Here is a 71,130-nt window from a genome sequence, read left to right on the forward strand (position 1 = left end):
TCTCATGGGACAAGAAAGCCACTTCCTGTCCAGCCCTACTTACACATTGCTCTTGCAATAGGGCACACGCTGAAGTGCAAGGCACAAGTTTAAAACGTAAAAGAATCCAAATGACAAAGTAACATTGACTCTTTTGAGCAAAGTGAAGAGACTCATTTTAGGTGCTTTACAAATTTCAAGGAGAGGATGTTTCCCTCTAGGAGGGATATGAAATACATACATTAAAGCACAGTGATTAATGCCCCAAAGTTGTAGCCTCAGTTACACTGCAATACATACATTTCAAATGCAAGCATTTTACAAAAATGTGTTCCTACTATGATGTTATTTTCCTACCTGTAGCAAATTAATACGTAATCTGGATCTTGATATTTCTGGCAGCTTTATTACAGCAATTGTTAATAATCACTCAGAATACAAAGTTTTCTTTCCAGCGTATCCTCCTAGTTTCTTTCCAGTTGCTATGAGATCCCCAAGTAACTGCCATATGACTCCTTACTTCCACCATGGCTAATCATTACTGCACAGACAAGGCTAGGTTTGTTTGCTAAGCCAGCTTATTTCATTTGACCTAACCAATGCCAAGCTAAACACCATTTTTACTCACACAAAGTTAAACTAGTGGCACCAATGTAAGAAGAAGAAAAATAGTTTCACTCACTTGGTTTTGCATTTTACATGACATTTATATTTTCACAGAGTTTTTATATTTTGTAGTGATTTTACTTTAAAAAACGGTTTCAAAAATGAAATTCATCCAACTCAGCACAAAGTGAAATCATCGAGCCATTGAAGCAAAATTTGTACCTAGGTTTGGGGAAGGGGAATTTTTTTTTTTTTTTTTTAAATCATACTGTTACTGAGAAATGGGCTGGGGAAGCTGGATTCCATGGGCGTTCCTCTCAATTCAGAGGGGTTTTGGGGGCCTACTGGTGGAATTTATTTCACTTTCCTGACTGATTTCTAAACCAGTAAGTGACCAGCTACTTTATCTGTTATTCAGCACTGATAGTGCCACCCCAAAAAAAACTCATCCACCAAGATGACTGCACCAGACCACACCAATTACTTAGCAAGAGGATAAAGTACAAATCATACTGGGACTCATGTGTGCCCTTAATTGCTCCAGACATGAGAGCAGTGTCCAAAAGTACCGTACATATTTCTTTCAATAAATCGATCTAAAAAATTTCTCCTTTCAAAATTCCTTTGAAATAGAACATAAAAATCTACAAACATTATCTTTTAATACGGATACATTTGATACTTTAAAATGGTTTAAGTAAAAATACTGCAAACAATATGTAAAGCATGAGTGAAATAAATTCCACTTCCAGTTAAAAGCAAGCACTTACTTGGCAATGATTGTCATATTTACAAACACTGAAGTACAGCAAAATAGATTTCCCTTTGTACTGCTTCAGATAGAATGCAATCCATTTCATCTGACATTCAGAGATTCATGGTGCCATTGAACCATTTCTGAAGCTGAAGAGATATTTACTGAGTATAAACCTTACAAATCTTTTCTTTAAATATTATCTAACATTTATATAAAAATTGTTGAGTTTGACCATGTAATAACTACACAATCTTCAAAAGTTGAAGTATATTAAAAATAGCAATGGGGAAATGAAAATGGGAAAGGAGGATTATTTTTAGAACATTAGAAATCTTTGGCAAACAGCATTTGTAGGTACCCAGCCCATATGAAAATCCAGACACTGATAGAAGTAGGGTTTTGTAAGTGAATGAGATGGTCTAGGATATAGAATGGAACACTATTATGGCCCCGAGTCAGCAAAGCACTTAAGCAAGTGCTTATACACTTCTCTGAATCAGAACCTTAGATAAGAACAACTCCTGTCCCATTGGACTGGCATGCAAGGCCTAAACACATTGCTTCTGCTGCACAAGGGGGCAAGGCAATCTCCACACCCCTGTGCATACTGTAGACACAGGCCTCTTTAGATGCTCTGAGAGCTCCCTATGGAGGATGAAATATGGACAGGCCAGGGTGGGACCAGGCATGGTATAGTGCTGATCCACAAGCCTGAATCCCATATGAGGGAGAGAAATGGCATATTACTTCTCCTCCACACAGCCAGCAGTAGCAGCCATTACCTCTTTATACAGGCTCCCTGGCCCCAACATACAGCATGGTGGGAGAGGGGAGCCCACTTCCCTTGGGCAAAGCCAGAGTACTAGGTTTGGTTTGTGAGACTGAGATTTGACCCTCTTTTATACTAATCTCCGTCTTGCTCCTGCGTCTGACTGTTCACTTCTCACAATCCCAGGGACAGGCAGACAATCCTAGAACTGTAAATCCAACTATGTGGGACAAACCTGGGGCTCAACAATCTTATGCTGCTCTCTGGGTGCAAAGCTATCCTAAAGCCAGTTTCAGGGTCTCAGGGGGACTCCCTCCTAACACAGGGGGGATAATAAAATGTCCAAGAACCACAGTGGTGACTCCTGTAACCATCTTGTTTGCCACCAGCTCAAGGGGTATGACCTAATACCATGGAAATGGAGAAAGCCTGGACCTCAATCCTGCATTGCTATATAACCCCTTCTTATCTCCTGAAGAACAGGGGTCCAATTTTCAAGAGCATTGGGCACTCACATCTCTAGCTGAAGTCAGTGGTACTCAGCATTCAGAAACAAAAAAATCAGGCCCCTTTATTTATAAAGTTTTATTGGCCAAATATTAAGCACCTATTTCCTAGTCATATTCTGCTCTCAAAAGTCAATTTGAATAGCATTTTAATCACCTATTAATCTTTAACCCCAAGCAGTTTGCAATATTTTTCTCCATGATGATCATAAAGATTTTATGTTGAAAGATAAATGAATATGGCACATTTCTCCACTGCACCCTTGCCTCCATGTTAAAATCCTTGTCCTTTTAATATAGTCAGAGAGGGGGCAGTCTCAGTCATCTTATGAAGCAGCAAGTTTAAATATTAGATAACCTTTTGAGCAGAAACACACAAGAAGCCAAGGACTGCAGCCTAGAGAAGCCAGTCCAAACTCCCTCTTGCACTTCTGCCAAGTGAAAAGGTTAAATTCATGGCCACTTGGCTGTCATACAAATAACTGTTTTAATACAGCAGCTGAAGTAAATAAACAATTATTTGTGGGGAACATAGTGTGATACTAATTATTAATTGACAAATCTGCAATAATACAATTAAGATATTCAGAGACCTTTTTAAAAGCCATTGAGGCTGAAATGAGTCAAATCTGTGGCTTGGCCTCTCACTCCTCGGCATACAATAAAATGGATGACAACAGACTAGCGAGAGTAGTCTTGTTTTGTATTTTGAATAAAAGGGTTGCTAAATACAACATTTAAAGTGTAAGGTTCGAAAGACTTTAACCAGAAAATGCTGTGTGTTAAGTAGCCAGTCAGACATACAAGGCCCTTTAAGCAAAACCTCATATAAACCTTGCACTGAAATATTAGCATTATGATTTCCACGCCCCCCCACAAGAGAGACTCATAACCTGACTCATTCCTACTCCATTGCTATTTTAGGAGCCAGGACGCACGCGCAGGAATATTTTGTTTGGGTGCAGAGTAAAACAGCATTTGTGCAGTCAAAATGCCACGTGCCAAGTTCCACCCTGTGCTATATCAGAGCTTCTCGCCCTACAACCCCCACGCAGCAGCAAAACAGGACTCCAACCTAGTAGCATGCTATGTAATAATTTATGGGTCAAACTTTCCAAAGCACTCAACATTGGCATAACTCTGCTCCCACTGAAGTCAATGGGACCTTTAACTTTGATATCAGCCAGAGAAGAGTTAGGCCAATGCTAAGGGCTTTTGAAAACCTGAGCCTACACTTCTGAAATACTTCGATCTGAGGATCTCAAAGAGCTTCCGTATTAATGGAACGAGCCTCAACACTCCTGTAAGTAAGGTGTTCTTAACCCAGTTAATACAGATAGGACAAAATGAGGAGTCTTGGGCACTTAACTACAGAATTCTTCTGTATTTCTCTTTCAAGGCACTTTGCAATATTTCTTCAAACTTCACTTTCAGCTAGAACTGCCTCTCTCTGGAGGCAGCAGCAGATTGGGAGTCGACAGATAAAGAAGCCCTGGAGTAGCAGTGGGCATACTTTAAGAGCAAACTGCAGTGATTATTTTCCTACTGCCTTAGATTACTATGGAAAGTATTGGATATTTTGATTAAATAATTTTTCGTTGTGATTTCCTTCAATACTAGAAAGTGTTTTAAAACCTCTACTGATAGAAGCTGGTAACTGAAAAATCCCTGACGGCTGCCACCTACTGTACTGTTATTGCAAGCATCATGGTATTTGCTGTTTTTCTTAAAGCCCCAGCTCCTGGAGTCCTGAGAGTCTATTAAATAAATATTTTTTGGAAAGTAAGTTTCTAGCATAATTTTTGCAGAGGAAAGTGTGACAATATGACCCTGTCACACTCACCATCCTGGAGTGCCTCCCCATGGCAAGACCCAGCATTGCAGCCCTGTGCCTCAGCCTCCTTTGCACTGCAGTGGTCTGTGCAGTGACTTGGCCACAATCAGAGCTCCACCCCTTCCAAGGGTAAACCGTGTTCAACCTCACAACTCAAAAGGAACCAAAACTCCTCCAGTCTTCCTGGGCTCAGTTCTCTGCTGACTCTTCACCCCTCTCAGGCTCTGCAGAGTTCTTCTACACCCTATTACACACTGCTGCCTCCCAAGGCTCTCCTCCTAGGGGCGTAGTGCCTTCCAAGCCACTGACTCTCAGGGCTTCTGAGGCCTACTTTAGGGGTCTCCCCTCTCCCCAGCTGACTTCTCCCTTCAGGGACAGCTTCATGGACAAGCTCCTTCCTTTAGGCCCCTCTGTAAGTTCCTTTCCCTAAAAAGAGGAAACTCCCAGCTACGTCTCTCCGAGATCTCTTCTCCCTATTGCCCTGCAGTCCGTCCTTTACCAGAACTACCCAGTCTGGTTCTAATCCTTAGTTGCCTCTCTCCTCTCCACATGTCACAGAACATACATATTGGGCTATTGCCACATATCACAGAGCAGGCTTATTGTCAGGCTCCACTTAGCCCTTTCTATACCAGTACGGGGTATACACCCCGCCAGACTCCTCTTGGCTCAAAAAGCCAAAGAACCCCCCTTTTTTAAAATAAATAAATAAAATAAAGGGGTGTGATTTGTAAGCAATCTCATGATTATTGGGTATCTGACTCAATTTTTCAACCCTTGATATCAGAATGGCAATTCTGCATTCAAGGGGAAACACAACTTGGTATTGTATCAGAACATGAAGATCAGAGCATCAGCCAGAGACAGACATTTCTGATTAGCGTGGGGGCTCTGTAGTGGACAAGAAGTGTAAGCATTACATGGAAATATTTTGGGGTGGAGAAATAAAGAGAGAAATAGAACACCCCTCCCTTATCCCATCCTCCACTCCTCCCCGCCCCCCCCCCAAATAAATGTATTTGGAAACCTCTAAAATTCATCAGTGGATATCTCCTGCTATTCCATCTATAACTGCAGATCTCATCATCCTAGCGTGATACACATCAGCCATGCAACATGACTACTTGGGTGAGGGAAGTTATACCTGTTAATACCATATATAACATATCACTATATATTTATGAGTTAGGTCCCAATCCTGCAGTCGGTTGTACATGGGTGTACTCTACATGTAAATGGAACTTCTGCATGTGCATAGCAATCTGCTGACAATTGCAGGATCAGGGCCTTAATCATAATTTGCATTAAGTGATTAGAATTTTCCTTTACAGTACAGTCATATGGGCCATATTCTGTTTCTCAGATGTGCACGCCTCTTTCATTGACTTCAGTGGGCACCGGATGCATAACGTACAGCAGAGTTTGGGCCATAATGATGCAGTAAAACAAGCCAAAGTTAAAACAGAATAGACTACAGTGGTCTGTACTTTCATGCCAGCATACAAGGCCTTGGCTTGGTGCAGGTCTCAGCAACACATCTCCTCTCCCCACAGGAGTAAATACTACTATGAAACACCAACATCCCATATTTCTCTTCAGATGCCTTAAAGTTCTACATTTAGAGCAAATGCTGAATGAACTTTCAATAGACAGAGAATTTCACTGAAAGAGACAACCACTCCCCATGTTTGTACTCTGCATAAATAAGGGAGTCCACTTGCAACACAGGCTGCCTGCAGTCCAAATACTGTGTGTTGTTTTCCCCAGCTACCAATACCCCCAGAGATCCATGTTGTAACCAGGACCCAGATACAGTTGTACATGATGTGCAGATGGGTCCTCACGGATTCATCTTACCAAGCTTTTTAGGAGCAACTTCTTTATTTCCAAGTCTCAAATGCAGACTTCCAGTCCCACAAGAACTAGAAAAGTCATTACAAGTATGTCCGGATTTGGGTTTTAGGTTCCAAGTTTAACATGCAGGATGCAGAGTTGACTGTTACAGAAGTAAAAGCCATTCCTCATGTCCTTGACATGATTTGCATGTGAATTGGGCAGGCTGGATAATGTAGGACCAAAGTGAGCTTTATCTTTCTTTTGGGGGGGAGGGAGATGGGGAGGAATTAGCTAATGCTGTAGGTGAACTTCAGAAATTTGACCACACTTAATCGCAAGCCTACTGTGAAACCAGAAAGGACAGATAAGGGAGCTAGAGTTGGCTCTTACCCTTCTCATCTCAGGGCTGATTAGATGAAAGCAGTCTATGTACTTCTGCAAGCATTTTTTCATTCTGTCAGTCTTAAGTAATAGCTACTGCAGATAAGGCAATACACCAAGCAGTAAATACATTAATCCCTCTCTCCTTCAATTACCACTAGAAATTAATGGAGGAAAATTTAGAGCCCTGCAAATGTCACTTTATTTTGTATAATGGAAGAACCATCCATCCCCTATTTTTGATCTATTGTCTCCTTGTAAATAATTGCAGTTCTGTAAGGGCACATCAGCTGTGTTCAGGTGTTAAATTAGTCATAGAAAAGCAAATTTGATAAATCAGTTACAGACTACGTATAATTTTCCAAAGCCTCTAATTGATTTAGGAGATTAAGTCCTATTTTCAAAAGTGAGTTAGGCTTCTAAGTCCCTAACTCTCATTGAAACTTAACCAAGACACTGAGGCACGTTTGAAGATTTTATCCTAAACCCTGATCCTACCAGGATTTATATCTGTGTGCTTTACTTTAAGCATGTGAGTGAAGTCAGTAGACTATTTCCGCACTTAAAGATAAGCACATAAGCCTTTGATAGATCAGCACCTAGGCCCTGATCCTGAAACTGTTCCATGCCGAGACCCTCTTATGATCACAAGAGTTCCAGCTGAATCAGTGGATCTCAGCATGACCACAGGGGTCTGCTCATGCAGGTCTGATTGCAGGACCAGGAACTAAAACTACCTTGCTTCCTGCCGAAAAAGTATATAGAACCTGCTAGACCAACAAAAAGTACCACCTACAGTACACATGCCAAGCACATGAAGTTCTACATGTGTTATTACTGCTACTGTGGGTCAATTTAAAATAGCTTGACATGTGTTTAAACACAATGAATTAGTGTACGAGTCTCGGTCTGTGACTTGGGGGCCAAGGTGCTACAATACTACAAATAAATTCACAATACAGTGTACGAATCAGACCAAGTAAAATGACTTTTTTTTAAAAAAAGAGAAAAGCTGCTGTACCCTACTTACAATAATCGCTCTTTAAAAAGCCCAGAACTTACAACTTTGAAGGTCCCTGATTTCTCATGCTGTTAAACAGGAACAGCATTCCCAGAGCCTCGTTCTGCTATCAAGAGAGACTACATTGAACTATCAAGATAGAGAGTTCCTAAACTGAATGTTAGGGGATTTTCTTGTATTAAATTTGCTTAATGAAATTTCTGTTACAACATGCCAAGTAGAACCTTTGATAAATATACAACCATAAAGCTGGAGGCTTCAGTATAGAGCACTACTGAGTAACGTGTTAAATGTTCAACGGTTTCCCATTATGGCGACAACTCTTTAGTACCACACACGAGGAGGCGAGTGTCCTAAGAAAAGGAAACTTCAAAAGCTAGATGCAATAGTAAAGTGTTCCTTAATTGAGGTGTAGAGATAATAGGAACCAAGGCTATACAAAGACTGGGATTAATTGCACTTGTGTAAACAAACTCAGTGGCAGAACCGGCCACATAAACACCAAGGCCCCACTGACAGTGTGCAGGCAGACTTCTACACCTGGGGAGAGGCCCACTGAAGTTAATAGGGCTCCACCCACAGTCCCTCCTTTGCTGTGATGCCTCCAAACAAAAACAAAAACAAAACAAAAAAAACCAAAAAACCACTTGACAGTCAGGCTGCTTGTGTGCCAAGACCAGCGGCATTAAAAAGAAGTGGGTAAACGCCCTCTCTTGGGGAATAGAGGTAGGTAAACTCAGTTTACCCACGTTTACCCTCGACGACCCTACTGGCCAAGACCACGGCCTGTAATGCCGAGCAATACAGTCTCAATTGTTTTCTTGAACTACCCCCGTCTCCATCCATCTCTTGTCTTTTACGTAGATTGTAAGTTTTTGGGGGTAAGGACCATCTTTTTGCTCTGTTTGTACAGCACCCAGAACAATGGGGTCATGCCGTAAAACTAGGGCTTCTTGCCACTACTGTAATACAAATAACTATCAGTCACAGGATTGGGGCCAAAGGAGGACATTCAGCTCAGTGCTAGCAGAAGTCTTATGTACCATTTAAGCCCCATACAAATGGAGGGTTTAAATGGAATTTGGGTAATGCATAGGCCTACTGATGACCCTCTGCATAGGGTGACTGTAACGGGGTCCACTCACTGCTAAGGTACCTCTTCCTTGCTGCTCTGGGGATTAGCTCCTTCCAGGTCTTATGCCCACTTCTGCTTGTTCACCCACCCATCTCTCTCTGCACCACTTCGGGTGCTCCCACTTCATGACTTGGCCCACTGCCCAGATCCGTATAGTCCTTCCCTTCCAGTATATCAAAGTCCTGTTGGAGGATTGTCCCAGGCAGCCTTCTTCTCCCCTGCCTAGTCTGTGCTATTTCTCCAGTGGCTGGTAGGGGAACCTGGAGCTGCGGTCTACTCCAGGTTCCAGTCCAAGGACTCTGTGCCTAGCAACTGTGGTCTGCTTGCTTCCAGATGCTTTTGCTCTTTCCCTGGACTTGTTCCTACATCTTCTGGCTCCCACCTCTGGGTTTACAAGCCTAAACTACTTCCTCCCAGGGAGGTAACCACAGACGACTTAACTCCCGATCCCTAAAAAATACCTCCCTTCCCCCAGGGAGTGACTCAGGCTATTTCCCTTGCAGCCCCTTTCTGCTGCTGAATTCCTGGCTTTGTACTAGCTCTCCCTGTTCCTTCCTAGTGGGGCTCCTGCATCAATCATGCTTTCCATCCCTGGCTCTCCCTCAATTGCAGCCTATCAGGTAGGTTAGCCTAATTTAACAGGTTCTTCCTTGTGTGGCATGAACACCCCTGCCAGTGAGTTTTTCCCTTAACAGAATAAAATTGTCCAGAAAGTATCTAGTGTGTAATTAATATTCATATCATTAACACAAAAAGGCTCGGGGTATATTGGTGATTCAAATATTTGGCAAATGATGTGAGAAAATTCAACTTAATAAAATGATTTGACATTTTTCTTTAAGTAGTTTGTAGGTGTCTGTCTGTGATTCTGAGAAGACGTTTGGGTTTCCAGTGGACAGTAATGCATCAGAGCTGCGTGTATAAATCTCATTCTGAATGTGGTAGTAGGTTTTTAACTTCATTTAACAAGCGTAGCCTAAAACAAAAGAAGTTGGAAGGAACCACTGTTCTCTTAATTCTAGATTAGTACTAATTTTTCCACAAAATAAAAAATTTAACCTTCCTTTGACTTAAAAGGCATGTGATTAATTTTTAAGAATATATTTAAAATGTATAGCTGTGTGAACCACAAAAAAATTGCTTAATTAGATCCAAGACATTCTAACCATTATATTGTTTCCATACTGTCCTACCATTCTTTATACTTTTTACATTCTTTTTTACAGAAAAAGCTAGAGTTGACCCAATCCTCAAGTCCTACTCAGGCCAAACTGCCATTGACCTATTATGACCACCAAAGGCTCTGCAACTGCAAAGCATTTAAACATATACTTAACCCTATCCCTGTTCAGCAAAGCCCTTAAGCACATGGTAAGACCATGCTGAAGTCCTGGGACTTCAGCACATGCCCACATTCTTGGCTGAATAGGGGCTGAAGCTGGAGTTTTGGCAAAGTAAAGGCTGAGATTTAACATGGACAAATAGCCTAAAATTCAGGTTAATGCCTAAAAATAGTTACCTCTTTTTTGAAGAATCTCACCATTGGCTTCTTCCTGGCTGTTCAGTTAAGCAAAAGTCCTTTAAAAGGAGGAATTAAATTCTAGTTATTACCAACAACCCCTAGTAACATGAGTTATTTCAATGGATTTTTGGACTGAGTCAACTTTTGCCTCTGTCAGTTTTGTCTACACAATTATGAACACAATATATTCCCCAGTCACATCTGTGAAAGATACATTCTAAATGAAATGTATGTTCGTCTTCCCCTGTACAATACAGCATTCTTCTGATGTTTTTAATCATGCTTCAAACACTGAGGGAAACTGCTCACACCATGAAATAAGTGGTCCTGCTAAAGTGGAAGGATTTTTTCCTCCCTTTAAGTACATTTAACCAAAAAAAGAAATCAAATCACAAGAGTCTGTGGTACACATTAAATGCCTCATGTATTAGATTGAGTTATATCCCACATGAGGAAAAATTACCCAGCTTGCTCATAGCTCTCGAAATTGCAAGTCTTTCCTCAGATGGTAGACAAATGTGTTATCCATTATTACATACAGTATGTTGCCATAGCATCCAGCTAACCACGGGCCCTCATTCCTATTGCACTGAACACTTAAAATGTCACATGGATGACTTCTTCATGGCAATCACATTCAGTCTTTAGTACAGTCACTAGTATGTATCCCCTGATCAAATACTGCCAACTTGTTTTCTCTGGTGCTCCAACTATGTTTATTCATTAATAATGGGGAAGGTGAAGCTTTATGTGTAGAGGGAACTGAGTGACCATAGTTAGGTCACATATTGTTTCTTTAGGATGAGGAGATCAGATAAGCAAGAGCCAAGATAAAAATATTTAAACCATCTCCTGGGCATTAACTCATTTTAGAAGATTTCCCACTCCCCAACTCAAGTAAAGCAATTAACAAGTGGGTTGCCACTAGATCACCAATGGCACGCATGTAGCTAGATATACATTTCTTCCACACAGGTGTTTCATTTTACATTGTCAGCTAGCCAGCATAAAATCCTATTCTTTTAGTGAGGATCCCATTTCCCAATTGTTGGAGTGACAGGACTTTCATAAGTCCCTTCACTTCCTCCCTGTTCAACCTCATTTCCTCCCTCCTCACTAGGAAAGGCAAGATTAACAGTAAACTCTGAAATGTAAGAGCGTGATCAAATGGATAATCTAGGAAATTCAGTATCCTTTGGAAGAAGGTATAATCCTTACACCAAATACAACTCACCAGTCTGCAGAGCACAGCTGAGAATAGTGAAGATGTGCTCCAAGTACAAGTTATAGTATAGGTCATCTTGGAGGGAAGCAAGGTAGGCCAGCCAAGAGAGTTCCCGATACATGGAAATAGCTTCCCTAACACCTCTAATCCTGGGAAAGTCTTACACTAGCACAGATGCAGATTTAGTTGAGGTTTCTTCAGTTAGATTCCCTTTAGATTGGTCCCCATGATGGTCAGTGTGTCAAAGTCCTCTATTTCATCACTGAACAGGGATAGCACGTGCAACGGCAGTTCAAGCCTCCCCCTGCTGCCCCACCAGCGTGCTTTAAAGAGGTCCTGGACCATGGCTTGTTCTCCAGGAGGCGATATTTCAGTCTGCATCCTCATTCAGTCTTCTCACCGATGAGACTGCCAACACATTCTCCAGCTAGGGCCCATAGCATTGGTGATAGTTTTGTAATTTGGACACTTGTCCACTGGGAACTCATTGGGACCAAAACTCATTTCACATCTGTCACTCACCAGCCACCAGATGGCAACAATTTTCAGTCTTTATTAATCTGGGACGGATCTGACAATCTGGAAGTGTGAAATCTCTTTCACCCATTACCAAATTCCTAAACCATCTACTCCCCTGATCCTGTAGCGATATATTTTACATACACAGTTATCTAGATAATGCTGTCTTTTTGCAGGTTTAATGACAAAATCCAAGCTACCTTTTGAGGTGATTAAATTGTCCTGGATAATTATGTGTTGCTTTTTATAGATTTATCCCAGCTTCAAGACAAGAATATTCCCCTGCCCCCATTTTTACCCCTTGCAAAGATGCCAACATTAGTATAAATAAGGGAACAGTATTGGACTTGGCATCTTTGCACATTCCAATAAGGACATGAAAAATCCATTTAAATAGTACGTTAAACCGTGTTCTGTTTTGCTGTGTGATCTGATTCACTGACAAAGTAGACTGTTATGAAAATGAAAACCTCCCAAAGAGAGAGAGAGAGAGAGAGAGAGAGAGAGAGAGAGAGAGAGAGAGAGAGAGCAAGAGCGCGCGCATTTCAGAGGTAGTAATCATAACTTTATGGGACACTTTATAAAAAATTCCTGTTAATGTAAATGAGAGTTATAGCGGTGATAAGAAGGTGTAGGGGGAAGAGTTACTTGCACTGAGCAAATACTGTTTTTCTATAGCCTCCAAGTTTGCTTTTCATTAAATGAAGCTTTTCATACTGAAACATGCAAAATTATGTTTTAATGTAAAAAAAAAACTTATCTTTCCCAGAATAAAATTTCTCTTTACAAAACAAAGTTTGAACATTTCTAATTTTTCCATTCAAAAACAGAGCAAGTTCTAGGTTCAGTAAGCCTATTTTCAAAAAGATAAACCTTAAAAAAAATTTCAAATGGAAACATAATAGCCTCCTATTTCAAAGTTCCCTCATTTGGCTGCTGCTATTTTTCACACCCTTTGTACTTACATAGTTGCAGTATGCTGTAGGAACACTAGTGGGCCAGTCTTTAAAGGGGCTTCACTTGTAAATTAAAAACATGAATTAGCAAGACCCGTAAATATACATAGTGATTTTTCTGCTGTAAGCCTTTTCCTCCACACCCATTTTATTGTCACCCCTTGCTGTGCTGTGGCTGAACAGATTATTCAGACCTGGGGGAGAGGCTGGTTTTATTTGCTCTAGAGAGTACCGTGTGATGATGGGTCCCACAGGAAACTCCAAAACAGAAAAAACTCAAGGTGCTGAATAAAAATATCAAATCAGAACAATAAACTGGGTGTGTCTGGAATGGTTTGACGACAACTCTGCTATCATTTTAACATGGTTTTCTAAAAGACTTTTAAAACATCACAAGTAGGTTTTGTTTTTAACCCTTTGTGGGGAGGGGGAAGGAGAAAAGGAGTGGCCAGGGAAAAGGAAGAGCATTCCTTTGTAAACACACACCACAAATCCACGGAGTGAGGTGGGTAAGGGTAGGAATATCAGCAACAACAAAAAACACACACACACAAAAAAAAACCCCTTCTGAGCCCTCAGAACGGGCACCCAGCTATTCCCAAATACAAGACTGATAGCAAGTGAAGCAATCAGCAGTGAAGATTAGAAATGGAAAATTCATAGCGACTGACAAAAGATACTCCTTCAAACATATTTACAACACGGCATGCCTATAAATAGGCATGTCCATGAGTAAAATCCTTGGAACAACATTTGGAACATTTTAAATAGGAATCTTTACTAATGGCAATGTGTGGTCATTTAGCCGACATGGGTTGACTATGTTAAAATGTATTGTACATGTATTAGTCAAATATAAAGTGCATGTCTAAACGCACAGATACTGACAAACGTGTGGTGTAAAAATAACATGCCTATTACCAGCTATTTAACAGGAGGGAACTGCAGAATATCAACTGGTGCTGTGAAGATCGAAAGTGTTAGGCAGCGGTAATAATAATTACAATGCAAGCAGAATAATCTGAGTTTTTAAACAAGCAGTGAGTGTGACTGGAGAGCTCAGGAATTGGAAATGAGATACAGAACCTTTTAGCATTAGGTCACAGATTCAAACCCAGACCAGATATTGGTAGCCAGCAAGAGTTTTTACCCTCTGACAGCCGTTCAATGGCTTCTGCTAAACCAATCTCATTTTATTTCTAATGGACAGATGCCCACATTCTAAAACTCACTACAACCAGCATCTTCAATGGCAGCCTCGGCAAAGACACTAAGGAGAAATGGACATTGGGAGCGACGTACAGGTCAGAGCTGAAGTACATTGGCAGGAGAGTATGGAGAAAGCTTGCGCTACCCACTGCTCATGATGTTTTTGTTGTGCAGCCAGGCAGACAACCCCTGTCCCTCTCCAGGTCTGTGAATTCAGCTCCATTCATAAGCACTGAATTCAATTTTAAACCATTAAATTACAAGAACGGGGTTCAGCCCAGTGCTGACCAGCTGTATCACAAGGCCTGCAAGCTTAATGAGCTTTTCATTGCCAGAATTTACGACTAAACCGAGTAAGCTTGCTTATAATACCAGGAAGAAATCAGATTTTCCAAATGCTTATACTGTGTTGCCATGAACTAGCCAGCACTCATTTGAACTGAGATTGGAACTGGTTTCCACATTGCTGTGTTTATATTGACTGCATTTATGATGCCTCAGAAGTTGCCAATAAAGTATTTATTTAGCAGTTAAAACGTTCTGCAAATGATTTTGCTGTCCCAAAAGATAAATATTTCTCAGCATACTGACATGATATATTGCTGTTTTTGTTAAGGCAATTGCATGTTGATAAAAATCATGAAATTAATGTTGCCACTTCAAATACAAAGGAACAGCAAACTGTAATTTGAGAGAATTTTATTACAATTGTAAATTGCAATGAGATTAGAGACATTAAATTTAGCACTGAACATACTACCCTAAAATGAGACATTTTAAGGGTTCCCAAGTCAATTTAAGAGCCTAAATGACAAACTTTGATCCTTTAGGTGGCTCTTTGCAATGCAAGCAGATTAACAAGGATTAACACAAATTGGAACTCAGCTGATTTTTAAGCTACCTGGGATAGGTTTTTATTTTTTTTAAAATGCTGGTATGTGCCAAAAGATTTACACACTGATTAGTTACTCTGGAGGTGCCGAAGCTGCAAAATTTGGATCTAAATTTGACATTGAGGGTATTCAGGTTGGAAATTCAATTTGTCCCATTGTAGAAACAGTGGCAGATCAGAATTGTAATCCCCAACCCTGCCTTCTTTCCACCTTCCCCACCCCAAAAAACAAACGGTAGACTTCAAGTCCAGAGGTTGGTTTGAGCCCCTCTGCATTAGGGATTATCTTTCCAGTTGAGACAAAACCAAAGTTCAGTGCACTTGTGGTTGCTTCCATAGCACTTATTGTGGGCCAAATTCTGATCTCTGGGCACAACCAGTGCTGTGTGCAAGGCAATACAGGGTGTTATTTTGGGTGTGGGAGAAGGGCAGACAGAATATGTTTTACACACATACATCCCAATCAGGGAGCAGAGCTCTTCCACAGCCATCATTGCAACCTTAGGTGGCTTCAGGGCTGAAGCCGAGTCTATGGGGCACAGGATGGCCACAGTACAGCTTTTTCCTCAGTGATTCAATGCAGCTGAAGTCCCTCATGTCCTGACCCCCAGGTCTCCTTCCGTGGGCCAGCTGCAGAGACTGATGCCTTGCTGAGCTCCATGAAATGTGGGTGTATAAAGTCTCCCTGCATAGGGTCTCCACACCCAGCCTCACCACATACAGCAGAACCATCCTGATCTTCTATAGCTTTTCCATGTAGAGCATCTGATCCCGTCAGAGGAGTCTCTGCCAAGCCAAGTGTCCTGGCCAAATTCCAGCTTGGGTAGATGCAGTCTGCCTGCCTAAAATTCCCCCTGCAGTCTTCACTGACTATATCAAACTCTTCACATCCTGCCATAAACGATTGTGTAGGTTTGCTGTGTGTAATTAAAAGGCTGCTGCATTCATCCCCAGAGGTAGTCACATTGCCAGAGTGAGTGAAATAGCTTTAGATGCAATACAGGAAATATTTTAGCTTTCAGCACCTATGTGAATCTCTGGTAAACTTCTGTTACTGCTTTTCAGTTTTCTGCCACTTACTTATACTTTAGGCATTAAAAACAAACAACCAGATAGAGTAGCAGCATACCGGATGCCTTGCCTCTCATTCATTTGAGGGAAGCTAACTCTGACTTTTCCAAATAGCTTTTGTGGTAGTGTGGTTTAACAACTATAGGAAACGTGCGTGAGGGAATTCTCTGTAACTTGAAGTCTGTAAATCATTATTTGAGAACTTCAGTAACTCATCCAGAGGTTAGGGCTCTATTACAGGAGTGGATGAGTGAGGCTCTGTGGTCTGCAATGTGCAGGAGGTCAGACTAGATGATCACGATGGTCCCTGCTGGCCTTAAAATTTGAGGCTCGTTGCCTCAGTGGTTCCGGAGCTGCAGTCCAAAGAAATTTTTGTATCTGGGAAATGAAGTTTGACTGATAGAATTACATCTATCGTTCTTTAAGTGCTCGTGCAATGTTGTACACTGAGTAAATCCTGCATGGCACACGCAATATTCATGAACACATTTTTGTATGCATTAAGAATGCATATTTTCATCACAACAACTTTTACTCTAACCTACCAGATTGCTGGGAGAGTACATAGTACACTACTTGTATCCTGATTTCGGTGTTTAAATATTTTCTTAAGGAGTAGTGTTATCTCCCCTTTAAATTAAGATATTTATCAATACACCCGATTTTGTTGGGATAGTTCTTATACTTGGTGTCTCTTGTGATTAGTGTTGTATGTGTACTTTTTTTAAAAAGAGGATGAGTGTGTAACATCAAGAAATAGTAAAAGCATGTGTGTATTCACGCACACACTGTCTTGCATGATCAATGAGTGCCATTAAGCTGCATATTACTATTTTTATATTTCTTTTTCAGAAGGTCACTGTGCTTATGCTTTGTGATTACTGATGAACGAATAGTATTTCTTTTGGGTCAGAGTTAAGATTGTTGTGATGTGTTGAAATATGCATGGCTGGGCAGCTTACATACCAAGTCTCTGTGCGTGCAGCTCAGTGTTGCCATGAGAATCCTAACTGGAACATCAAAATCAACACCTGTTCAATAGCTGCTAACTCTAGCACATATATCCACACCCAAAATCTAGATGTGCACACATACACCTTGTGAGTACAACTGAGCCACAACCGACTGGAACTTACCAATTCATGAGGCACCCCAGAACCTTCCCAAATTTCACAAGCCTTTTGGGGATCAGTCTAAAGCTCTTAGAGCATCCTCATCCAATCCTGAGGCACATTAGGAAGAATACTTGGGATAATGCTAATGTCCCAAACACACACCTGATTACCCATCCCACAAAAGAAATTTCAGGCTTCGAACTACCCCAGAAAGAATGGTCCACATAAAACCATTTCAGAACACTGCATGGCAGATGCAGTCATCTTTTACACCTCTGGAAGATGAGAAAACACACAATGAGACTGTGGAGACCAGTTGCAAACTATGGACCACACACTAAGTCAGTGCTCACTTTGTCAACTTGGAGCGTGAACCTGTCCTTTCTCAGCAGTGCTTCTCTGCTTCCTTCAGAAGCGAGGAACTCTGAGGCCTCCCCAGGGAATTTCCAGCAACTTCTTTATTCATCTGGGGAAGCTGGCAGCCCCCCCCCCCCCCCATTCCTGCCTAAGAATCTCTGGTCCAGACAGCTCCCCTATGCTAACTGGAGAAGGCCTGCAGAGACCATCCCTTCTCTCCCTACAGCTTCCTTCCACTAGTATGAGCTCCTTTCTTTGTGAGAAGCTGCTAGTCCCTCACCAGCTGGGACTGATAACTAATTGAGTTGGCCCCAGGTAAGCTAAACAGTCCCTACCAGGAGGCAGCTAATTAGTCTGAGCAATGAGGGCCTGTTCCCTCCCAGCTGCCTGTGACAGTCCACCAGAGAGGACAAAAAGGAAGACAGATGAACAGTCAAACATGCTGCAGGCTCCTCTTCTTTCTAGGAGTCTTTAGCAAGCTGCAGTCCAGCTTTATGCCATTGCGCAAATCACTGGAAAGAGTCCAAGCTAGTCATTCAGGGCCCTGCCCACCTTCCCTTCAGGGGATTCAGATTAGCTGTGGTCATGTGTCCCTGTTCTCAGCCACACTCCTCCATTGGAGCAGAGGCTTGGAGAGCTGTTCTCCTCCCATAGTTGCAACTAAGGGAGCTGGGCCCCCCTTTTTTAAAGCCTTCCTCCTGGTCTGACAGGTGTGGCAGCCCTGCCCAGGACTGCTTGAGCCAACAGCCGCTCCTTAACTTTTTTCTGCCTGGTAAGGCGTGTACGCCCCCCTTCCAGTAACTGTATACATAAATGAGTCCAACAGAAATGTACGCACCGCAATAAGCGATGCTGTGTTCTCAGAAAACATAGCTCTTCCCAGCATGTGGTAGCTCCCACGCTGTAGATCTGTATTTCACCCTTAGTCAAAGAAAAAAAAAAAATCTGACCCTGCCCCACATTTATATGGATAGCTGTCCATGAAGGGTGTAAAAGTGAGTGGGGAGTATGGGAACAAAATTTTCTTTGCTTTAGAGTGCCATAACATTTTCAACATCTCACAATCCCTCTAGCTGCCTTTCGCAACTCCCCACTTGGTGTCACAACCCACCAGTTGAGAAACGCGACTTAACAGAGCTGTAACAGGGCCGGCCAGGATGAGTGGGACAGCCACCCAGGATGCAAAGTCACAGGGGTGGAAAAATGGGGCCAGAGGCACTGCGTGGGGGGGCACATGGGATCACATTTCCACCCCAGATTTTTTGGTTGCACCCCGCTGCCCCAAACCAGACAGCTGGGCGGCCTGCTGAGGTGAGTTAGGAGGTGGAGGTGGCGCTCCTTTGCCGAGCTGCCCTGCATCACTGACCCGAGCTGCCCGAACATTCCTCTGCATCCCCCCTAAGGAGGCACGCTCCACCATTTGAAAACCTCTGTGGGGCAGTCACGTGCCCCCCAGAACCTTTAAATTGTGTCTCTGCCTCCCCCTCCCCCCATCAGCTTCCTCCTTCCTTCCCCAGGGCAGGGAGCAGCCTGGAGAGCACAGGAAGAGGTACCATGCAGCCCCACAGTGTTATCACCAGGAGCGGATAAGCCCCAGCACCGGGTGGCAGCCCCCCTCCCGACTGCTGCCCTGCCCACAGCCTCCCCTCCCAGCTGGCAGCTCTGGGTCTCTGGCAGGGGCTCTTCTGTTGCGTGGGGATATGGGTGCCCCAGCTGATTACCTTCTATGCAGGCAGTGGGTCCCCAAGGACAGGCAGCCAGGGCAGGAAGCGCTGGGACATGCTAAACACTAGCCACGGGCGGATTCGCAGTGCTGAAGGTGACCAGGACCTTTCTCCCAAAAGTTCTCAATGAGCATCATGCTGTTGCTGATATCTGAATCCTGTTAACATTAAAGTCAACATGGTGGGATTGGCTCCTGGCAAAGTGTTGCTATCATCCAGAGATTGTTAATATCAGGATTGCTATTCAGTACAATCTACTGTATGGTGAACACCATCACTGACCCCCTATTTGCTGTGATTTCCAAACTATTATTACGTCTGATCCTGCACTCGCTGCCCACGCATAGCTTCCCAATGACATCAATGGAAGCCTGACCTGAGTCAGGAGTGCAGGATTAGACCCAGAGCTCTTTAGCAGGCAATGAAGTCCTGCCTCAAACACATTCCTCAGGAACAGTAGTTCCATTTTAAAAACACTGACACCTGGAATTTATGCTCTTTAGGTTTAGCTTTCATCTGAATTGAACATAATACGACCAAATGTATATTGGAGAGAGATTGTAGGACAGTCAAGGGCACATTTACTGTAAATACACTAATAAAAATATCATGAGGGAAAGCACACCTGGAAAATGTGAGATATGTAAACAAAAGGTCAAAGAAGAGAACTCTTGTGGAATTCATATGTCTGAGCCCAGGAAAAACAGGTTTTTTTTTTCCATTTTCAAAGGGCAGAAAACACATATGTGCCAATGTGTTTGGCCCAATTTTGGGCATCTCCAATCATGGGCTCTTTGGTAATAAAGGTGGTATTTTCTTATCCAACCCACACATACCTAATAAAAATTCAGATAGGGATAAATACTCTACTAGTCTCTTTCTCACCAAATATGGGACTTTTTAGGGAGGAACAGAAAGCTTTTACAAAAATTGCATTGATTTACGCAATTTTTAGAAGTCTGTATTTTGCTTCCAAGAGGCTTTAAAGATCCACACACAAAAGTAAATCTTGCTACAAAAAAAAAAAAAAAAAAAAAAAACAGGATTAAAGTAAGCGTCTGATATATTGTATGATCTCTTCAGTAAGGAGCAGTCAGATACAATTATTATGCCTACAGAAGCAGATATTTTACCACTTTCTGCAAGTATAATCAGATAGTGAGCATAACTGATGTTTCGAAGCAGCATTTCCATGTGTGGTATTTTGTCTGCTTCCACATTAAACAATAATAAGTTAAGTGATTGGAGACATGAGAGTCTCATACCACACCAACACACACCAAACAAAAATCTCTTCCTAACCTCACTGACAACTCCCCTTTCATCCTTAGAAATAAAAATTTCTTCTGAAATAAGTGGATTTAGTTTCAGAAAAACAAAATGAAAACTCTGTTTTACAAGCACATTAGTGAACAGACGCATCGTACAACGTAATGCAGTTGTCTCTACTAAAATAATAGGGTTCAATGGGTATACGGAAAAGAGTGGCAATTTAAAGACATGGGGCAAATAATCCCCTGCTATGCAAAATTATTCCCACACAGGGAAACAAACAAACCTTTTCTGAGACTTTGGTGATACAGATACATCATCCCCTCTGGGGAGGAGGACTTGTGAGTCTGTGGCAGAGAATATAAGAATGGCCATACTGGGTCAGACTATCTAGCCCAGTATCCTGTCTTCCGACAGCAGTCAATGCCAGATGCTTCAGAGGGAATGAACAGAACAGGGCAATTATCAAGTGATCCATCCCGTTTTCTAATCCCAGCATCTGGCAGTCAGAGGGTTAGGGATACCCAAAGCACAGGATTGCATCCCTGACTATCTTGGCTAATAGCCATTGATGGACCTATCCATGAATTTATCAAATTCTTTTTTTAGTCCAGTTATAGCTTTCACAACATCCCTCGGCAATGAGTTCCATAGTGTGACTGCGTGTTCTGTGAAGTACTTCCTTTTGTTTGTTTTAAGCCTGCTGCCTATTAATTTAATTGGGTGACCCCCTGGTTCTTGTGTTATGTGAAGGGGTAACTAGCACTTCCTTATTCACTTTCTCCACAAAATTATGTAAGCGGGGGAATAGTCCCGCTATTGTGGGGAACTTTCCTGGCTTCTGCACTACCCTGGTGAAGTGGGCTAGCGAAAGGATCTGAGTCCTCATTGCCACTTCCTTTACCCAGTGGCCTCCCTGCCCTCGAGGACTCCCCTTCCACTCTCCTGTCCAGCAGAGTCCTCGTAACCCCAACAAGGCTGGGCCCAGGATTCCTGGGGGGCTCAACCCCCAACCCTGCTGTGGTCACCTAGGACAGGGGCTAGGGTGTCCCCACTCCGGGGTACTCTCTCTGCACTGGGCACTTCTCTGACCCACTGACCATTACATACAAGTTAAAGCAAATGCAAGTTATTTAATCAACAATTAATTTTAAAAAGAATAAGGGAAAATGAGAAAAATTAAAGGAAACACATCAACCCGCTCTGTGGCAGGGAACATCACAAACAGTGTCTCTGGAACGTCAGGGCAGTTCACAGTCTGTTCCTTGTAAGTCCCAGGCCTTCTTCTCAGGCCCCGGCTATGCTGCAGGGATGCTGCGGGTTGGACACTTGCTCTGGTGGTGGCCACATGCTCTCAAGCTCTAAGTGGTAGGACCCTTCTTCCCAGTGTTGCCCCCACCCTGTCGGGGTTACGATCCAAGCCTGGCCTGCAGAGCCCCTTGGCTGAGGCGTCTCCCTGTGCTGGGCCCGCTGCCCAGGGTCCCCCTCGGTCTCCCCAGCTGCTCACGACACCCAGCTCCAGACTGCTCCAGCCCCAGCTGCACCACTCTGTCTCTGCACTGCTGCTGCTTCTCTGCCTCCAGCTCCCTGGGCTGCTTCTCTGGCCCCTCTGGCTCTGGTTGCTGTAGCTCTGCTCCCAGGACAGGTCTGCTCTGCAGGCTGCTTCTGTGACTCTGCTCCCAGCACTGACCTGCTTCCTGGGCTGTTTTTCTGGCCCCTCTGGCTCTAGTTGCTGCAGCTCTCCTCCCAGGGCAAGTCTGCTCTCTCTGGGCTGTGCCTCTGGCTTTGGGGCTGCAGCTCTGCTCCCAGGACAGGGTCTGCTCTCTCTGGGCTGCTTTTCTGGTCCCTCTGGATCTGGCACAGCTCTGGACCCCAGCTTAGCTTGGGCCCCACTCTGTCTGACCCAGGCAATTCCAGCTCACACGGAGTACGGGACCTCCCTGGCCTCCTAACTCCCTGATTAGCCTGCTCGCCCTGTCATTCAGGCTGACCTGTAGTATTGGCCTCTCCTCATTGTTCCTGGGGGCTGTCAGTCTCAGGGTCCTGATTCCCCATCAACCCTTCCCCCCTTTTTAGTACTGGGAGCTAGAAAACCAAAACACCCCCACTGAATGTTAGTAAGGGGGCAACAGTCCCTTTACACATTCATGATTGTATAGACTTCTGTCATATACCCACCCTCCCCGCTCATCTCTTTTCAAACTAAATAGGCCCAGTCTTTTTAAACTCTTTCGTATGGAAGCTGTTCCATACCCTTAATCATTTTTGTTGCCCTTCGCTGTACCTTTTCCATTTCTAATATATCTCTTTTGAGATGGGGTGACAAGAACTACATGCAGTATTCAAGGTGTGGCACCCACCTTGTAGTAGCTCTATCTAGTTTGTATTTCTCTAGTTTGTTTATGAGAAGGTCATGCGAGACAGTATCAAAAGCCTTACTAAAGTCAATATATACCACACCTACCACTTCCCCCCTATCCACAAGGCTTGTTACCCTGTCAAAGAAAGCTATCAGGTTGATTTGACATGATTTGTTCTTGACAAATCCATGCTGACTGTTATTTATCACTTTATTATCTTCTAAGTGTTTGCAAATTGATTGCTTAATTATTTGCTCCATTATCTTTCCGGGTACAGAAGCTAAGCTGACTGGTCTGTAATTCCCCAGGTTGTCCTTATTTCCCTTTTTATAGATGGGCACTATATTTGCCCTTTCCCAGTCTTCTGGAATGTCTCCTGTCTTCCATGACTTTTCAAAGATAATTGCTAATGGCTCAGATATCTCCTCAGTCAGCTCCTTGAGTATTCTAAGATTCATTTCATCAGGCCCTGGTGATCTGAAGACATCTAACTTATCTAAGTAATTTTTGACTTGTTCTTTCCCTATTTTAGACTCTGATCCTACCTCATTTTCACTGGCATTCACTATGCTGGATGTCCAATCACCACCAACCTTCTCGGTGAAGCACAAAGCAAAGAAGTCATTAAGCAGCTCTGCCATTTCCACATTTTCTGTTATTGTCTTTCCCCCCTCATTGAGTATGGTTTCTTTAAAAAGTTTCCATGCAGCTTGTAGGCACTTCACTCTTGTGACTATTCTTTTTAATTTCTATTTAACTAGCTTCCCCATTTTTGTGTAGTTCCCCTTTCTGAAGTTTAATGCTACTGTGGTGGGCTTCTTTGGTATTTCCCCCTCCCACAGGGAGGTTAAATTTAATTATATTATGGTCACTATTACCAAGCGGTTTAGCTATATTCACCTCTCTTGGACCAGATCCTGTGCTCCACTTACGACTAAATCAAGACTAAATCACTTGCCTCTCCTCTTGTGGGTTCCAGGACTAGCTGCTCCAAGCAGCAGTCATTAATGGTGTCTAATAACCTTATTTGTACATCCTGTCCTGAGGTGACATGTACCCAGTCAATATGGGGATAGTTGAACTCTTCTATTAATTATTATTATTGAGTTTTCTATTTTTATAGCCTCTCTAATCTCCCTGAGAGATTTCACAATCACTGTCATCATCCTGGTCAGCAGTATATTCCTAGTGCTATACTCTTATTATTCAAGCGTGGACTTTCTATCTAGAGAGATTCTGGTATAATTTGCTCATTTAATATCAGGCACTCCAGTTCACCCATCTTAGTATTTAGACTTTTAGCATTTGTGTACAAGCACTTATTCAATGTGTCACTTTTTAGTTTTTTGCCTTCCTGTGAGGTAATTGAATGGGACACTTTTTCCTTTGACTGTTTCTCTTCAGTTCCTACCTGTGCTTTATCAACTTCTATATCCTCCTAAAGAGGAGAGGATAGAGAATCCTGGTTAATAGCTCCTCCTCCCCTATGCAATGTCTCTGTCCAAACCACATGCGCCTCTGTGCCATTCTGCTTTCCCCCAGCCCTTAGTTTAAAAACTCCTCTCTGACCTTTTTAATGAGTTAAGGGCAGACCCTCTATGCAGTAACTCTGTGACTGGCCTCTCCCCACGAAACCTACAGGGTCCCAACCAGGCAGTGTTTGCAATGAAACCTACCTGCTGTCTTTTTGGTTTGCTGCACTCCCCCTTTCGCACCCTGCACACCAGCCAGCTTTGGGTTTGTGCTTTTTTCATCTCTTCTGCACCAAAGAGATGGGACCTGCCTTACTGGAAGTGGGCAGTTTAGCCAGGATGAGGAGGGCATCCCCCAGCAATTGTGAAAAATGCTACGAACTCTTCGTTTCCACCCAGACAGCCACCAGATACATGCAGAGGACGGGACCTCCATTTAAGGGCTCATCCAAAGTTGCAGAAGTTCTATACGTTTGTTGAAAGGTTTTGTTCGTGCTTTTTCAAACATGGCTGTGCCCTGCCCCTGGACAGTAAGTGTATAAATTAGGCTCAGTAGGATTAGCTACAATTTAAACAGAAGTAAGAATAAAGGCTGGAATTTACACATACTGACATACAGTACAGTTTAGCCAAGAGCAGAAAAAAATTCTGCAAGAGTTCAATAGAACTCAAAAGTAAATTCAACCATATTTGCAGCTGCTTTGCATTTTCTTTCTGCAAATATTTGAGCACTTGAGCTTTACTCGTGCAAATACTAGTGAAAAAAATAATTCTATGCTTAAGTAAATCAGTGACTTTCAAAAAGTATGTTCTATTCTAATATTAATTCATAATTCAACTGTGTTGTTGAATAACATGTAGCCAAATGGAAAACACACCATGTGACTTATGTAACTATCCAAGAGCACAAAATTAAAATATTCAGTATTTTCCCATTGTTAGTGGAGTAAATACATTTGAAAATTTCCTGAACTGCTTGTGAGTATTTCACAGACAGAAAAGGACATTTGAAAGCCCATCTGCAAAGTGGCTTTAACAGTATTGCCAGCTCTGGTGATTTTGTATCATGAGTCTTCTGATATCTGTATTTTTCTTAAAGCCCTAGCTCCTGGAGTCATGTGACTACGAGAATTTTAGCTTTCTTTCTTTTTCCCTTTTTTTTTTTTTTTTTTTTTTTTTAAAATGAGGAAGTTTCTAGCATTCATTGTTGTGGAGAAAGGATTCATGTTTTCAAGCCTAACACTAAAATAAAAATGCAAATAAAAAGACCCAAAAATGTATTATTTTTAAAATCCTGAGATTTTTAGAAAAAAAAAAAAAACCCACACACACGACAATTTCATGATTCTGGGGGCCTGATTCAATTTTTTAATGCTTGGGGCCGGCGGTACTGCTTAGACTTAGTTCACAATTTCAGTGTTATCTTCTGAGGCAACTATGAGGACTAAAATTTTTTTTTTTTTAAATGAAAGCTCAGATTCTAGCGCATGGCCGTTTGGCAAAAGATAAGTGCCATAGCATCACGGAATACACAGGGCCCTGCTTCAGGTGCACCGATCAGGGTCCCTTCAGAACAATAGCTGAGACAATCATCAGCCCTTATCTAGTTAAGGTGAGCCCGCAATCCTTAGGTTTTGAATATTCTCCACATTGTGGCACAAAACCCAGCACGATAGCATTGACTAAATGTTGTATTAGAACATCTGTCTAAGACCTAAGGCTCCCCAGACTTGCTTTCAGGGAGAAGGAGATGGGTGATCTATCCAAGTAATTCATTCTTAAATGTTAGCTGAATAAGAGCAGCCTAACATGGGAATTTCAGACACAGTTAAGTGAGGGATATAAATAAGACAGTTTTGAAGTCTAAAATAAATTTGAGGGTTACTTTAGATTAAACCAAGCACTTGACAATCTCCAGTTAGGTGTCTCCAGGAGTAATTTTAGAAGTGTCTGATGGGGCAGAATTGGTATGAGAGTTATTTGTGGGATAGTAGAGAAGAGGCCAAGGAGGAATCATAGGCGCAAGTCAGACTATAAGTTCAAATGCACCAGCCAACTTTCAACTTACACACCCTACTTTTGCCAGAAGTGTTGCATTTGGAGTGGAGGAGAGGAGTAGCTTCCTTGCTAGTCCAAGTCAAACCTATTTTTCAACTAGATCTGGCTCTGCACACTTCCCTTACATAACATTTGCACAACGCAAGGTGGATAATGTTGGGGGGCTGCAGGCTTTATAGGGCATAAAGCATGGAAATAGGTTGTCTGGAGAAGCTTTGGATTAAATTGTGAGACAGCAGTGCATCTGCAGAAAGATGAGGCTACAGATTTTTGGGAAGCATTCTAAGTTTTCATTCGATGAATAAGCATGACTCACGTGTCTGTTCCTTTCACAGCCTTGTTTACTTTTGTTTCTCTTTATCCTTCAAGAATGCATGTGAGGTCTGGGATATCACGCAGAGCTGAGAAAGTAGTGCAACATTACAATGGAAACAATCTTGACATTTTTAAAAATTTTTTTTGCATATAATCCATAATTCTTCATTGTGTGTGATGGTTGAAGAACCCTTGTATATAAATAAAGAGAGCATAATGCATTAAGCAGATCTCTATTGGAACCCACTATGAAACTTCTTTATATCAAATTGACTTCTGCAGGCATTTTTCTTGGAATAGTATCCTCCAGATAAATCTAATCCATTAACTTCTTTACCTGTTCAAATAGTCTTGTGCTGCATAAATTAGCTATTTAAATTGAACTGCTGCTGCCAGTCACTTCATATTTTAAGCAAACAGCAGAAGTACAGTTCCTTAAAAGTTCTCTGTAAATCAAAAGTGTTGGGATGATTTTTTTAACTAATATTTTTTATACTAAACTCAATGTCAGTCTGAAATCATGACACTTTATTATTTACTCAATTGATTTTCAGATGCTTTTTCAGTCCTAAAAAGTATCTGCACTTTCAACCTAATCATTTTATAGAGATGTTACTAGCATTTTCTGGGGGTTTTTTGTTTATTTGTTTTTTTTTAATTGTGTACAGTATAAACAGATTCTGGTATCTTGCAGTCAGTGAGCCCACTTTGAATATAATCCTGTTTTAATGAGCTATGTTTGTAAACTGGGTGAAACCAGATAACACCCTGATTATGACTTTTTCCAACCAACAGGGAACTGCCTGGTTTGAGGCTAAGTTTCATATGCTTTTAAAATATACTGCAAAAAAACCACTGCTTATTGGTCTATCAGATATCATTCCATTAGAGATAAAGGCCTGGTGGTTCCTGCAGACTTTGTTCAGACAAAACTCATTGACTTCAGAGAGTCTGGCATAAATTAAGACTGCAGGATCAAGAGCAGTGACTTACATCAATCATTTGGCAAAAATAGGACGGGTAAGTTAAAAGCTGGTTGTTTCATTTGAACTTACACTACACTTCATTTAAACTTTCCTTTCCCAAATGTCATGGTATTAATATTCAATGGGTAGATAAGCCTGTTCAGAGCTGCCACATCACATTTGAACTTAGATCTGGATCCTAGATTTTGAGTTGAATCTAACTCTAATAAAGTACAAGCATCAATCGTGTTCAGAGAATTTGGTTGAAATCAATCTGATATGCAATGATACGAGTACCACCTATTTATCTCTGTCCAAAAGGGTGGAAAAGAAATTCTAGGTATAACTATATTATATTGGCAATTCTAGATTATAACTATATTAACAGAATATAAAAACAAAACAAAACATGCCCACAATGCCTACACAGCACCACAAAGCTGCAGTAGGGTGTTCATACTTTGTATGAATAGTGATATTTTTTAATTTTAAAAAATACTCTGAAGATTTGCAATGGATAGGCTTAGTTAGATTTTAAAATGATGCCTCGTAGTTCTGAGAAGCACTGTACCCCTCACCCCAAACTTTTGTTGATTGTAGCCCTGACTAAGCAAAGCATTTAAGCACACGAGCAGTCTCCTAGAAGGGAATGGGACAACTCAAGGACTATGCAAGGCCACAACCAGGGCTTTTGACTCCTGAGGGTGCTCAGTATTTATAGGATCAGGTCCCCACTGAATAACCCTGGCATTGGCAACATGAAGCATAAAACTTACCTTTCCTTCACTGGCTCTGAACCAAAACTCACTAAATGAGACTATACTGCAAGCCTGCTGCACCAGACAGTTCAGAGGGGAACTCCAAAGCAGTGCCTTGGCTTCAAGGGTTTCCACACATACCTTTCCTAACTCAGTCCTGGCATAGAATCTCAGGGTTGGAAGGGACCTCAGGAGATCATCTAGTCCAACCCCTTGCTCAAAGCAGGACCAATCCCCAATTTTTGCCCCAGATCCCTAAATGGCCCCCGCAAGGATTGAACTCATAACCCTGGGTTTAGCAGGCCAATGCTCAAACCACTGAGCTATCCCTCCCCCCCATATGTTACATCACCACACGTTCATGCTGGTTTTGCATCAGAACGGTTTAGGAGGGAGGCCATTAAATGAATTAGCCCTAATTACTTCTCAATACAACATGGGCAAGAGCAAGAGGATTATTGTTCTTCCCATTTTAAAGAGGGGCAAAGAGAAGAAAAACAAAAAGTTAATTATATGGCTTGGCCAAGTGAGTCAGTGCTGAGAACAGAACCCTGAAGTCAACTCCCATTCTGTCTGCACAAACCATTCGCCAACACTACTTCTCATATCATTTATTGCCAATGCATGTTAACAGCAACATGAGTGCTCTTCAAGCCACATGGCTGAATGACAGCTTACATATTTGCTCTTGGGACTTCTTGCAATTGCAAGTGGATTACTGATCATTAAATTAAGGATGCCATCTATTCAGATGTATTTAGAAAAATAGGTGCATGCAGTAGAAACAGGCTCATTAAAATTAGTAGGTCTTTATTACCCCTAAAGTTTTCCCAAAACTTGTTTCTTCTATAAAAGTATATTGGCCAGCTTCTCAGCAGCTGAGTATCTAGCCCAATGTTTCTAAGAATCCAGTGGATACATTACTTTAAATTAAAAGTTTTAAACCCCCTCTCCCATTATAATTGCATCAGTTATCTCCAAAAGACCCCACTGCACTTCAAAGACTGTTCTTTTTTTAAGAGCCTTCAACATATTATGTTTTGTCAGTCAAATCTCTATGTTATGTTTTAAATCATGCAGAAAATTGCAGCCTCATGAAAATAAGAAAACAATGGGGTCTAAATTAAAGTTAAACCATATCATGACCTCGTTAGCATAGCAATGGATTTTTTTTAAGCCACTAGCCATCTCTATATTGCACATTTGGGAAGTTTCAGGCATCAGAAGAGACCTTTTTCCACAGGGGCTGGGCCCGGAAAATGGGCTGTTATTTCTTTGCTTTACATTTGACTTGCCTGGAGTTGAAAAACAAAAATGGGTTCATAGTTGATCTTGCCCTGCCCAGCCTCTTCATTCTCACAACAGTCAACCATTACAGAATGCGGGAGAGAAAGTTAGTGGCTAGCTCTCAATCTTTCATTTTGTGCTTTGATAAAGTTATTACATTTATAAAAAGATATACGCTTCATACCTGCCATTGAAAATTCACAGTGACCTGAAACCACCGCAGAACCTAACACAAACAGTAAAGGCTTTTTAGAGAGCCAGACAGCTCCCCTAGGCTCAGATAAACTGGAGAACATGTGGTACAGAACTGAACAAAGCCTGCATGGGAAAGAAAACCACACCCATAGGCCCCATCCTAACTCAACTGGGACTGCTCTGGTGTTTAAGGTTAAGCAGGTGCATGAATGTTTGCAGGATCAGGGCAATAAGAGCCCCTCCTCAGCTACTGCCGATAACTTTGAATTAGGCTGAAGCTTTTCTGATTTACAATGCAAATACAACTCAGAGAGAGCTGCAGACTCTTCTAGTACCTTAAAGCAGGCATCATTACACCCAGGGAAACTCCCAGAATTCTTGCTCTAAGAGGACTACAGCTCCCAGCATGCCACAGAGAGAGCTTGCTGTTAACCTCTTAAACTTGTTCACAGCAATAATATTTGGGACAATTAACTAGTGTTTGCAGTAATTGTATAAACTCATTCAGTGTGAAGAATATCTGTAGGGGAAACCAACAACAACGACAAAAATCCAGTTTTTCTCTTTGGCCCCAGGATGACAGCTGAACCAATTTAAGAAAGCAGAAGGGTGGTGAGGGGAGGTAGTAGCCATTGTCATTCTTAAACACACATTTCTATTTCAGCACAAGGGCTGGCAGTGGTTTTGCCAGGAAACTCATAGAAAAGACCAACTCCGTGTTTATGAAGAAACACCACTGGCAAAACAAAACTCCTTTTTAAAAAATATGGGTAGCTGGCTTCTGGCGTGAGTTAAGGAAAGACGATCGTATGGTTAAGGCACTGCAGTAGGCTGTAGGAGAGCGGTTTTCAACTCCTGGCTCTGCTGCAGACTTTGTGTGGCTATGGGCAAGTCACTTAACCTCTCTGGCCTGAATCCTCAAAGGCAGTTTAAGCACCTAATTCCCATTGAAATCAATGGTCATTAGATCTCTGGGGATCTGGGCCTGTCTTGGTTCCTGTCCGGAAAAGGAAGATGATCGTTCCCCATCTCACTGCAATGATGTGAAAATAAATCCATTAATGTATGTGAGGTATTGAGTTACTATGGTGATGGGGGCCATATAAATACCTAACAGCATGTCTTGGGAAAAAATGCACTATGTTATTTTCAGCATGTCATATTAACCTGCAGTGTAACTCCAGGCCCTGTCCTATCTCTAAGGCACTAATCAGATCTTGGTAATATTCCTGGACAGGAGAATAAGCAGCACACAATGTGAGCTTTCGTATACTTTTCCACCACTGTTGGCATAGCTTAGACTTGCCTCCAGGTAAAAAAAAAAAATATTTTTTTACATTTCACTGAACAAATATGTGTTTAACTTAGGAGGAAAAGACTCTCACAGATTCAAACTTCTTTTTCTGAAATTAAAAAACACATTTGGGGAAAAAATGGTTGTGATGCTCACATACCTGGAATTCCACTATGTTCATCAATCCCTACGATACATGTCTTTAGCAAACTTAACATAATGAAAATGAGGTCATGTGTGTATCAAGGCCCCTGTATCACTCATGCAAGAGATCTAAACAATTAAAATATGTTAATGATACACAATACAATTTTCATAATATTGGTTTTAAAATGCTGTGCTTTATTGAGAGGAAATATTCCTCAAAGCAAGCATAAATTGATACTATATTCTTCTATCCAACCCTCTGTTTTTTTGGTGTAATACGAAAGCCCCCTATGATGTTTCCTAAATATCTGATTCTCTTTATGTTTTGTAAGAGACAGTTCAGCAACTCTGAAGATGAACAGAGGAGCAATAGACTGACTTGCATACATACAGCCTAAGTGTTTGCACTAAGGAAAACAATAGCATTATGTATGAATAATATAGAATGCATACTGCCCTGGAGGATCATTCCTCCATCCTCCAAGTCCTTCCGCTTGAGACAGCATGCAACCATTTGCTGCAAAGTGAAGTGCTGCAATTTATGGCAATTGTGTCGGCAAACCAGATTCATCACACTGCACATGCGTTAACGGTCCTCCTGCTGTGATCAGTTTTCGTGTGCCCAAGGCTGCTGACTCCCTATCTTCTGCTGCTGGTGTCTCTGTAAGCTTCTTGATTGATGAGACAAGGGACACTCTGGATCTTTACATGCTAAGATGAGAATCAGTCTCAATCTCTCCTGCCGCTTCTCACCACCAATCGCAGAAGACCAATGAATACTCTTCACTCCTCCATTGCATCAAAATGCTGCAAGGGGCACTGAAGAAAAATAAAGCAGTAGAGAATATGAACCTGTAATACTGTAGATTATGAGCAACCTCGAGAGACTGCAGCAAATGAGGAAAGTAATGCAGTCCTTAAAACAAGGACAATACAAGTCCATTAAAGGCAGAATAGGTGGAGATAGAAAACTTGCATGCTGGTGCCTATATCGGTCCAAGAATCATTCTTTGGTGTGCAGTGAATTCCTTGTAATGCTGCCAAGGTCAGACAGAGCAAGGTTGATCTGCTAAGGACCAGTTAGAGCCACACACCTTAAAGGGAATAACTATAAGTTACACAAAAATTCAAACTTCCTATACAGTGGCACGGTGCTTGTACCAAGGTGGCACCCGAGCCCTGCCACCCCAGGCAGCAAGGCCAAAGCCAAAGCCTGAGCCCCATTGCCCCAGGCAGAGGGCCTGTAACCTGAGCCTCGCTGCCTAGGGTTAAAGCCCTTGGGCTTTGGCCCTGGGTCCCAGCAAGTCTAATTCCAGCCCTGGAAACCCCCATTAAAATGGGGTCAAAACCCACTGTGGGTTGGGACCCCAAAGTTTGAGAACCGCTGGGCTAATTCGTCATCCTTGTTCCATCTTCTTTATCCTAACTGGACATACACCAACATCTCGTACAATTGACACAGCTAACAAAGTGTCAAATTCTCCACTTTTCCTATAATGCAGAGTAATGCCATTAGACTTCAAATCGGTCAGCCCCAGGGAATTACTTTGCACTTATACTGTTGTACCACCGCAGAATCCGGCTCATGATTCTGCAAAGCTTACCATTTTCCAGGAGAAAGAAAAATATTTCGAGAAGCTTGAAGAAGAAAGTCACTTCACTCCCCCCACCCTTTTTTTAAAATGTATTATATATATATAAAAACAAAAGCATCACAAAAATCTAAGATCCAGAAGGGTACCTTCTCTTCTAATTTACAGAGTGTAACCCCATTCAACCCTGGGCTCAGAGAGGCCCACAGAGCACAAATAGCGAGAGAGCAGCGTCCACAGGCTTCAAAAGAACTGCAATTATTTTGCTTTTTAATAACAGGCTTGTCAGTCTAGCAGAAAAAGGTATAATATGATCCAGTGATTGGAAACTGAAGCTAGACAAATTTGTATTGGAAATAAGATGTACATTTTGAAGAGTGAGGATAATTAACTATTGGAACAATTTACCAAGTGTTGGAGTGGATTCTCCATCACTGACAATTTTTAAATCAGGATCGGATATTTTTCTAAAAGATCTGCTCTAGGAATTATTTTGGGGATAGTCTATGGTCTGCGTAATACAGGAGGTCAGACTAGATGATCACAGTGGTCCCTTCTGACGTTGGAATTTATTAATCTGATAGTAGGAAGAAAACTCACCTATTTTAATACTAAAACAGTAGAGCTCAAATATCATACTAAAAACATGAACTTCAAGAGCCAGTTTCAGGCTTGCCCTTCTGTGTACATGAGAAAAGAAGTGCCCAAGAGGGGGCCGGAAGGTTGCAAGGGTTGCATCTCTAGTCTGGCTCCCCACAGCACATGAAAGGTGAAGTTGTAAGAGGTATGTTGCAAATCTTTCACACCTGAGCTTTGGAGGAGCAGTTTTGGGCAGGTCGTAGTGCTCTTGGATGCTTTCATATGGACACTGCCTTCCTCTATGCATATTGCTCCTACTCTTGGTAGGAACAGTTTGCACAAGTAGCTGTGTGAAGGTGTACAAGGTAATATTTATTGGTAATACCAAAGCCATAATATTTCAAGTGCAGCATTTGTTTTCACCCATGCAGGGTAAAGCTCAGAATTTGATATCCAAGGTTTTCTCCTTCTATCAGAGAAGAAATTAAAAAGATTAGGACTATACTGTTTAGGAAGTAAGGCCCAGATCCTCAAAAGTACTTCGGCACCTAACTCCTATTAAAATCAATGAGAGACAGACAGACTTAAATACCTTTGAGGATCTGGGCCAAGGTGGCAAATAAGAGAGGGCATGATAGGGGACTAGAAGAATAGTGTAAAGAAAGTCACTTGAGATCTCCTATTTAACCGCTTTCATAATGCTAGACCCAAGGGCAGTGCTTAATTTGTGTCAAGGCTTGCCAGGGCTGAGTCCTGACACCTCTAAAGCTTGGTAGTTCATAGCCCCGACACCTCTGGGCTTGCCGCATCGGTTACACGTCACTCAGCTGCCGGAGGAACTTCCCGAGCCCCACCACCTAATTGCTTGAGCCCTGGCACCACTTTCATTACAAATTAAGTACTGCCCAAGGGACACCCACTGAAGTGGAAAGACAACAAATGTAAAGCTAATAAAGGATTTAAAAAAAAAAAAAAAAACACATGCAATTAACCCTGATGAATTCTTTGAGACTAAGAGCCTGGCAGCAATCACAAAAAGGAATGAACATTTACCTGCCTGAGCCAAAGCCCAATGAAGTCCATGGAAAGACTCCCTTTGGCCTTAATGGGGTTTGCATCTGGCCCTATATGAACAATATCCAGAATTACATCAGATGAGATTAAAATGTATAAGGGATATAAACTCTCCTGCATCAAGGCTCAAGGCAGTCACACTACATGCACAGAATTAGGAATGTACTTCCCCTGTGGGAAAGTTCCTGCCTAACTGGAGTTTCTTGCATCCATTAAAAATTTAGGGTGAAATCCTAGTTCCAGTTAAACCAGTGGAAGTTTTGCCATTGGCTTCAATGGACCCAGGACTGCACCCTTCTACTTGTCACTGTTGGTGACAATATATTGGACTAGAAGGACCATTGCTCTGACCCAGCATGGTAATTCCCATGTTCTTTCAATACACTAGCGAGAACCCCAAACAAATGCAACACAAGATTCCATTTTGTTTATTTCGTGATGATGTTTCATTTGTATTACCATGGTGCTTACGAGCCCTAGTCATGGATCAGTACCCATTGTGCTAGGGTCTAAGATTTGAAGATACTTTCATGCTGTCATCTAATTTCTACATAATCATGGATAGAGATGGCCAAACTCTGCCTTGACCTATATCCCACACAAAGGTGTAAGATGGGAGAATTTTGCCCCAAATTTTACAAAAAAAAAATAATATTGGGGTATAATCTGACTAATCTGGAAAACTGACTTTGGTGGGGGTCACTGTGGGCAAAATTTGGCCCCATATAGGCCACTCCTTGGCCTTTGGGGGAAAGTCAAGCATAGACACCAACTCTGTGGGTGCTCCGGGGCTGGAGCATCCATGGGTTTAAAAAAATGTGGGTGCTGAGCACCCACCAACTCCCCCACTATCAACTCCCCTGCTCTACCCCACCCCAATGCTTCCCGCCCGCCGGCAGGCCCCGCAGGTCATCGCCTCTCCCTCCCTCCCCACGTCTCCTGCCCGCTGTAATCAGCTGGAGGCTGGGAAGGAGGGAGGGGAAGGAGCAGGAACATGGCATGCTCGGAGGAGGGAGCAGAAGGAGCCAGGGTTCGGGGCTAGCGAGGACAGTAAGGGCATGGGGCCTTGGGGGAAGGGTGGAGTCGGGAGGGGCCTGGGGCAGAGCCAGGTTTCAAATACCTCCTGGCACCTTGGCAAGTTGGCACCTGTGAAGTCAAGTGCCATTCAGAAGCAAAGTCAGGAAAGTAACAGAAATACTTCTCTGATGGGTTGTATTTGCTGAGGAACAACCTATCCTAAATTCTCAATTACTGAGGGACAATCTACACTCATTGCTATATTTGCTTTCCACAAGCTACTCTTAATATAACCTTTTATGGGGGGGATGTACCCAAATATTTGGATGCTAATATCTAAACTATAGCATTACGTTTATTAACCTAAATTTAGGATGTTGCAGATTATGTACCATGACTTGAACCAAATTTTGTCCTTTTGGCTAATTTAAGCATTATACCAGATGTACAAATATTCTTTCCTTAACCTGTGTCTTAGATAACAAACAGATTTAAATTTTTTTATTAAAAGCTAATGTTAATTACCTGACATAGCCCATCCTTCACAAAGATGGACTTGGTGATCTATTAATGTTGAACCTCTTAATTACATTTTAGCCATGACCTAATTAACATTCTAATATGGGAAGAACACTTTACTTATCCAGCCTTCAATACACAGCTCTCTTGGTTACAAACAAGATATTTGACTTGAACCAGATACTTAAAGCAGTGCAACCCCCAGATGTGGAAGCAGCTCTACTAGTATAAACATGCTTGTCGCAGTATATCTTATTCACTTCCAGGAAGGGGAATAAATTATCCCAGGATAAGGCACCTTTGTACCAATATAACTACATCCACACTATGGGTTGTACCAGTATAACTATGTGTTTTTAAAAAAGAATATCAAACCCTAACCAAAACACTTATATCAGTACAAAAAGCTGTGTTCAGAGCAGGCCTGTTGTAGTTCTAAGCTTCTTATCTGGTTGGTACCTAAAATGTATGTGAAACTCGTGGAGGATATTTGTGGCACCTTAGAGACTAACCAATTTATTTGAGCATAAGCTTTCATGAGCTCACGTGTGGCTCACGAAAGCTTGTGCTCAAATAAATTGGTTAGTCTAAGGTGCCACAAGTACTCCTTTTCTTTTTGCGAATACAGACTAACACAGCTGCTACTCTGAAACCTGTCATGGAGGATAGTAGGGAAGCGGACCATGAGCCTGTTTGTAAGGGTACTTACAGGGCCTTTCCAAAATACACTTGAAAGTAACGTTTTACCAATAATTCCACGGCTTGTCTTTGTTTTTACCATCAGGCAGTAGAATACCTTCCCAATGCAGCAGCTTAAACACATGCCAAAACCAGCTCTCAGCTATTGCACTGGTGGAACCAAGAGCAGAATATGGCTGGTCCTGAGTAAAAGTAGTCATGGAAATAAAATTTGTTTCCTTTCAATGTGTAAGCCAGTCAAAAAAAAAATAACAACAACTTGCCCCAGAAACGTAAGCACTTTACCAAAAAGTCAACTTACCAAATGTATTGTCAACTTCTTTACAGACCTTTCATGTGAGTAAAGGGAGTTTGGAGTTTGCTAGCATGAGTAAAAAGATTCAGAGAATTAGTCAGTACACAGCACATATTTACTCTCTGCTGTAAACAACTCCTTCCAAAATTAAAATTCTTCTAGGCAAGTAGTTCAATTACCCTAAACATTGAGGCCATTAATCTTTGCTTTAAAGAGCTCTGCATGCTGCTTGAGACACTGTCTTCATTCAGAACTTGTTTACATCGCCAAATATACTTCAGGATGTCTGTTCACAAATAACATGAGCACATCTCAGTCACGCCTCTTAACCTGGTGACTGGAGTGAATCTGGGGAGAGTGCAGTGTCCGGGATTGGTTCTTTGGACTCTGATCTGTCTCCACGTGACCTGACCGGACAATGTCCTGGTTTGGTTGATAATCTGGGGTTTGATCACTTCCTACCACAGAAAAACCCAGAGGGAAGGAAGAGGGGCTAGAAAGCTCAGTGAGGTTCACCTCACCAGATTTCTTGGTTCTACTTCCCTTAGGTGGGAGAGGTTTTGAGGCTGGCAGAGCTGCCAGCTACTTCCCTAGCCCAGAGAAAGGAGTCAACCATGTGGAAGTGTCTGTATGGTACTCTACTGGCCCACTCCCAGCCCAGCTGAATGGTCCAGGAGTCTTACTGCCTTGTCAGACTGCTCCCATGGCTGTGCAGCAGGCCCTTCAGGGGAGAGTCCCCAGCAGTTAGAATGCTAGGGCAATATTAACACCATGGAGGCATTGGCACAAGTATCTTCTGGGATGAGTCAGCCAAGGAGCATGCTGTGGAAAGAAGCTGGTCCTCAGCTCCACCTCAGCCCACAAATCCCATGGCTTCTGAATACTGTGGTGCCCCTGGGGAGGGATGTACACGGGGGAACAGGAAGCAAGGAAGGGTGGTACAAAATCCCAGAATGGTGGACGCGCACGCACACACACACACGCTCACTCCATCCTGCAGAGTGAATGGCCTGGCCTTTGGTTATGGGGCTTTTGTTGTAAGCATAAAGTTGCCACATATTGGTTTGAGATAAGTGTATTCATTCACAACAAACTTTAGCCCCAGCAACAATACTGGGAGATTGTGTTGACAGGAGCGTGGTTTGAATAAAATAACTGGGATAAGCAGAAAGAGAAAGCTCCTTGGATTTTTGTTTTGCTCTTTAAGCCAAAAACATCCTGTACCTATGAACACATGAATTATTATCATTTATATTTCAGTAGAGTTCCCAGCCATATTCCCTCTTGCAGATCCTGGGGTAGATTCCATCCCTTGTTAAAGGGGCACTTTCCAAGACCAGCAATGAAAATAATATAGAGTATAACATACGCCTAGTTTTCTCCCTCACAGCCCTGAATAAAGAGAAAAGGTAGAACAACCATTTTCAAATAATGTCTTTTCGGCATGTGAATAATCATCACTAGTTCACCACTTACACCAAAAATATAAAATGTGTGCAGTGTTGTGGCAGCCCTACTGGTCCCAGAATATTAGAGCGTCAAGGTGGGTGAGATGATATCTTTTACTGGACAAACTTCTGCTGGAGAGAGAGAGACAAGCTTCAGGTCCTGGAAGAAAAGCTCTGTGTAGCGTGCAAGCTTGCCTGTCTCACCAAGTTTATCCAATAAAAGATATTACCTCACCCACCCTGTGTCTCAGACATATAAATGAAATATACATTGTTCTTTAAATCCTAGTTATAAGGAAAGATTAGCTATTCCAAATCTCTGTTTAACATCTACCATGGACATAGATTTAATAATACAATCACAATCTATTTCTGCTTTAATGCACTAGTTCTTCCTTTTACATTTTCCCAGCATGATAATGAGCTGCTGGTTGCCAATATACTGAAAATAGATTTTGTCATTGTTTTATAACCTAGCTTCCCCTTGCAGTTATAAACTAGTAACCGTAGGGCAGGCAAAATCGAAAGAGAGACAGTGCTCTGTACTACACCCACAGGCCTCGTCTCAGCCAGAGCGGAGGAAAGGTGTGTAGTAATTGTCAGCGATTGAAATATTCAAATCCCGGTATTCTGACTGGTCACTGCTCTCAGAACTCCCCCATCCGGATCATGTAGTGTTCTACACGGCTTCAGCTTTTCCTGTAGTTGAAATACAAACTCGCTCATCATTGCTCAAAATAGGTAACTAGACTAATAATATTATTGATTTTATTAATATAACAACAACAACGAATTTGCTTCCTGTTTACTCAGCAATCACCATCCTGGGCTTGCAAACACCTCCTCACTCATCCCTGGAGTTTATTTAACCCAGGACACAGATATAGCTTTATCAACAGGAAGCAACCGCAAGCTATCGTCTAAATACACACACACACACACACACACGAGCAGGGAATTCTCCTACACCTTCAGATCAGGTCTTTGACTGGCCGTATTTGCAAGCTAAATCCAGGCACAACAGCAAAGCGCTCCCCTCCCAGGAACGTCTTAACATTTTGCAAAATGAGTAACCCATGCGGAAATAAGACAGATTGAGGTAAATGTGTCGAAAAATAAATTGCTTTAATGAAACCTCACGTTAGTTCTGAGGAAAGACTACACAGGAAGCCAAAAGTTACAAGTTGTAAAAATGACTGACAAATCAAGATTGGTTACATCATTGGTCTCAAGAAGAGCTAGTCAACATTTTATGCAGGAAAAGGGGGGGGGGGTGAGAGAGAAAGAAAAATGACCTTTAAAAGTGATTTTCGTTCACGAAAAATAGTGCATATTGGCATGGTTTCATCATGAAAAAAAATCGACTTTTTACTATTTTTAAACCTTATTAAAGTGTTTCATACACTGGAAACTGGGTTTTCAGCAAATTAACGTTTTATAACGATTTTGATCATGTTTTCGGTTTTTTAAAAAAATCATGAAAATAGCAAGACAAGAGAGAGTCCGTTTCAGACACTTCCGAAGTAAACAACTTTCTTTCTTTCTGAAAGTGAAAATACGGTTTGATTATTCTACCAGCTCTAGTCTCGAGATCCGGCCTTATTGCAGGACCAGGCGCTGGACGCTACTTGGCATTCTTGTCCCTGTAACCAAGTGGCTTGCTTTCTTGTATTACCAATAGTCTAGGAGCCAGATCCCGTCTGTCCTGACAAAGGAAACCCTCCCCCCCCACTGACCTTGCAAGGAGTTCTTCCTAAAGATTCAGGCATTAAGTGGGATACATACATGTCCTCCTTGCTAGGGACACGGAGTTATCTGGGATTAGAATTATTCCGGACAGATCCATAACTAGCTGGCAGAGCCTTCAAACACAGACCGCAGTTTCTTCTCGCGAAACTAAGCGCCTGATCCTGCAATCCTGAGAGTTTTCCCACTAACTTTTTTTTTTTTTTGGGGGGGGGGGGGGGGGAGGCTAAGCCCTTCATGTTCATTTCTGTAGTCAGCTCTAAAGGTACAATGGGTGGACTAGGAAGCCACCAATAAGACTTTCGCCTGAATGAGGAGTATTGGACCAGAGACTTGCAAACTGAATCTAATCCTATCCTGCGGCGCATATACCAGGACACCATGCATTGTACTATTTACCTGTCTGACACGACTGATCTGACCTCCCCCACCTTGTCTCTCACGTGACTGGGATGGAAGCCTCTTTATAATATGTATACAGTAATTTACGTTTGCAAAGTGCTCTGTAAATATTACAAATGTGCATCAGTGTAACTGTGTTAATGTAACATTATTACGCCTATGGGAAGAGTTTAATTTCGCTTACTACTAAATCACAAGAAATCAAACCAGGCACAGAAATATAACCCATACATAAATAAGATCAGCTAACCCATTATTTTTTTAATAAAAGGGGGGGGGGGAGAACGGAGATTAAAATACCAATTCAAGCCACAAACGGGACGTAGCAATGGTTTGCAAAATGATCAGCCCATAGAGTTTTCTAACCCAGCGAGGGAAAGCTGCACAGGCGTTTGAACGCCCCGCTTCCGCGCCTGGATAGCGGGCTGCTTCGGGACTTTCCCCCGCCGGCCCCTCGGAGCTCTGTGCCCAGACCCCGATCTCGCGGCTGCTCCCCGCGGGCAGCCCTGAAAGGCGCTACTCACTGCGGAGCTGTCAGTCACGCTGGGCGAGTCGAACAAGTGCACTTCGACCGCCTCCGCCTCTTCTCGTTCCCCCCGACGCCGCAGCCTAAGGACCCGGGCCGGTCCTGCTCCTTGTAAATGCTGTAGGGCTGGAAGCTGGGAGTGTGCGTCAGGGCCTGAGTTACTCAGAACAGGCGGCTCTGCTCTTTTTTCTCCTCCCCCTTCCTGGGGATTACTTTTTACTCAGTTATTTAATTGGGTTACTAATTACTCACTTAATTGGGAGAGGCTGGCCAATAAAATTAAAATCAATCAATCTTTGCTGCAGGAGGTCAGCCACGGCAGCCATCCATAGCCCTGATCTCCTCCGGCTGTGATGCCACCCAGAGAGGGAGACACATGGCCAAGGTGTTCACAAGCGCAGACAGCATCGCTCCCTGCAGCGCCCTGGGGATCGCGGCCGCCTGCCATAAGCGGAATTGTAGCGGTGATTGGCACGCTGCAAAGCCCTACACTCCGCCTCTGCCTCTCATCAGCCCGATTTAAATGATCCGTGTTCTCAAGGCACCCATTTGGGACATGGATCCTGCAAGCCAGGCTCTGCATAACCTGATCGGCAGGCACCAGGCCACACTTGTAGTGCCAGACAGGCCGAAATAAATCAGCTAATTCAATCCACTAATAATCATGCAAACAATCCATTGAACGAAGTTGAGTCCCGCGCAGTCCGTGGGGCCGCTCTCGGTTTCAAGAGCAGCAGGCTCGGGCTCCTGACCTGTTTTGCTCTGGCCCCAGAATTAAATTAAAACCTAGGGTGAAATGAATATGATTCCCCCTCCCCTTCGTGCCCACTCTGGAAGGCAGCGAAAGGCAGGGTCCAGCAGCGGATGGTCTCTGCCTGTCTCACCACGCTCCAGCTGGGAATCAGACACTCAGACTGGCTGGCTGATTATTTTTCCCGTCAGCAATTTAGAGACCTTCCTTTGAACAGATCAGATGTCATCGCATTTTGACAACATGCTTCCCCCCCTTCAGGGAAGGATGCTTCAAAGTACAATGCGCAGAAAATTTCACACCGAAATAGTTCATATTTCTATACAGCACACCTTCGGAGAAGAAAATGACTGACTGGCGCGCTAGGATGCCCTCATTTCCGTCTCGCCCAGGTGGGGAGGAAGGAATTAAGATGCTTTAAGAAGTCTTCAGAACAAATGTTCTCTTTGCTCTCTCTGCTAGACCAGCAGTTTGTTTCCTGCGGCGTTATTGTTTTTTTAAAGAAGGGACAATTGCATGTTTCCGCAGCTACGCTATGATTTGATAACTCAATAGAAAAACCAGTACATTCTGTATTCAAACAGGCAGGATCTCACGCTATCCTGCTATTCATCTCAGCAGTTAACAAAACAGCCCCCGTAACATAGCCCTGGCACTGAATCATTGACTATATATATTACATGCAATAGGTGAAATATTAAGATTCTCGCAGCCCGTGACATTTACGAGTTGAGAGTGGAAAGGAGCTGGGGGAGCTATAATTCACTAAAATGAGTTCAGCAGAGCCAACCGCTCTCGTCGAGCGCTATCACCGAAACACCTAATCAGTTTCCAAGCTTGCTGCGTCCTTTCCATATTCCACCCCGGTGGAATTAATAGCTGGCGGAGATATGGAAGGAAGCGATGGGCAGCCAGGGTCGCCAGGCGGCGGAAACCGGTGTCCCTCCGTTGATTTCAGAGGAGTTAAACTGATGTACACCAGCTGAGAATGTAAGCAGAGGAGTCTGTAACTGACAGCTTCAAGAGTTGGAGGAGCAGAGGGCAGGTTGTGGGCACAGACCACCTGGATGGAGGCATCATGAAAAATCCCTAGAGCACAACCCTTCCCCCCCCCCCGCCGACACCTCTAATTCCCATAGCTCATCTTAATGGGGGAGGGGAGGGGAGATTCAGACAAGCCAAAATCGTCTACCAGCCCAAGAAACTATTCTCTTACAACGAGCGAACCTAGGACCTGTGGCGTTTCCATCCGCCCATTTACCTGAGACACCCTATTTCCTAAACATCATAATCAGCCCCAGACTCTTCTCTTTTAATGTGCGATTAAGGGTCAGCCTCTGGGAGGTTCCTATCTGGGGTTTCCTGAATATTTTTCTCTCTCCTTATTTTGAATAATCGCTTCTGTTGCTCGAAAAGGGCTCAGCCGACAGAGCAGCATCCGAATTTGTGAGCGCTCTGTGTAGATAATAGGGGTGCGGACTGAACGCGGAGATATTCCAGTTAGCATTTCCGAAATTGTTAGACACAGACCGCAGAGAGGGCCGGTCTGCTTTCTACAGACTGTGGGCCCGAGCCTGCAGTATCAGCCCCGAAATTTAAAGACAAAACAAATAGCATCGTGTGTAAAGTATCATCGTGTTACCAGCAACTGATTTATTTATTTATTTATTTGCAAAAAACTTCCCCTTGCCGCACAGTGTTAAAATCGTGCTGGTAAATTCGAGGAATCGAACACGCGGTTAGGACTCACTGAATGCACCCTCCAGGTTGTAAAGAATGGTTTACATTCTTTCGCTACATTACCGGAGGCAATTGTCTACGTAACTCTGGTTTTGTGACGTCTAGCTTTCGAACATTCCAGTGTGCTGTATCTGTGTGTAACTTCGCGGCAGCTTCGAGGGACCCGTTTGTATCGTTTGATTCACGCTGTTTCACGGCCGATTTCTCTTGCTCGGCACTTCTCATATTAAATGTACAGAGCAAGAGAGAAAACCTGTTATCGAGAGGACTTTCTTTGACGCAAATGTTAATGTGAATATTTTCATACTGAATGAACAATGTATTTTCAGTATATTTTACATGGTTTCGATTTTTTGGTCTTAATCTTTACCGGTTACAAGGAAAAATACCATCCAGTTAAAAACTTTTAAACCGCTTAATTTCTCCTTAGAGGAAGTATGGTGTGTGGTTACGTCTCTAGTTAAAACGTAGCTATTTAAATATATAAATATAGGGGCAAACAGTGACATTGTTCCAGGGTTTTGCTCAGAGTAATTTAAGATCCAATTCGGTCTATAGTTTTAGCATTTTCTTATGGACCCGATCTTTTATACTCCATTGAAGTTGATGGGGAATCGAACATTATATGAAACTTAGGCAACACACAATAATATGGCATAGAGGAAATTAGTGTTGGTTTTCTGTAGGCAGTCCAGATAACAATTTGCTTATTACTAAACCAAACAATTTATAATACGCATTTTGTGCCCTTTAGGGAGAATCATCGGCTTCGAAAGCTTGTATATTTTAAATTATTTGGTGGCCTTTTAAAAAGTAACACGATAGGTCGGCTATCCACTTTCACATATTACCACACCCACATCAAGAAACTCTGTTTCGCCTCTAATTTAAGTCAAAACAGCATTTAACATATTTACTGTGCAGACGTATCACTTTTAACTTGCTAACAGAAGTTGTACGAAAAGCAATCAGTGAACTATATATAAAAAAGCAATGCGTGAAATACACTAAGTATGGACCAAGATGAGGGAAGTTGGGCAGAGTAAAGATTTAAGGATTGTACCCCCTAGATCCGCGCTACTCTGCGGGTGAGAATTTACTCGTGAAAATGAATACAGTATCACAAATGGAAGAAATAAAGCGACAAGAATACAGTATGTCTCTGGAACAGAGTTGTGTATCTTCTGTTTCGTTTTGATCTGTCAATTAACTTGTATTTGAAAAGCTAACAGGAAAACTGCTTCTACTAAGACACAAACACATTACCTTACTGAAAGTAACTACTCATAAAATACTTTATTGAAATAAAGTAAATATCTTGCATTAACTGATCATAAAATGCAGTTTTCGGATAACTTGGGGCACCACAGGATTGTAGACAGCAAGTAAGGCTTAAGATAACAGTAACAATCTCCTCCTGACCCTTTCAGGTTGTCATACAAAATACAACAATCTTCCATCTCAGAGCTCCCAAGCCGATACAGAGAAAGAGAAACGGGTGTGTTTTTCCTTATGTACATGGGGGTGGGGGGAGGGGACGGGGAGGAAAAAGAGAGGGAAAGGAATCAACCAAATATTAAATACAACGGAAATCAAATGGTAATAATAATCCACTAACCATTTTGTCACCCATCTTCTTCCACCTTGCATCTTCTTGTGGAACAGAACGCTGCATGGGCCTTGTCTAGTTATCCTGCTCCTCATTCCACATTGTGGAAACTAGGTTTTAAAATAGAAGGGAGTGCATGAGGCCTAACAAATGCATGGCACACAAGTCTAAGGATCAGTCCAACTGCTGCGGATGGTGTGTTTCTCATAGTTAATCCAGTCTTTTAAATGTTCAGGTCTCGTTAGCGAAGGCACTTGATCGATGCTGCTTTGTAAGTCTTTGTGCTGTCTGCCACGCTAACGAGGCATCCTTGATTTTTTTTTTCTTTTTCCTTTTTTATTCCTCCTGGTTGACTTCACAGGGCGAGTTTAGGCTTTCCGCTTGTTTCTCTGCTTCCTTGGCTCGCTCCTGCTCTGTAAGTTGCTCGCTGGTTGGGATGGAGTTTTTCTTCGGGCGGCCTTTAGGTTTGGTAGGGGATTCAAGGCCCCCACCTTGTAATACCTGGAAAACCAAAGGATATTCCAGAATAAAACCACGCTTAAAGGTGCCTGATACAAGGGCTTTGTCCTATTGTGAAAGCTATAGGCTGGCCGATATTACACTAAAAATTATAACGAGAATCAAAACTATATTCTATGTCTCCAGTATTTCAACACCAGGTCTGGGAGGCAGCCAACTAGAACAGCTTACAGCTGGCTTGAATCATGACCTGGGTTGCATTTACTGCTTTTAACGGATCTTTACCTCTATCGATCACCTCCCTCACTTGGTCCTGAATATCCTGGCCGGGGTGGGGGGAGGGGGGGAGGACATATCCTCAACCCCCCGGAGCAGACTTGGCTATTGGTTTCTTTCCCTGTCTTCCTGTGCTCCTCAACGTTGTGCCTTTGTGCAGTTGCATTTTTACAAGCTCTTCTGCTGTTCATGATAGATACCCCCTTCTGCCATAGCCAGCCGGGCTGGGTTTGCAGGCCTTTGTCACCAACAACGTAGAAAAGGGAGAGAATCTATATCCGAACAATCAGCAAATCAGGGAACACAAAGAGAGATGTTAGATTCGAAGAGCGAATAATCTAAACCCCTTTTCCTCTTCCGGCAAGTGCCTAACGTTCCCTGATGCAACCAGCTATGGGCCAGCAACCAACTTCTACCTGGGGTGGGGGGAGGCCCGAGGCTTTACAGACAGACAAGTAAAGACACTTACTATTTTCTTCCATTTCATTCGCCTATTTTGGTACCACGTTTTCACCTGAAGTTGACTGAGACCCAGGGACTCTGCCAGGTCTATTCTGCAAGGCGAGAGAAGACACACGTACTGCCATCAGAAAACCACCCACTTGCCAGTCAAAACCCCACTGCTCAGATAAATCCCATACATCGCTCCGCTCCCCTCCCCCCTTGGTCCGTATTGTTCCTTACGGAAGGATTGGGACTGTCGGGCGTTCCCAGCCCTCTTTCCCCATCCCCACCGAGCTTCTGTTCAGCAGATATCCGAACTGGGAAGGGGGGTGACCTGTGGGCTGGGGCCAGGACCGCTTAGTCCCCCTGGTGCCCAGCCCCGGAGTCTGGGGGCAGGTAACCCAGCCTGGCTGGCCCCGTGCGCTGCCCTGAGACTGCAGGGCAGAACTGGTCTTATGGTTGGGAACCCTCTACCCCCCACCCACCCCCGGCAGCGGCTCCTGCCCCCCCCCACCTGTCCGGCGTGGAGAGGTATTTCTGTTTCTCGAAGCGCTTCTCCAGCCCCATCAGCTGCAGCTCGGTGAACACCGTGCGGCTCCGGCGCCCTTTCTTGGCTTTGCTGCCCTGCTCCGGGGGTCCCGGCTCCAGCTTCCCCCGGAGGTGCAGCTCCAGCGGGAGGTGAGGGGATCCCGAGCCGCCCTGCAGCCCCGAACCTGCAGCCAGCAGGGCCGAACCCAGGCCGGAGCAGCCCAGGGGGGCCAGGGGAAATTTGAACACCGCCGCCTGCTCCGCCTTCAGCACCGCTGCGGAGAGAAAGACACGGTGAGAGCGGGCAGGAGCCCTTGGCACGTATCTAGCGCTGGCTCAGCTTCCCCAGATCGCCGCATGGCTGTTGGCGTGTTTCAGATACGCCGTGCCCATGTCCCAAGCCACCCCAGCCAGGCCCTACGACAGCTCAGAGGCCCCGGGCACCGCCTGGGAAAAAAGGAGTAACAGGGTCAGGGGGAAAAATGAAGGAAATGTGGAGTCCCGCAAGGAAAGCGGGATGGAGTTTAGTGGGGGGAAATGGGTTACTTGCTGAGCTCTGTGTGTGGATCCAAAGACACGAATACGACAAGCATTTAACATCACCATCCAGCGCTTTTTTTATTTTCATTTTTCAAACGAGTCTAACCTTCATTCAGTGAGGGGGGGGGAATCAAGTTGGGAATACTTTATACGTCAAAGCGATCAGACTGTAAGGTTTTCTTAACTTCAGCCTTGTATTTCTGTCTCTTTTAAACATCTTCGGTAAAGAAACAACATGAACGTTATTGTTCGGGGGCGGGGGGGGGGGGGAATGAGTAAAATGCAGCACAACTAAGGAAAGGGGGAAAGATTAAAATATTTCCAATTAGGAGAATGAAATGTTCACAGGTCTCTTAAACCAACGTCTATTTTTTTAAAAAAGGTAGCCAATATTCTTCAGCCTAGATCTGTATATTTCTTAATGTTTGATTCCCCCCCCCGTTCAGTAAATATCTTGCTGTAATATAAAAATCCCAGATCCAAATATGATCGAATTGTTATTATGTAAATGTATTTTCAAATTTAAGATAGCCGTTGATAATTAATAGTTTGGGATTTACAAGTGGGTATAACTTAAAATAATTTAAAAGCACTAGTATGTAATAGTACCTAATAAAGGTCTTAGTTCTTGGCCATAGAATAAATAATCAAGATAATAGAATAAGATAGCTTACATGGACGGGAGGTTATAGCACTGGCACTGCTATATATATATATAAGTTTAGTCCAAAGTCCCCGTATAGTTATATAATATTTTCGTTCTTTGCGTTTTCATTCATTCTAATAAAATATTAATTTTAATAACCATCCAGAATACTGGCACATTTTGCATGTTAAGCAATATGCTATAGAACAAAACAGAAAGGGTTTATTCTAATTTAAATTCACAAACAAACCCATCGTTAAATGTATTACTGAATCACAATCAAAACATTCAGGTCTAACCTTTCTCGATCCAAAATATTGTAGTAATGCCTAACAAGTTATTTTTGAACTGGCGGTACTTCTTCTCTGAACCACGTATTTAGTTTCAACTCTCTTATTTGAAGTATAAAATCAAATTGACAAATGACCTCCTGGAAGTTTAGTTTGCTAATAGCAGGCTAAGAAACTATATAAACTTACAGTTCAAGCATCCCTCCCCGGAGCCCCCCACATGCCCCGCACAAGTAGGAAGTCCTTTCCCTATTAATCTTGAGGAGGAAACAGCAAAAGACCTGGCTCAACGCATATGCAGAATTAGCTTGGAAATAATGAATAATTCATTCAGTATATTACAAAGCTTTGATGGGGGAGGAACTAAAAGGACAGTACGCTGCACTCGCTAGAGCGATTTAAATTAAAACACAAACCGATGATCTTGAACGGCCTCAGGCAGCAAGGAAACTACAGGGACAATCAGGAAAAAATGTTTCTAAAAGGCTTTTCCAACTCCCTCTCCCGGGCCTAAATATAAATTGTGTGGCAGAAGCACGAACTTTTATTACCCCAATTTAGGATCCGCCCCTGCTCCTCCTGAAGGCAATGGGAGTTTTGCCATAATAATTTATAAACCTCATTATACTTGGTTTAATATTTTAAAGGAGCATTTGAGTTCGGCCGGTCTGCAAAAAACATTCCCTCCATAGAAAGAACAGGAGGACTTGTGGCACCTTAGAGACGAACAAATTTATATGAGCATAAGCTTTCCTGAGCTACAGCCCACTTCATCGGATGCAACGATCCCTCCATAGAAAATTGTTGCTCTGATTCTTTATGCAAACAGACTGTGTTAGGGGAAACAATAAACTGTGTTCTTTGTATTTGATTCTTTTTTCTATGATAAAGAAAGATTTGGTTATACATAAAGGGAGCTTTGGAAAGAACAATTTTCAAATGGACAGTTTTCAAATTCAGAAGCCATAAATGGTTTGCTTATTGTGCCTGTAATATATTAGTAATATATTACATATGTCCAGATATATATGTTACAGTCTATATATTACACTATATGTGCACACCCATATGAGTAATGTTCTATGTAGTCCATTACTAAATACAAATAAAAGTTCTATATTTGTCAGTCTACAACGTTCTATATTTGCCTCTCTTCCATACAATACAATCATAATATCACTATTTAGGGTCCAATCCCTTACTCTGTACACAAATACAACTTTCCTTATCTTCGAGGGGCGTTTTCTCTAAATAGGATGGGACCCATAATACAGCTTTCATAAGGCCCAAGCTTTTAGGCCTATGTTGAATTTAAATCGAGTTAAGGCCTTCAGTGTCAGAAGGCAAAGAGCCTGCCTGAAATGCTTACAAACCGCTTACTCACATTAATAACCCAATCGTTTATTTTAATGTGTAGTGAATGATATGAGCTTCCTTCTGAAAATAACCTTGACAAGTAAAGTGAAAAAAAATTGGTGCAATTCTTCGGGGGGAAAAGATTAGAAATGCCACATACTATTTTGAAAGTTTTTGTTTTGTTTTCCTCGTGTAATTACAGTGTGTCTTTTACCAGACTAAGATTCCGCCCTGCGCAGAACGGAAAAAAAGTTTTTCCCAACTGAAAGTAAGCAAATCGAATGAGAAGGAAACAGGCTGTTCCCTTTGATGAGCCCAATAAAAATCAGTTATAGGAGAAAAATGCAGCTCAAACGCTTGGGGGAAAGGGAAAGAACAGAGTTTGTTTCATGCCAGTTATATATAGGCTGTTTAGATGTGTGAGAAACCGGCTTCTCTTAAAATCCTGTTTGGAAAAAACCATCTTGTTATTTTGAATCTTCCTTTCTGGGTGTGTGTGAGATATTTGCTTGACTGTGGCCTAAACTTCTGGCATGAAACCACATGAAATGGGATCGTCCTAGTGGCATATAAACACAGATCCGTTTGTGTCTTAGATGTGAAGGGATCTATCCACCGAACTCGGCCACTGAGCGGATCCCTGAATACAGAGAGCTGCTTCGTGTTTCCACCCTGACCCCAGCTCCTCTGTGCAGTCGCCTTTTGCCATCAGGCACGCTGACAAACAAGGGAAGAGAGGTCTAAGCCTGTTACCGCCTGGGACGACCCCTGCCATCCCCGGGACCTGCCCTGCGCCGGGAGCCCAGCTGGTTCCCCGGGGAGGGAGCTAATGCAGGGGACTGTCACTCTGGGCAGAGCGCGCCCCTGTCCTCCCCCTGCACCTAGTCTGGCAGCCGCTGCAGGGCGGATACAGACGGAGGCTGCTCCCCGGCCTGTGCGGGGGCTAGCGAGGCCGCGGGACGTACCTAGGTGGTTGTGGTAGGGTCGGGCTGAGAGCAGCGCTTGCACCCCGAACTTGAGGAGCTCTCCGGCCGGCGCCGAGACCTTGGAGTCGGGGTGATCCGTCAGGATTTCCTCGATCATAAAACTCCGGTAGCGATGCGAGCGGTGGTCAGGAAAGGCTTCCGCTGGGAAATAATGCGCGGCTCCCAGGTCCAGGGGATGCTGCATCCTTCCCGCTGCGTGCGAGGCCCCAGGCCAGACCCCAGGGACGCCCCCAGCCCCTTTCCTCCGGGAGGCGCGGGCTCTCTGCGCCGCGGGCTGCACAGATCCTGCCGGGCTCGCCCTAGAGCAGCCCTCCGCCTGGTGCCTCTGGAAGGGCGCCCAGGGACCTCGGGCAGGCTTTGTCCATTCTCCCTCCTGGGGTTTGGCTGCCCAAGCGCGCAGCTGCCCCGCAGCCCTGGTAGCCTTTCCCCTTCGGAGGGGCTCGAGGGGCTAGCGCTCGGCGTGTGCTTGCCCCGACCACCCCCCCTCTTCCTTCCCCACGGCACTGAGTGGCTGAAGATCTCCTTAAGGAGTGAGCCCAGGCTGGAAAAGTTACAACCTCATGCTGCACGAGGCACGTCATAGGAGAGCTCTTTCTCCGCCCCAGGACTGAAGACAGCAGCCTATTATATTCCTGACCTGAGTCTGGGACTGTAGGAGCTGGACTGGGGTGTGGGGGGGGAGGGGGAGGGGGGGAAAAGGGGGCGCTTAGTACCTGGAAACGAAAGGTTAGGGAAGAGCGTCTATCCTGTGCCATTTAAAGCAAATGAGCCTTTATATTTTCATAGGCACCCAAACCAGCGATGACCGATTTGAAGCTAAAGGTACTTTACAGCAAGTATGCGCCTCCAGCCCGCTCCGAACAAGAAGAGGAATGTGCCCGTGGTTTAGAAATGCTGGAGCTGCATTTACCCTCTAGGATGTGCAACGTCCTATTGGTTTTAAATGTAGTCTAAGGACGTTTTCCAAACGCAAAGCCAGCTCTCCTTCGTAGCTCATCTCCCCATCCAGTTTTGCAGGTCAGGCACACGTCAAAGAGCCTGTCAAATATTGAGCATTCCATGAAAAAAAAAACCCCAGGTTCACGGTGTACCATTTAACACGCGAATCGCCTTGCGCAGTATTTGGCGTTCCCCGCTTCCATTCTCGGAAAGTCCCAGCCCCACAAGCTACGGGCCGCGTCCTGCTCGCCTTTAACTCCCGCAAATAGCCCGTTTGGCCCTACCCAAAGCATGGGGAAGGGAATAAGCTTTTGCTGCAAGCGGCAAGTCATTTACTTTCTCCGCTCGGATGCCAAGTCTGGAGAAGGAAAACACACTGAACTAAGGCCAGGTGATTCCTCCTGCCCTACCGGAACCTGTCTCACAGCCGCACCCTCCCACTACCTGGAGGCTACGAACATTACCGCACATTGTCTAAAGCCAGGGAGCAGTCCTGTAATACAAACGTCAAAAAGGAAACCCAAAGGCGCACCGCAATGTTTTCCAAGGCAGGAGAAACGGATGAAGAATAATAGTGCAGTGTGCGCAACCCAGCTGAGTTAAACAATTTGTCACCCAGATGAGCAAAATTACAATCCCTCAACCCTGTCTACCACGTCTGCCTAGGATTGTTTGCCATGGACACAGCAACTCTGTGGCAAGCCATGAGTCGCTAACCGAAGGGGAAATCATCCTTGGACTAACGCAGTGTCTGAGAGCTCGGGAACCGCGTGCCGCAAACCCACCACCTCGGGACACTAATGAGGGTCCTTCCCACTCGACGCAGTCTGCTGTGTCTTTCGGGGAAGACAAGAGTTTTCAGAACTGCGGATCCCCCAAGGAAACCAGGGGGTTAAGTTCACTTCCTCCAAGGTGACATGGGTCCGGGTCATCAGCAGGGACTGGGGAGGCGAAAGGTTCCCTTTGCCTTCGAACCCCAGTTGCCTTCATGGATGTCAAGAGGTTCTTCCTCCCCACTCCCCCACCCCCGCCCTCTTTTAAACCTGGGCCTGGCTGTGTAGTTTGATCTCATAGACGTACTGGGCGAAAACAGCATATAGCAGCCCCTCCGTTTGCATCACAAAACTCTTAGCAACAGCTCCTGCCGGGAAACATGGAGAACCCCCAGGGACTGCTCTGCTGGGCCGCCCCGTTCTAGGTGGCACTCTCTGGTGGCACTGGCGAAGGGTCAAGCCCTGCAGTCCTTATTCGGGCAAGATTCCCGCTTAGACCCACGGGAGCGGTGCCTACCCAGGACTAGGTAAGGGACTGCAGGATCGGGCCCTGGCAAGAGAACTAAAGACCGAATTTGGAGTGGATGGTGAAGTTCAGGGCACGTGCCGGGAGGGCTGCCCGGGGCCGGGTTGAAGCTGGATGGCTTTCTCCTGGTGGGGCGCGCTGGTGGCGTGGCTAACGCGCAGGGAGCGCTCAGTCTTGGGAAGTCTACCTGTATCCCCCAGGGGCTGTTTAACTGAGTCTGCAGGGGTGGGGTGGGTTGATAGTATTATTGCTGCCCTCGAGCTATGCAGCCAAGCTGCTTGCAAATGGCGAGTACTTAATACTTTCACGTCTGAGGGCTGCTCGATCCGTCTGCAGTAGAAACCAGTGGGAAACTCCCATGGCTCAGGATCACCCCCTGAAAGAGATCGTGGTTGGGCCTGATCCTTCCCTCATTCCCCAGGAAAACAATGAAGGGCTGCGGGATCGGGCTCCAAAAGGTGAAATGGACAGACGAAACTTACAGTAGTGCCCAAACTGGCACTGGGAGTGCCTGCCCAAGTCCTGTTTCCTTTCGGAAACAAGGCTCCTGAGATGAGCTATCAGACCCTGCGTAGGTAGATGGGTAGCTCGCAGACAGAGGGAGAAACACCCGCTTGAAAGGAAAGATTTATATCTGGGAATTTACGGAGTTTCAGATTGCCTTTTTCTAAAACCATTTCTATTGAACCATAATAGAGACTCGCTGGAATCACCGCGGATCAGAGAAGAACCGTGTCTATGCCAAGCCTCAGTATACAATTTAAAGGAACTGATGGGGGGGGGGGGGATCACTGATTATATTTGTTTATTTGTATAGCCCTTTTACAGATATTTTGCATAGAACGATGGGATTCGTTTATTTTCCAGAGACCATATTTCATGCAGGGCAGCCTATAATTAATGAAAGATTTATACATATGATTTATGTATTTCAGGCAAGATCTATGCACCTGGGAATCGATACAGCCAAATCAGTCTATAGAAAATTTAAGCAACAACAGATTCGTGGTGTTCTAATTTTAACATGGTTTTGGAAGTCTTCTAATTTCCATTTCTCCATGAGATGAAAGGAGGCTCTTAACGTTCGTAAAATACATTATGAGCGGGCTGTTTTATACATGGAAAACCGTTATCTAGTTAAAGTCCATGGGAAGAAACAATCAAAGCGCCTGTGATCACACGCGGTGTGTTACAAATGCAAAGTTTGTAGCTAAACGCCATGTCAATTAGGCGGCACATGTAATTCGTTTCTTTTAATCTGGGGTTTTTATTCCAAAGGTAATGGCCAATATTTTACTGGGCTTTTGTTGGCTGAGGAAACTATTAAATGTGTTTTCTCGGGGAGTCCTTTGCTCCAGGAAAAGCAATCTAACCTTTGCTGCTCCTCGCGTGAAACACAAAGAGAATTGGGAGGAAAGTCGATCTCATCTCCTTGTAGACGTGAAACTCAATCTCCTTATTTATAGCGTTATCTGAAACAATATTGTTTTAGCGCGTTTTCTCAGTCGTTTCCCTGGGAATGCGGCTTTGTGAGCTGGCATCCTTATATTAGAAAGCCTTCTCGGAGCGGGTTCTGTAGCTGGGAATATTCCGGACAAACTCCTGAAGTCCTTGACCGGGCATAATTGCCACTGGACCCAATGACAGCTTCGAGTGAGGACTGCAGGATTCCTCTCTCTCTCTCTCTCTCTCTCTCTCTCTCTCTCTGAGCTTGACAGTATTTTAATAGGGACCTGTACTCACTATCAATTGTAAGGCTAACTTCAACAGCCAAAGGCAGCAGCAATCTCGCCACTTCTAGGTCCCACTCTGCAGTCCTCAGCCGGACAAAAACCCAATTGAAGTCGATGGGAAATTTGCCTAGTCCCAGCCCACGCCACAAACCATTGACCAGAGTGCGTTCCCGCATGTCTGGAGCGGAGACATGCCCAAGCGCTGGGGGGAAAGTGATTGTGAGCGAACTTTTATCACCAGAAAGGGGGCTCTCTAGGGGCTTAGATTTTTCATTGCACGGATCTCCTAGCACCATCAAAACTGAATTGTCCTAAGAGCTGCCGGTCCTTGCTCTCACGGAAGTTTAGGGTTTTTTTTTTGTTTTGTTTTGTTTTTTGCCAAGGACAGCAAGATCTGACCATGGATGTGGAGGCTACAGTGTAAATAGATCATTGATTTTCTTTCTTTCTTTCTTTCTTTCTTTCTTTCTTTCTTTCTTTCTTTCCTAAAGAAAATATTCTTTACTAGGAAATTCGTTGTGGCACTTTGAGGGTTGCTTCCGTTTCCAGCGTTCCTGACAAGAGAGCCACCCGAAACACGCCCAGGCTTGGAAGATGTCTCCCAGTGTAAAAGCATCTGCCCCGTTCCCCGCCGTCCCTTCTGAACAGCAAAAAGACCCCAATATTTTCAGAGCTGTGAAAAACAGGCGCAAAAGCTGGTTCACTCTGTTGATGCCCCTTTTGCTTGCAGTGAGGATCTGGTTTGTTCCTCTCAATCAAAACAGCCATAGAAGCCATTAATTTGCCTCCTAGGAAAGTTGGTAACATGTTTCAAATTAATAATTGTTCACTTCAATTTCTTCTGAGTGTTGTTCTTGGCATTAGTACAGGGGAGACTCATTTTCTGGACATAATTAGAGCGGTTGGAACTGATAAGGATATCCCCCCCCCCCCCAACCCTGTCTAAGAATTACTGGCTTTTACATGGAACAAAATCCATCCCGAGATAAAGGGGGAACAAAAGAAAGAGAATTGCCCCCAAACGGTGCAAACTAGGATGCAAACTAACGAGCCCGCTGACCTGGGGATCGTTCTTCATTTCGGTGAGGGCAGCTTCCCCCTGGGGGGGGGGGGGAGAGGTGATAAAAGCCAGAGGAATGCGTCCAACGGAGAAGAGAATCGGGCCCCACGGATGGACGTAGGAGCTAGTTTTAAACAATGAAAAGATGTTTAAACGAGTTAATACAATTAGAAATTATTTGTTTCCCTTTACATAGAAAGGAAACATGAAAGGATGGACATCTGCCTACGGGACAGGTAAGCTCATCCATTTCCCCCCTTGCCCGGCTGAAGTGGCTCTGGTTTGCACACAGGGTGAGTTTCTTTCTGATAGTCCCCCGACCCCTCAAAGAAAAAGAGAAGAAGATTGAATAATGAAGTCGATTTCAGCGTGAAACCTCCAAAACCTGTGGAAGGGAACGATTTAGCAGCGCACCACCCACCTTCTGAGTAGACATTTTCATACCGGCTTCAAGCTATTTAGCCCCCTCCCTTCTGACACCAGGGAAAATAATCAGTTCGGGGGGTTACCAAAGTCTGGGACATTTCATGGCCACAAGAAAGAGTAGAACCCCCCCCCCACACACACACCTCTAGGTGAATTACTGCGCTGGAAGATGGGCTCTTTTTTTTGTCCGTTCATCTAAGATTTGGTTAATTTCTTTTCAATTTAAACATCCCACATCTGATCTGGAGACCCCCAAACAGCGAGGGGCAGCAGGGGATTTTCAGAGGGAAAAGAACCGATCTGGAGCCGCCTGATGCTCTTGAGGTCAGTTTTATCCCCGATTTTGAAGAGGTGGCAGAAGGAAGTTCCGGGGAGAAACCTGTCGGCCGAGGGTCACCGCAACAGGACCCCGGAGAAACAAAGGCAGCGGGCCCCCAGGCTGCGCGCCCCCAGGCTGCGCCCCTTCCGAACCCCCTCCTCCTGCCTGTGAGGGGAGCGCAGAATCGGGCCCGGGGGCGAAGAACTGGGGATCGATGTCTGAGAAACACCTTCCCCACCCGCCACCTGCCCCTTGTCGAGTTAATGCCTGGCGCTGTCAGAGGGATTTGCAGGAGATGCTGACACTCCCAATTCGGGCCATTTCTGCTGGTTTCACAGATCCCCGAACAAGCTCAGGATCTCCCTTCCCTCCTGCGGGATGAGGGGGTGTAGCCCAGAGATGACATCTGCCCTTTGACTCTCTCCAAACTGCCTCCCAATGACAGTTCCTAATGAAATGGCCCCTTTCGAACAAAAGGTAGCAATTTTCAGCCTTCCTGAAAATACTTTGCAGATGCAAACCAGAGCTCCAGCCCGGACAGCACACGCTCCCCTGACTATTCCCGGGGAAGTCGTTTAGTGGCAAAACTACCTTTAAGTCTTTATTTTAATTACATGATGAGCCTGCATAACCATCCGAAAAGCTAATTATGGGAAACTCGCTGAACTCGTGTCTATTCCAGTTTAGCTCAGCCGGGGATTGAAGGAGTTTGATTGCTATGAAAAGAGGGAGGAGGGGAGGAATCATGTACAAATGCACAGTCCCTGCAGAAAGGGAAATTCTTCTAATGTTTCTGATGAGACACAAATGTAGTTCATGGGTTGCTTTTTATAATTCCGATCTCTTCTGAAAAGCTTGAGCCCAACAAAAGAATTCCATTCCCTTTTTGACAGTTATATGCTTGTGTGTATATATATATATCAATATATCTATCTGTGTTGTGGGTATTTCTCTCTCTCTCTCTCTGTATCTGCGCATATGTAGATATAACTATATGTATGTATATCTATCTATGTTCACACACAGTATATGTTTATCATACACAAACACTTTTTATATATAAAATGTAACTTGGAATACCAAATTTTTTAAGGACTCAGTGTTTAGCTTCAATAGAGCTTCACCAATTTACAGCCGCTGAGGATCTGGTTGTGTACACATAACTGCCTTTCCCGGTGAGACACAATCAGCTTGTTATCAAAGTGGGCCCTGAGAGAAGCAGCAAGAAGAAAGCAGGAATGTTTTGTATTTAGTTGTTCTCCCTGGCTATATTTTTCCATTTAAATGTTGATTCTTGTCATTTGGAGTTTGATTTAATTGCCAGATGTTTACTGAAGCAACCCCTAAGTCAGCTGTATTTCAGAATAAAATGATTTCACCATTAAATACTTTTTTTCTATGTAATGCAAGGGACCCACCATGCATTCGTGGGAAAAAAGGAAACAGCCCTGACAGCAATAAAGACCATATGCAATGCAAGTGGTTCAATTTAGTCTGCACTATGCAGGAGACTGTGAAGGGTTTCAGTGTGTTAGCTGAATTTTGTAAGCTGAAAAAAGTGAAGATTTACAAACAAAAAAAGAAGGAAAAGCAAATTTGACTTTTGGACAAACTCCGTCCAATAAACCATTTAGCTGATGGAAACGAAAACGAATCTTTCCATTTCATGACCTAACTGAACTTCCTAATCAGATGTGTAGCACACTTTGTGAGTCCACGCACACAGGTACAGGAATGGATTAGTGACATTGCACCATATATAAATGAGGGCAGAACTAGGCCCTGGGTCTTTAAAATGCTAAGGAATATGTGCAAGATTTTCAAGTTATTCCAACACTGCAAAAAAACTTTGTCACATGATTCAACTCTATTTATGTTCAGTTGCATGTTATAGCACTGAGGTAAATATGTAAGGGCTTGATTTGACCCTGGGCTGCGCTGCGATACGTCTTGTAATGTTAACTAGGAATCTAGCATGTGCATTTAGTAGCTAGATACTGACTACAGTTGCTGACTTTACAGATACTGAGGCCTGGTCTACACCTAAAACGTAGGTTGACCTACCTACCTCACTCAGGGCTATGAAAAATGTTGTGCCCTGTGTGACCTAACCCCCACTGTAGACACAGCTAGGATGACAGGAAAATTCTTCTGTCAACCAAGCCACTGCCTCTCAGAGAGGTGGAATAAACCCTCCCGTCAACGGAGCTGTGCCACTGTAGTGTAGACATACATTCAGAGATGCACATCAGGATACCTAAGCCTTAAAATGATACTTGATGCAAATTTAAAATATATTAGTGGAGGTCTAGACAGAGACATTTTAGAAAACCCTTTCAGGTTTATTTTAGTCCCATCTTCCTGCTTTCCCACCATGCCGCCACCCCTCCCCCTCGTTCTACACAAACTAGGTGAGTGAGCTGTAGCTCAGAAAAGCTTATGCTCAAATAAATTTGTTAGTCTCTAAGGTGCCACAAGTACTCCTTTTCTTTTTAGGTGTTTCTTGAATTCATTTATACTCTTTACTTCCACTGGCTCCCTACGTAACCTGTTCCATATGTTTACTACCATTTGCGTGAAGCAGTTCTGCCTAGATTCTCTATTTTCTCCTAGTTTCTGAATTTTAAAATGATGTCCCTTGATTTTTTCAGCCTGGAAAACATGTCTATCAACTTCACCAAGCCCTTACATAATTCTTATAACTTCAGTTAGGTTACTTTAACTTACTCAAATATTGCTCTGTTAATGCCTTTCACTGTAAGTGTGTCAGTGGAGCACTGTGAATTATGCACCCAGTCCTACTCGCATTACTTACACCAGCCATCCCATTGAGGTCAACAGGACCAGATACATGGTTCTGGTGTAGTGGATAGAGCACGGGGCAGGAACTCAGAACACCTGTATTCTACTCATGGCTCTGCTGTGTGACCTTGGGCAAGTCACTCCACCTCTTAGTGCCCTGTGTTTGCCCTCCCATCACTTGTCTGTCTTGTCAATTTAGATTGTAAAACTCGTTGGGAGGAAACAGTCTTTATTTTGTGTGTGAATAGTGCTTAGTGCAATGGGGCCCTAATCTTGGATGGGGCCTTTATATCCTCATGTAATAATCAAATACTGAGGAATCTCTGTGCCTGTTTCCCCTCATACTCTTTGTCTGTCTTCTCTATTGAGACTGTAATCTCTTAGAAGTAGGGACTGGCTCTTAACTATGGCTAGGTCTATATTACAAGCACTGCAGCAGCACAGCTGCCGCTGTAGCCCTGTAGTGTAGACACTCGCTACAGCAACCGAAGGGGTTTTTCAGTCCACCTCTTCAAGAGGCAGCAGCTAGGTTGATGGAAGAATTGTTCCACCGACTTAACTGTGTCTAGCTTAGCTCAGCTTAACTATGTCTCTCAGGAGAATGAATTTTTTACACCCCTGAGCGCCTTAGCTAGGTCAACTTAAATTTTAGGTATAGGTCAGGCCTCTGTGTTTGTACAGTGCCTAGCACAATGGGGCCCTGATCTCGGTTGGGGCTTCTAGCTGCTACTGTAATAGATGAATACGATGGTAATGTCTGAGTAAGGTGAGAAGGATTTGGCCCCATATCCTTACCAGAGTAAAATCAGCATGATGTTGTTTAAACAAAATCCCCACGTACTTAAGCTAGTTAGTTCATTCACCATGACAAATCATCTGTTATTTTCTTGTTTCCTGCTTCCCCTTTTTTATTTACAATCAAAAAGTCTGAATACAGCAAATATATATGGTCACTCTTTTGGCCTTTAGAACAGGAGGAAGTGCTCAGTGTAGTGTAGAGGCGTTATATGTTTCTCTGAATATGGAATGACATGAAAGTGTAAATCAGTAATTATATCTTAAACATTGGTTTCCATAAGACTTTATGAGTAAAGGCTGCAGAAATGGGGCCTCGAGGCCCTGATCCTGGAATGAGATCCACCCAGACAGAGTTTTCCACCCAAATGAAGCCCCATTGAAGTCAATCAGTGAGTGCAGAGGTCTGCTCACACAAATCTAATTTCTGAATTGGGGCCTAAATACGTTACATTTTAATTTAAAAAATAATCATAGAAGATACTACTATCATAAAAGTTTGATCATGCCAAGTAGGACTGTAGGAATCAGTTTCAGCATCAGAAAGCTTTGGAAATCAGTTTCAAAACTTTTGCAAGGCAGATTCTGTAGTTAAATAAATAAAACAACCAACTGTTAAATTAACACATTTTTAAAATTGGGACTCTTGCCTTACAAGAGCTTTGACATTCTCTTAATTCCAGTGCTTTCAAATTGGATCTGAATTCTCAGTCCTATTTTGTATCCTCTACCTGGACCTATCGCTGGGAAACACAACACCAGTGTTATTAAAGCAGCAGATTCTTGTAAGTGTAAACAGCTTCATTCAAGAAAGGAGATACTGAAACAATATATGTGTGTGTGTGCGTGTACACACCTAATATATGAAATACTTATTTCAGATCAGGCAAGAGATTATATGGTTCCCCCTGCGAACTGCAATGCAAAAGATCTCATCCCAACCCCTAGATCATAGTTTAAACCCTATTTCCCCTGAAGGGCTCTTAAAAGAAATCTGCAAAGAAAAAAAATTAGGCTTCTCCATCTTTTTACATCTTTATGATAGATAAAGGCGGTGTGAACGACTAGATAGGTTTATATGGCTTACTTTCACATTAGAAATTCAGGTCCTGTCTAAGTTAGGAGACTATGTTGGCTCGAGAACCAATGAAATGGTGACAGCAAAACAAGTGGAAGTTTTGCTTTCGAGAGGGGAAAGTCTGGTTTTTTGTTTGGTTCTGATGAAAGGTCTTTAGCTTCAATGACTAATTAAGCCTTTGTTGAACATTCAACAACCTTGCCCCTTCAATTAAGGGGTTAAATGCTCACAATAAACTCCCTCAGAACTCTAACAAAAAACATAAATAAAGACTGGGGAAAAGTACATTTCTGATATTTCTATAATTAAAAATAAGCAGACAAACATCTTTAAAGCATCCCAAACTTTCCATGCCTTAATTATACATCAAAAGTCAACAAAAAAGGACATAAAACCATTTAAAAGAAATCTTTTGGAAGGCTCTTTTAAGAACTGGGAACCCCTACAGCTGCAGGGTTTTTAGGTGCACGGCTTAGTTCTGATTAATTGTTGTAATTTGTTTTTTAAATACCAATTTTTATTCTATCGGAAGAATAATTCTGGCAGAACACTCTCTCAAGGTTTCTGAAATCTAAGGCCTTGTCTATACTGGAGAGTGTTTTGCACTAGTGTATGAAGCCTTAAAAGTATGCGTCTGAGGTTGTGATGTGGGGCTTATCACTAAGGAAGTCTGTACTCCTAGGAGCTGCAGTGCAGCAGGTACCATTCAGCATACCCAGCTTCCGCTAGCTGATATCCAGATGCTTGTAATTGGGAGCGACCTTCATGCCATTCAAGGAACATCATTCCCACACTCCTCACCCCTCTAACTGATACAGGATCGCTGAAGAGGGAAATTAGTCACAATAAACTCCAACTCACTCATGGCACTTGATACTCAGGAAACCCACAAAGTGGTATGAATGGAGTGGAAAACGTGACATCACACATTAATTGTAAAAGAGCATTAGGGCTGAGGGAATAGCTCCGTCCTGAGTAATATGTTACTGTTTAACGGTTGAGTAAAGTTTCATCAGCATTTAAACACGTATTCCTCCAAAAATGATTTTCTGCAAACACCTGGCCTTACCAGACAGTTTGAATATTTAGCTATCTTTGAAAAATCAGGCTTGTAACATGTAATTAGGTTTCCATATGAGCTGCCCTCTGCTCCCTTTATTTCCTTACCAATTAAAGAGCACCACCAATTCATGCCCCCCCTCCTTTCTATGCACTTTGCTGATTGACACAACCGAAGCATCTCAGTTTGGCCCAGGACTTTTAATAAACTTGAACGTTATAAAGGGAGTAGCCCCGAAAGCACAGATGTGTGAATATTTCTAATCAGACTAATTTTATACTCTATAGAATATCCCACAAGTTTTAAAAATGTGAATTGGATATAGATGGTGTTAATTTGTCTTTCTAATATTGGATATAGTACACTCATTATGGCATTGTAATTAAATGTTTGTCAAATGGAAAGTAACATGTAGGTGCTTATTATTACTACATGTGTATCAGCAGATATATATCTATGATTATCAGTCTATCCCTCATCACTGACCATTTTCTGACTAAGAAATGACAATGATCTCACTCTCTCTCTGTGCCATCCCCTTTATTTTGCAGAAGTCCAGTAACAAAAGAGCATTAACAAACCCTGCATGCACAGTGATTAAAATATGAACTGCCAGACAAGTACAAAGCAGGTATGGCAATGTTTTTAGCTCATGGTCCAAAAACAACAATGCATGTGCACAACAGAAAGCAGTACTTGGCTGTCCAAATCAGAAGGGTCTAAAGTTATAACTTTTGCTACTGACCAACCTGAAATACTCCTTTCCATGAGCTAAGCTCTGTGTTCTAGTGCAAAGCCCATATAAATGTATATTGCACCAGGGGACATACGGGAGGGGTTTAAGAAGTCGCTCCTACCAGCATACAGTTTATTAGTAGAGACACAGCTGCTGTGGCCTCTGGAAAGGGGTATTTCAGCCAGCGGATCAGGGCAGTCATGAATCTCCTGATCATACATGCGGCCATCCTTCTCTTTTCTGCTCCACCACAGGGGTTCTCACAACAAATTTTTTGGTGGCTGAAGAGTGCGGCCACCAACTCTTGCTGGTGGCCGCCCTGACAATTTTTCCTAAAATACTTAATTAACTTTAGGAAAAACAAATAAATATGCAAGATATGTGTCCAAATCATTGTAATCTATCTATGTAGGGTTTTTTGTTTGTTTGTTTGTTTTTGCAGACTCAGTAATAAAGTGTACAGTTGTCTCTATTCTTTATTGGACCTAAACAGAATAGAAACACAAATAAAGTGCTTTTAATGTTCTTGTCATTTTTCTTATTGTTTCTTTTGCTTTTTTTTGGTTGCTTTTTTTTTTAGACTTGCTAGCTACTCAGTGTGCTGTGAAAAGTGATATTAACAAACATACGAATATAACTTTTCACAACAGACTTACTGAGCCCCAGCAAGCCCAGGAACAAATTAAGCCCTGGATGGGGAGGTAGGTACAGAGGCAGCAGGGGCCATGAGCACTGCGGGAGGCAGCAGGGGGGCAGAGGTGATGTGGGGGTGAGCTTGGGGCCAGATCCTATCACCACACAGCCAGGGAATGGAGCCCGAAGCCTCAAGCCCAGGGAACAGAGCCCAAAGTCCCATGGCTGGAGCCTGCCACCTGAGGGCTGAAGCCCAATCCCAGTGCCCTTGGGAAGGTAGGGAACTCACTGGCTGCCTGTTCCTTCAGCTTGTGTCTCTCCAAAGGGGGGCAGGGCCCAACCACTCCTGCTGGCCCCTGGGGAGGGGCCGCTGCTTTGCACATACACCCCCAGCCAATGTCCAGGAGGCTGTAGCCACAAGAAAAGCCCCGGTGGCCACATGCCATAGAAAAAGCTGCTGTAGAGGGTTTCACTGTGGTGTGTAGAGGGAGTGCAAACCTGTGGCTCCAGTGTAACAGAACTGCAGCAGTTCTGTGGTATTTAGGACCTTCTACATCAATGGAAAGGAGGGGCAGGTTTGGCCTTTTAGGAGATGAGTCAAACTCACCTCTCACAAACAAGGATATACATATTTTGAAACTGTTAGGGGAGAAGTTAATACACAGATAGATTTATGGTCTACAGGATCAGGGCCTCCTTAAGCAAAGCTCTCAGTGAAGTCCCATAAGTAATGAATGGCTGCAGGTGTAAACCTTATATTTGAATCCGTAGCCCATGTAAACTCCTAGGCCCAGATTTTAAGAAATGTGTGTGCACACTTTTACTCCTGCCAAAGTTGCATGTTATAATGCCTGATGAGAGTGCACCAGAGTTCTGCGTGTGCAAATCTCCAGGTTGTAGGTAGGCTTTGGAGGTTTTGCACACCCAGCTGGGGTGCATGTAAAAGCCCATGTACTTTTTGAAAGCTGGGCTCTCTTGTTTAATTAATGACAACTATACCAAACTAAAACAATCTGCACACATGTGCACAGTACACCTCTAGCTACCAAATCCATTTCAGGCAAGACGATGAATCAGCACTTATCCCTCCTGAAATTCCAGCAACCAATTATAAAAGCTGTATACTAAAAAGATATCCTGAAATCATTGGAAGTGAGGAGCCTAAATACCTTTGTGGTGAGCCTATATCACTAATAACAATGTTGGCCCTGATCCTGTCACATGCTTAACTTTACACACGCTGAATAGTCCTATTGACTGGAATGAGACTGTTCTCAGTGCATAAAGTTAAGCATATGCCTAAGTCTTTGCACTATTGGGGCCCTGGAGTCCTAAACTGAAAAAACTTTATTTCAATGGGAGTGAGGTTCCTAAACACTTTTGAGCATCTGGATCTTAGTCTCCTTAACTCTTCACTTCTTATACTGTGTTTACGTTTTGTATTTCACCCAGTTGGGCTAAATTACTGAGGCCTGCTCTGAAATCAGTGACAAAATGCCAACTGATTTCAAAAGAAGCAGGATCAGGCCCCAAGCCTGTTCAGTTTTATTGTCAGTTTCTAGTAGGTTTCAGTTTCTGGTTCTTATGCACTAGCCCAGATCTGTAGTGTCTGGGTTTGTAGAGGAGCACGGAGATGTTGAAATCGCTTAAAACAAAAAAAGTTTAACTGAACTGTTTTATTAAAAAAATCATGAAATCATGTCCAGTCATATTAGGTTATGTTAACTCCGCCACCCCACACACACATGCACACGCAGTTCCACCACTTTAATTTATTTATTTTACGAAATCTAAATGCCAGGCCTACATTAAATAAAATGGATTCCTTTAAATGCCAAGCACTATATGAAACCATTAAACTGCAGGGCTGGGTTTTTTGGGGGGAAACTTACAAGCGTTTGATGTAAAAATATATTTTTTTTCAAAATATAGGGACCACGCATGAAATGTGTCCCTCCAATAAATGTTATAGGCAGGACTTCTTCCACCTTACCCACCGAAGTGAATGGGACTTATGCGTGAGAAACGTCTACAGGATGGGCCCACAGAATGTTAACAAAACAGATCAGCCATAAATGCTTAGAAAAAGAGAACAGATGTCAGAAATCTCTTAAATGAGCTTTATTTTTAGAAGTTCCTCTTTCTACTGCTGACTGTTCCAAATACTCAAACTGACGGGGCAATAGATCTAGTGTGGTTGAAGATTTCCATAATGGAAATATTAGTCTCCTATATACTGTCTCAAAAATCAATTGAATGTTACCCATTGTGAGGAGAATTAATAAAAGAAGTTAACTCAAATAAAGATATATAGGTCCCTAGATACAGAAATAAAGTTAGTGTGATTTACTGCCACAGTCTAGAATAACACTTGGGAACAAAACCATGCCACATGGATTAGAATTTCTGTATGCCATTTACATTCCTAACAGCCTTTATCCATTTTAATCTATACACTTTGGCTGGAGTTCAATGGGTTCTAAAGAGGTAACTTTTGTTGTAGGAGTCTCACTCATAAATCAGCTGGTGTGTTTGATATATTTGTGCATATGCAATACCATGTGACCTGTAACCATATGTGTAATGGTACCTGTGCACAGCTGCAGTACAGAACATGGGGCTGTGCCCAGGGACGTTCTGGGGGTAGCAGGCTGTAGTTTCTCTTCTCCTCCCAGGCTCTCTACTCCAGTGCTGCTCTACAGTATCATCTGCAGCTGCTGCACCCTTCCCGGCAAAGGATTTCAGCTGATGAATCCATACAGTTGCAGATCAATTACACACCACTGCCCCACCCCCAATATGCTCCCAAAGCCCTCCTCCCCCCTGTATGTTAGGGTGGAGGGAGCCCCTGTGGAATACAAGTATGTGACGCGCACACAGAGTGCTGGCTGCATCCGGCTCCATCCCTGCACCAGTCCCTCTTCCTTCAGGGCCTTCTGTTGCCTTCACCTGAGCCAGAGAATTTGGCTCTAAATGAATTGCACATCACTGTTTATATACCCCCCCCCTTTTGGTAATGTTAGTATATAAAGGCTTGATCTTGCACTCACTGAATTCAGTGGCAGTTTTGCTATTGGCTTCAATGGGAACAGGATCTGGCCCTAAGTGAAGAGCTGGGTTATTGATTTGTCTGGGTGACACGCAGTAACAAATAGAGGAGCACTCGCGGTAAGAACAGAGTTTATGTTGAATTAGACTCATGAGTCATGGAGTTTTCTTGTCATTTTTCCGTTGCAGGGGCTGCCCCCTCCCCGAAAAGAAGTGGACGGGCATTGGACAACAGAACCAACTGGGGCCAAAATCATGTGTGGTGGTCTTGTGCTTTTGCACTACTTTCTGACCCTGCACAGCACTCCTTTGCCTGTGTGGGAGCAAGGGTCTGGTGAAGCCATGCTCTCAGGGCTTTGTCCACTGTGTGCTACTCTCAGAACCAATTCACATGATGGGGGGCTGCACCTAAAATTGGGACTGACTCCATCATCATTAACTTAGGTGAGGAATCTCTGTGTGGAGGAGGGTAGATGGGATGGCTCTTCCCACTCCAAGTCATGGATTCTGATCCCCATAGATAGGGGCAGGTGCTCAGCATATGCAAGTTACATCTCCATTGACTTCAATGGTAGAAGGAAGATACGTGGGGGAGAACAATGGTCCATCTCCCTTCTACATCCTGCTCCAGCTCAGATCTGATGCATTTTCATCCCTGCCAACCAAGGATCAAACTAAATCTTAATCTAATTTCAAGTGACATAAAGGTCCAAATTAGGAAAGATATATTTTAAAAAAAGAAAAGGAGTACTTGTGGCACCTTAGAGACTAACCAATTTATTTGAGCATAAGCTTTCGTGAGCTACAGCTCACTTCATCGGATGCATACTGTGGAAACTGCAGAAGACATTATATACACAGAGACCATGAAACAATACCTCCATGGTCTCTGTGTATATAATGTCTTCTGCAGTTTCCACAGTATGCATCCGATGAAGTGAGCTGTAGCTCACGAAAGCTTATGCTCAAATAAATTGGTTAGCCTCTAAGGTGCCACAAGTACTCCTTTTCTTTTTGCGAATACAGACTAACACGGCTGTTACTCTGAAACCATATATTTTAAAGTAATTCACTAAAGGATGGACATTGGTATGGGTCCAACCCTGCACACCCAGAGTTCTCATTGAAGGTTTGAGAGGGCTGGGAATGGACTGGTTCATGATCAGAAAAGCCACCTGCGTGAAAAAAACAGCATCAAATTACCCTACAAATTATAACCCTCAATTTATGTCCAGGGTCTGTACACAGAGTTTATTTTTAATTTGAAAATTAGAATGAAGTCATCTGCAAACTCTATGCAAGAACTGAATTTAAACCTTCTTGCTGGGTTATTAAAGAGACCGCTCTAGTGTTTTCTAAAAATCAGTCAGTTTAAACTTGGACAAAATCTTTATAATGCTGAAGATCATTTAAGCAACTATAATTTCTTACGATTTGTAATTTTGGCTCTGATCCTGTAGGTTTTCCTCAGGCACCGCTGCATGCCTCCACCCCACCCCAAATGCAGCTCAGGCCTTTTTATTCAGATTGCACATATGAGCTGGAATTTGCAAAAGCACCTCAGGGTGCTGGGAGCTTTTAACTCCCTTAGATGTTTGGAAAATCTCCCCCACAGGATGAACCTTGCTATCACTGAAGTCAATAGGCATTTTGCTAGTGAGCTCAACAGGAGCTGGGCCAGACTTCCAGGTACATCACATAATAAGGCGACATGGACTAATTTTAGATAAAGCACTTTCTACTTGCCATTTCCAAGAGGGACTGATACAGTTTTCAACCTATGTGTGAAGCTTAAGTATACTTAAGGAATTCATACCATTTTGCTTTTCATGCATAATCTAGGTTGCTTCTATTTTATAACTAGACTTCAGACTTTTTAAATATAGATTTTCAAATTCCAATATATCTAATTATTAAAACATGTTAGTGATAACTACAGGTGATTTATTTTGCATTGTTATGTTCTATTCCTGTTTTCTTTAGGCTCCCTTCACAACGTTTTTCTTTATACTCTGTATTTAATTAAAACAATTAAACACAAACCGAAACACGAACCAGCCATTTTAGTCAAAGTCACTTAAATGTCAAGTCTTTGCGTGACAAGTTTCAGGATGAAAAGAATGTTTTTGGCCAGCTGATAAAGCCCTATTTATTTAAAAGGACAGGAAGCTATAACAGAAATACTGACAAAACCCGAATGACAGGGGCATGAAGAGTAACACTATAACACTGTCATACAAAGAGGGGGAAAACAAAGTGTATTACAAAGGTGTTGTTGGTTATACAGAATCCGAAATGCAAAAGCAACCTTTTTACCCAATTACAGGACTCAGAAATTATCTTCTAGTTATCAGCTACAAGGGCTCTGGCTCCCTCTGCTGGGTTTGTGATGTTATAGGCTCCCTGAGCTAGTAGCTACAGGAGCCTGATCCAATGTATATAACCTGAATTTGCTGATAAGAGCACAAACCAGACCGCATGTATGTATATTATTACACTCCAGTCCCTGTATTCTCCATCATCCTCATTTGTATACACTATGGACAACTTCAGCGCTCCAATTATTTTATTGTTATTTTTTATTACAGTTGCACCAAGAGGTTCTAACACACATCAGGGCCTCATTGTGTTAGGCGCTATACAAAATGCATTGTAAGACAGTCTCTGCCTCACGGACATTTCAATTTAAATCTACAAAGCTGACGAAGAAGGGGAGGGGAGGCAGAGGCACAGAGTGGGGAAGTGACTTGCCCCAGGTCTCCAGCAGGTCAGTGGCAGTACTGGGCAGATAACCTGGGTCTCTCGAGTTCCGTGACAGTGCTCTGCTCTGTCCATTGTTGCTACAGCTTTTGGTACCCTTCAAGTGGAACGGCTGTGGAGACTAAAAACTCCAAGTGTCTAGATTCTATTAATTTTCACACTAAGCAAAAGGATTTGTTTTGAATTAAAACGTGAGGATTACCAAATGGCCAGAGCTCGATCACTTCACTCACATGGGTCATGCCCAAGACTTCTGAGTAAGGTGAGCAGGATTGCCCCTCCACCCCTTGTATAACATATGGGCTGTAGTGAGGGATATTTGGATAAAATAAGACCCTTATGCTACATTCACGCTGGTGCTTACTAACTTTTGGGCACAATTGATATGTAGGGGCTTGCAGAATACAACCCTGGTGGGTCAAAAAAGTTCAGATCACTTCTTCCCCACCCCCACTATTTTTTTTATCTTCCTGAATGCTTTCACTCTGCTGGAAGAGCTGAAATAGTGGGGGAAATTGCTATTCTTGAGGCATTTCCTGCCCTTATGGGGAGCACTGGGAATCTCATGGCAAAGCCTGACCTGGTGGTAGCTTGAGTGCAAGGCTGCAGACGCAGGAGGCTTGGATGTGATTTAGGTAAGAAACCACATACCAGAGCGTGGCTCTCTGAACCAAACCAACACATTTCTGGAATCTGGCACCATCACTAGCTGTCAGAGCATGTGCCAAATGCTCTCATCCTGGCATTCAGATTTTTAAAAAATATATCAGATGCTATGTCAGGACATGTTTCAGGTTTTTTGAATAACTCTGTGGCAGAAAAGATATCAACCTTTGATAATGTCTTGTGTTCCATTGCAGTTCTAGTGTTTCAAATCCTTACTTTCCCATGGTTTAAAACCCATCCTGAACACCCGAGTTCTTTGCTCTTTCAGAAGATCATTTTCTGTTCTTATTTATTTTGCAACTGATTTCAATGGGAGCATGATCTGGCCCCAGAAGGGCTCTGTTATCTTACCAGAGACCACATCCCAGGCAGAACATAACGGCATGCTGCTCATTCTCTCCCGCTTTTAATAGGTTCATCTTTTCTTGTTCTTGCAGGACACTCAACTCAGCAGCCTCCCTAGTTGGCTTTTATTCCTTTTTTGTTCACAGATACAAGGAACTTGTTTATCACTAAAATTCCTATTTAGTTGTTTATGATCGCTCAGGCAAAGCAAGTTCCATAAGCATACAATAAGCATTTCCAGGTGCAATCAGAAAAATCAAAGCAATTGCTAGGAGGAGACTTGATGACAAGTGGTTTAGTGCGCTAGCCTTTCACTTTTGGTGTTGCAATTTTCCTTAAGTCACATGGGAATTTAATGGAATCATGTTGTTT

The 71,130-nt window shown here is 43.2% G+C and overlaps 1 protein-coding gene and 1 long non-coding RNA gene across 6 annotated transcripts; both read right to left on the reverse strand.

Annotated features, from left to right (window-relative positions):
- Positions 1 to 31,711: 31,711 nt before the first annotated feature.
- Positions 31,712 to 42,249, reverse strand: LOC122466712. 5 transcript variants are annotated; one of them, XR_006292441.1, is made up of 7 exons: positions 41,433 to 42,249; positions 39,316 to 39,459; positions 38,537 to 38,704; positions 37,492 to 37,598; positions 37,319 to 37,378; positions 34,762 to 34,832; positions 31,712 to 32,356 (listed from the first exon to the last, which is right to left on the reverse strand). It is a non-coding gene; the product is annotated as an uncharacterized LOC122466712 (long non-coding RNA). The 5 variants fall into 5 exon arrangements; XR_006292444.1 differs by lacking the exons at positions 37,492 to 37,598; positions 38,537 to 38,704 and adding an exon at positions 38,789 to 38,892 and having other exon boundaries at positions 41,433 to 42,242; XR_006292442.1 differs by lacking the exons at positions 37,492 to 37,598; positions 38,537 to 38,704 and adding an exon at positions 38,789 to 38,889 and having other exon boundaries at positions 41,433 to 42,240.
- A 3,046-nt stretch (positions 42,250 to 45,295) lies between these two features.
- Positions 45,296 to 51,275, reverse strand: BARX1 (BARX homeobox 1). The gene is made up of 4 exons (XM_037904782.2): positions 51,039 to 51,275; positions 47,228 to 47,516; positions 46,739 to 46,823; positions 45,296 to 46,035 (listed from the first exon to the last, which is right to left on the reverse strand). Exons 1-4 carry the CDS (start codon positions 51,241 to 51,243, stop codon positions 45,871 to 45,873), a joined length of 744 nt encoding a protein of 247 aa, XP_037760710.1. The 5' UTR covers positions 51,244 to 51,275; the 3' UTR covers positions 45,296 to 45,870.
- Positions 51,276 to 71,130: the final 19,855 nt, after the last annotated feature.

The sequence above is a fragment of the Chelonia mydas genome, chromosome 7 (assembly GCF_015237465.2).
Source record: "Chelonia mydas isolate rCheMyd1 chromosome 7, rCheMyd1.pri.v2, whole genome shotgun sequence".
NCBI classification, from domain to species: domain Eukaryota; kingdom Metazoa; phylum Chordata; order Testudines; family Cheloniidae; genus Chelonia; species Chelonia mydas.

What these genes read in the sequence shown, in the direction of transcription:
- BARX1 (XM_037904782.2), bottom strand. Translation starts at nt 51,243, where the DNA reads ATGCAGCATCCCCTGGACCTGGGAGCCGCGCATTATTTCCCAGCGGAA. An exon ending in ACCCTACCACAACCACCTAG is followed by an intron (nt 47,517 to 51,038) that starts GTACGTCCCGCG and finishes TTCTCTCCGCAG; the next exon opens with CGGTGCTGAAGGCGGAGCAG. An exon ending in GAATGAAATGGAAGAAAATA is followed by an intron (nt 46,036 to 46,738) that starts GTAAGTGTCTTT and finishes TTGGTTTTCCAG; the next exon opens with GTATTACAAGGTGGGGGCCT.